The 72,089-nt window shown below is 37.8% G+C and overlaps 4 protein-coding genes across 4 annotated transcripts in view; 3 read left to right on the top strand and 1 right to left on the bottom strand.

Annotated features, from left to right (window-relative positions):
• LOC140932664 (collagen alpha-6(VI) chain-like) overlaps positions 1–9,295 on the bottom strand; it is an 18,906-nt gene extending 9,611 nt beyond the window's left edge. The window contains exons 1-14 of the mRNA XM_073382185.1: positions 9,105–9,295; positions 8,595–8,639; positions 7,732–8,316; positions 7,482–7,508; positions 7,208–7,252; positions 6,410–6,460; positions 4,505–5,157; positions 3,855–3,882; positions 3,062–3,391; positions 2,512–2,571; positions 1,796–2,098; positions 888–1,181; positions 632–667; positions 1–79 (exon numbers count right to left, since the gene is read on the bottom strand). The exon at positions 1–79 is cut by the window's left edge and continues 220 nt beyond it. Of these exons, the coding sequence (XP_073238286.1) occupies positions 1–79; positions 632–667; positions 888–1,181; positions 1,796–2,098; positions 2,512–2,571; positions 3,062–3,391; positions 3,855–3,882; positions 4,505–5,157; positions 6,410–6,460; positions 7,208–7,252; positions 7,482–7,508; positions 7,732–8,316; positions 8,595–8,639; positions 9,105–9,174 (2,606 nt within the window). The 5' untranslated portion in view covers positions 9,175–9,295. The remainder of the gene's footprint in view (positions 80–631; positions 668–887; positions 1,182–1,795; positions 2,099–2,511; positions 2,572–3,061; positions 3,392–3,854; positions 3,883–4,504; positions 5,158–6,409; positions 6,461–7,207; positions 7,253–7,481; positions 7,509–7,731; positions 8,317–8,594; positions 8,640–9,104) is intronic.
• Positions 9,296–16,010: 6,715 nt separating this feature from the next.
• Positions 16,011–32,208, top strand: LOC140932652 (collagen alpha-3(VI) chain-like). The gene is made up of 19 exons (XM_073382175.1): positions 16,011–16,281; positions 16,677–16,748; positions 16,879–17,430; positions 17,995–18,324; positions 18,589–19,134; positions 19,739–19,774; positions 20,121–20,666; positions 21,135–21,698; positions 22,074–22,124; positions 22,549–23,091; positions 23,622–23,669; positions 23,799–24,347; positions 25,768–26,415; positions 26,644–26,679; positions 26,800–26,835; positions 27,383–27,523; positions 29,376–29,573; positions 31,127–31,259; positions 32,112–32,208. Exons 1-19 carry the CDS (start codon positions 16,011–16,013, stop codon positions 32,206–32,208), a joined length of 5,397 nt encoding a protein of 1,798 aa, XP_073238276.1.
• Positions 32,209–33,600: 1,392 nt separating this feature from the next.
• Positions 33,601–41,415, top strand: LOC140940342 (uncharacterized). Its single transcript, XM_073389291.1, has 7 exons — positions 33,601–33,882; positions 34,255–34,566; positions 35,478–35,519; positions 36,175–36,186; positions 37,597–37,980; positions 40,045–40,174; positions 40,853–41,415. Exons 1-7 carry the CDS (start codon positions 33,804–33,806, stop codon positions 41,175–41,177), a joined length of 1,284 nt encoding a protein of 427 aa, XP_073245392.1. The 5' UTR covers positions 33,601–33,803; the 3' UTR covers positions 41,178–41,415.
• A 3,365-nt stretch (positions 41,416–44,780) lies between these two features.
• On the top strand, positions 44,781–47,699 carry LOC140940333 (uncharacterized). Its single transcript, XM_073389278.1, has 4 exons — positions 44,781–44,910; positions 45,641–45,868; positions 46,799–46,928; positions 47,339–47,699. The coding sequence occupies exons 1-4, from the start codon at positions 44,826–44,828 to the stop codon at positions 47,391–47,393; spliced, it is 498 nt and encodes a 165-aa protein (XP_073245379.1). The 5' UTR covers positions 44,781–44,825; the 3' UTR covers positions 47,394–47,699.
• The last annotated feature ends 24,390 nt before the right edge of the window (positions 47,700–72,089 follow it).

The following is a 72,089-nucleotide window of genomic DNA, read 5'->3' as shown; positions in this document are numbered from 1 at the left end:
TTCATTTCGTCATTGGCAATGGCTTGATTTGTTAAAGTGGCAGGTGTCGGCATCAGTGGTTGGTCTTTGCTACGAATCTCTAAAACGCATAAAATTTAAATCATATGAAGAGAGTTAGTATGTGGAACAAATCATACATTCCTGCATCCGACGGACGAGAATTTGTTTTGTTTGTTTTGTTTTGTTTTATAAACTTTATTGGTTTGAGTCTCTCTAAATAAATAGTTACAGTAACGACAAAAAAAAAAGACCAAAAGGTTAGGTGCAAACGGGACCTAGAGTCCCATGCAGGGCACCTGCCAACTAAATCAGTTAAAATCTTAAGAAATGCTTATTAAACTATTGTAGCCAGTGGCACCCATAATAACGTGCAAGACCCCATGAACATGGTTTATCCGGGTCAAAGACATTTGCTAATTCATCTTTGTACAGGTTAGTTATACTATTCTTAAAAGTTTCTTAACTGTTTCCTAATATATCAGTTTTAGTCAATTTTAACTAATCAGTGGCAACAACCGATAATGCATGTTCTTATTTACAGTATAGTCAAGAAAAAATATTAAGAATTGAAGAGTGAAAAAGAGAACAAATCCAAGTGCATGATGACTTCACAAAAACATACTGTTCCTACCTGAAACTGGTCGCGAAATAAGTTTTCCTCCAACAGCTAGTAAAATATCGAAAAAAAATACATCAGTTAATTAAAAGCAGTGCCAATGTGTGGTAAAGTACTAGGGAAAATGCCATGATTAATATAAGGAAGGAGACGTATGTCTTACGACCGAGGAAACTACTACACGTATGCTGAGGTTGAAATTTGCCTTCAGTGTAAACGGCACCAGGATATAATCAACAAAATAGAGTGATATTTGAAGTGCTGTCCTCACCTCTGCACATCCTAACGGTGAGCAATGGCCTTATCATTGGAAGTAACTCATACTTTGAGACGGCCATCACGTGATCTTGAGCAGGATGAGTGGCTATTTCTTTGAGCTGTACTCCGTCAAACAGTGTTCCAATTCCCACGGTCTCGATGCGCACTCCTCTATCTCGCAGAACACGTGCTGGTGCTTTGATTTCATCAATCGACTGAGTAGTAGCAAGGACAAGAAGTAGCTGAGGAAAACTTTTTCGATCACTGTTCTTGAACCAGCTTGTTTTTAAGCCAGTTAAACTAGATCCTGTGACACATAAAGATTTGGATTTATCAACTGAATTGAAAAGTCAGTACATCGGCTATTGTAGGTTGATAGAGATGCTGACGTATTGAGGGTTAACCCTTCATCAGAGTGTATCAGATGATTGTGGGTTGTGTATGTGTTTTATACCTGAGTTTTGGGTTTTTGTTTATCTCTATACATTATATATATTTGATTACCACTATGGGATAGAGTAAGCACATTATACACCCCTCAAAAAATTATCATATTACACGCCTACCTCCCTATAACGGCCACCTCCCCACAACGGCCACTTTCTTCTGTTCCCAAGGTGGCCGTTGTGGAGAAATTCGACTTTAGTTAAATGAAAAGCTAACTCCATGCATGGGTATTTAGAGTACCGCAACAACTTCAGTTTCCTTAGAACCGTACCTATTCATTAGACCCTTCAACCTTCAATCAATCAAGGCCTCGATCATCAAGGATCGAACACAACAACATCAGTTCATTGGTGAAACGCCATTACAAGAGCACATGGTTCAGAGCGAGTAGGATCACGGGCAAGCTAGGAACGTACTTTGTGTACAATGTAATGTTCTATCATTCAACATGTGTGTCAGACAAAACATCCTCACCTAAGAGAAACGGGCCACCTTGATATGTTATGCGCGATATAGCTGTTGTTATGCTTGATTCATCATGGAAGCCTTGGAAATCAAAACGCATGTGAGGCCCTTTGGATGCGGTTGCCACGGCAATGTGTGCATGATCTCTAGAGATTGAAAATGACCGCACCAGGTTTTTCGTGAAGGACAACAACTTGAAAAAGTTCTCTTGTGTAACTTTTGAGGAGCCATCAATAAGTATCCCAATATCCGCTTTAGCAGAACAAACTATAGCATGGTAAAGAAACAAAAATATATGTTTATATATATTTAGCAGTTATTGTTAACGAACCTAAATAAGTAATCAAGAATTAATTGTTACTTGAATAGAAAGGCATCCACGTTTAATAATAATTATTTAGAATGAAGTACCCTTAAAGTCGGAGATGTCTGTACAGTTTGTGCCTTTCTATTTGTACTTCTATTTCAGAAGAGAGGGATTAGAGAGGAATTTGGCTGCCGACCGAAACCTTTCTGTGATTGCTGGGATAAGCGATAAAGTACTCTAACTCTATATTCGCACAATTTTACTCGAGTTTGATAATCCCTTAGATCAACTTTCGTTTGTTTCATCCTTAATAGGGTTACACACACACCTATCCGTTTATGGGCCAACGATGACGCTCCCCTTTCATAGTAAAACCCTTCAGTCATTTATCAAAAATAACTATTCAACCGTGACTTACCTTTATTAGCAAGATCCTTCAGTTGTAGCACATGTTTGTGAGAAATCGTCGGAGTACTATCTGAAAGGAACAAAAAGTCCAAGAGTTTTACCAATACGTTCACCTGTATCTTTTGTCCTTATCAAGGTCTACACTGCTTTGCCGACGAGTAACAGTATCGATAGTCTGATCCAAGATGGCTAAAGTTAATCTATGACGCTGTTAATTTTGACTTGTTATAACGAATTTTTCATAAAACCATATGGAACGGTACAACCCAGAGGAGAAATGGACAACAGCAACTGAAGGAATGAGAAAACTGAGAAAATGAGAAAACCTGAGAAAATCTTTTTTAATGACAGAGCAACCAAAAGGAGATTAAGTACATCTCACCTTCCAATATTAGAGCCAGTGTTGAAACCCGCCCTCCCAAGCTACACAATTTACTCCAATTCTCTCCCCCCTTCCATCCCTGACATTTTATAGCCCCCCCCCCTCGAGCTTCGCGAGTTTCTGCGATACACGTATTTCTAATATAATAATAATGACGATGATGACAATAAGCGGGAACAAGTAAATCTTTGCGACATGAGAAATACATTACTTCTCGGAGTGGCCGTTGCCCTATTTTCTGTCGTGTCAGTTTCCAGTAATGAATTCTGCCCATCTGCCTTTTGATCGTCACGGGATGTCTCATAATCATTGGCTGTAGCTGTCACTCCGCCATCCGCTTGCACTGACGTATGAGCCATATCCTTTGTTCCAGATAACATATCACCCGACTTGTCCATGTGACCCCCGTGCGTCACCGCGTCTTCAAAACTGTCATTCTCATTTGAGACATCATGTTCAACCTCTTCTTCCTGCTCATTACCTTTTGAATGCTTGGTTGACTGGAAGGCTGTAAATAAATATATGTTGTATACATTTTGGTCGTATTCAGTGGATGACTGTCACAGAAGATTGACGTCTTGAAATAAACAAATTTCATTTATTAAAGAAAAATAGCAACAATAATAAATAATAATAAAACGCTATGAATATCAAAGTCCCTAGGAAGCTAAAGAAAGGAAGAATTTTTTTTCCTGACAATAAACATATTATGCTGTCCCTCGGCAAATATTTAAACCGAACTATTATGGTGGCAACGGCATTTCAATAGGGGGTGCAACATATTGAACTTTCTGCGAACCCTTTACGCGATCTATCTATCCACCTCTCGTGGTTTTGGACGGACTCGAAAAAACCGCGGCAGAAGCAGTGAATCATCTCCTTCTTTTATTTACCAACTTCTCCCACCCTAGTCCTAGCCACATTAAACTTCGAATTTCTACAGTGGTTTAGTTGCGGATTTTTGCCCTTACCCTTCATTTGTCTGTAATCGATATTAAACTGAAACGATTATTAAAGCGGCTATACAACCAAAGTTTAACCCCCCCCTCCCCCCCAAGAAAAAAAAATGTTTTCAATCGAGCTTGACATATCCTTTCATTTGCTCTTTGATTTGTTCACTTATGGACAATCAAAGCTCTTTATTAAGTTTGAGATTTTTGTACCCTAACAGCGGATTTATTGGGCATAGCCAGAAAAAAAAATTTAATTTAAGGCCAATGTAATATTAACTGAGATTTTATTCATGTGAAGGACGTAATAAAACAAGTTTAGAAACGGAGACTGTTCTCAAGATAATTCCATTCACACATTGTTAGTTCAAGGCGGACGTACACTGTACTGTCTTTAAGCTTAACTCTCTTTTTTATTTGATATTTATAAAAACAAACCACAACTCGAGTCGTCGTATGTCTAACATACATATACTATTTTCTTAGTTATATTCATCAGGGTTTAATAAGCTCTGGTGTGAAGGCGGAGGATAAATAAAGCATTTCATTTATGGATGATTTAACTTAGGAAACAATTATAACAACTGAAAGGGAAAAACAAAGCGAAAAAAAAAGTAACAACAACAACAATAGGCAGGAAGCAACTGAGATCAAGTTTTCTTATAATGTGCTTTGTTTTTCACCATTTTTTGAACCGCAGATGTTCTCTTCCTTGTTTCTTCTTTATACAGTAATTTTCTCAACAGAGAGCTTAGACCTCCACAAAAATGGTGGTCATAAATTTGGGCAACTACTTGACTCGCAATTTGTACAACATCCTTATAATCCCCATGATAAACATATTTGGTACTAGGGAAACTTGCAATTTCCTCTAATTGACCAAGTGAAATGTTGTCTCCCAGACCAATAGCATATATTTCGGCACCGCTATCTTGCAGTGATTTTGATGGTTTCTTGACGTCATCAACAGACTTGCCGTCTGTTAAAACGATCACTACATCTGGGATGTTATCTCTTCCACTTGGGTTTATAACAAGATCTTCGACATCTTTCAAGCCTTTGCCGATTTTAAGATCACCAAATGGAATGGGTATTAATCCTGCCAAAGCCAGAAAAAGCGTCTTTTTGGCAATTCTTTTGAAATCCAAAACGACGTGAAACGTGTTTCCTTCCACAATCAACCCAACTCTCGATTCAGAACTTGATACGTCAAATGCGTGCGTCACGTATTTCATAAAGGAAATTGTTTTCTTCCAGTCCCCAAAACCCATCTTCCCGGAACTTTGAATGAGAAACACCAGATCCACCTTGTTGGGTCGTGGACCTGCGAGGCAATAGACTTTGTTGGAATCCCTTAGCTTACGGTTTCTAACCTTTACACTGGCGAAGAAGACAATTACAATCATTTAACTGTTTTTATCTCTACGTTTTCCGATTAAAATGCCATTAGAAGAGACTCACCTTCGTTTCCCAGTTGTGATGGTTGACTTGGTGACCCCACCCCTATGGGTTAAAAGATAAAGTTGCTTTTAGCTGCACTCGTTTAGTAAAATTATGTCTTTCCCTTGATTAAATTATTGCAAAAGACCGAATTTACGTGCTTAATTTTGCTAAACATGGCTGTTAAAAAAATGGTGCTTACCATGATGTCGTCAATGTTGACGTAGGGGTCACAAATACTTTAAAATATCTTCAGGTTAATTTCAGGAGTTGCATGGCGGTCACATATACATAGCTTAAACGGTTTCGAAGTCGTTCAATTTTAAAGATGGAGAGGGAATCAAGCCCCTCTACCCCCAGGTCTGAATGAGGTTAAATCGTGATGAGGATCATCCCACATGAAGAGTCCCTACAACTTCACGCTGATGCCCATAAAGTATCTGAACAACAATCTGAAACGCGACACTAAATCATAAAATCTTCAATCAACATGTGCTCAGAGTCGGTCACGTTATAAATACAGGATGATCGTTAAATAGGAGCACTGGTCACCGTAAATGTCCTCACAATTATTTCAATTTCAGTTCCAGATTCAGTTTTAGTCTAAAGATGTAGCCTGAAATAAGTGGTTGCAATGCAAACTGATATCAGGATTACAATATTCTTGAAATTCCCATAATAGTCAATACAATGTCTACTCTTCTCCATTTTGTTTTTCTTATTTGGTTATACTGTTTTCAGTACTACTAGAGAAATCTTTTTATTATAAAGAACACAATCCCCTCCTAACACTAAATAATAAACAAACAAAACATAATAAACAACAAGAATAAAATACCATCTCTGACTGATGATCCAGAGAACAATAGATCAGCCTGATCGGGCTCTTAAAGGTGGCTGACCTCACAAATATTTTTACTGATATGGAGAAACTCAGAGAAAAGATAATAACTGAAAGGTGTACTATAAACGCAATTTTCCGATTTGGTAATATCTATGGGAAGAGTGTTTGTTTGAAATTAGTATTTATAAGTTCTTGTTCTTGTTGCATTCTTCTAACAGAATCTTATCAACTGCCTAATATACATGTAGGAACCCCAAAATTGGCTATAATGCCAGGGATATGAAAATCTCACCATTTACTGAAACAATGTTTTTTGAAGGGCTTGGTTCTTCCTCCGGATTCACTGAAAATTAATCAAGTATGGAGATAATTTAATTTTAACGTAACCTCTAGTCAGAGACATTAAAAAAGTCAGCTGATGTAAATTAACGACCAATACTTCAAGTTGTAGCTCATGGGAGGTAGATGCCACGAACCGAAAAATATCAATGCAATATTTGAACCAGGAAAACTTCTATTAAGTGGTGGATCGCTGATTCGTTAGAACTTTGGACGCCTTTTGGCAAAAATTTGCCGATGACCGGTTCAGATTGCAGCCTCCTGTGATTACGAATTATTACGTGGTAAACGTAAGGCCACCATTCATAGCCAAATGAGACAAACAACAAACGGAAACAACAACAACTCAATGTAACGTCCAATATTGCAGTATAGATGGTGAAGATATAACTCTGGTTGTGGTAAGAAGGTCACGGCGACGCCAAATGCCAAAATATTCGGCTGGATTTCTACGGAAGGTTCAGTTGGATAGGAACGGGCAGGCGGAGAGGGGAAATTTATCGCCTGTTTTAGCATCCATGGTTTCAGTCGTAAAATGTGCGTGCACATCTATCCGAGGTAGATTTACGTAGCTTTACCTGTACATGAACTACAATAATTAGGGGATTTGCTAAATGTGAATTTATACACAACAATTGCATTTTTTTGCTTCCCTCCTTGTTATTTGTTTGCTGTTTTTGTTTTTGATTTTGTTTGTTTTTTTGTTGTATCGTCAGTGTTGTTGTTGTAGGTCTTTTTCAGGTGTACTTACTTGCAGAGTCTGACTCGTCTGACGTCACTTTAAGCTCTGCAGGGGCTACAAGATCAAACGGAATGATTAGCAAAACTTTAGATACGTAAGCAGAGAACAAAATAGAGCTTGCAGTCATGCTTCCTTAAATTTGGTAACCGTGTTTTGTTACTGAATGAAATCCAATTTTTAAATATGCTCGTGTACGCTAAAACTGTTGTAATTTGTAGGATTCTGGCGTGGAGCAAGGTATGTGTGTCTTTTGAATCTGAATTAAAGCTATGGGCTAGCTTACCTTCAGCAATACTCTCTCCCTTGGAATCTGTTAACGATAGGAATACAGAACATTTGTGAGAGATTTGTAATTTTGGAATCATTGAAAGTATTTTGTTCTTATCTACTACATATTTCATACTGTCCCCTTCAATGATTAATGACCCAGTGCTGAATCAGTGCGTAAAGAAGGCGAAAATTTAATCTCCAATCCGTTTTTTAGATTATAGTTCTTACTTTAATAAAGCCGCAAATCTAACGGACTTTCTAACCTTCGCATAGCTTGGCTACCAGTTTTGTCACCAAGGTATTCAGCTGATCGTGGTCTGCATAAAACGTATCCGGTACATCTGAAGCCATATCACTCGCTTCCATAGAATCGCCCTCCGTTCCGATACCCACCGTGTAGATTTTCACTCCAGCCTTTTTAAGAGTATTAACACCATGTTCTATCCTGTCTTCTGATTTCTTAGACGACAACAAAATCAATGCCTTGGGGATCCCTGGTCGGGCACTTTTGTCATACAGTTGTTCTTTTGTAAACGTAAGGGCGTCTCCGATCCTGCTTCCTTGGGCTGGTGTTTTGACTTCTTCAATTGCTCGAGATAAACTTGGCATGTCAAAGTATTCGTTGAAGTCAAAAGCCATATAAGGCTTTTTACCGTATACAACGAGCCCAACGTGCGTCCCTGCGTCCGAAATCTTGATCTTTTGAGCAGTCTCTTTAACAAATTTAAGTGCTTTCCTGAAGGTTCTTTCATTTTCTTTAGGTGGCTCGCTGTAGCTTTCTGCCACCAAAAAACCAAGCTCTAATGCTGGTGTTTCACAGGCGCTGTTGTTGTCGTCAAATAGTTCCCCTTGTGGTACAAAGATAACAAAAAATACATATCCCTCAAAATGATGAACAGCATTAATATCTCGTAAAAACCTTTTTGTTTAAAATATTCCATGGCATAACAACAACTGTTTAACTAAGATTTTTTCATTGCAATTCGGAAATACCCTAATCTTCAGGCGGGGGATGCAGGTCATATTCAACTTTCTCACCACTACAGCATAGAAAAGCAAAATTATCATTCTCTTTTGAAATGTGATAGGAAATATGGAATGTTTTTCAAACAGCTTTTCCTCTTACCCATTAATTTGGCAACGTCTTCTGTTCCATTGATATCTGTCGAGCCTGCAACAGCCATCATAAAAATTTATAGTTGAATTGTCGTCCAGCAATGATATGAGAACCTTAAAATTTGATAAGAGTGTTTAAGGTACCGATGAGGCTTACCTTGCCGGGTTAAAATAAAAACGAAAACTGAAATTGGCAGGACTTACTATTTATATTTTATTTTAACTATGATGCGGGTGTTCCTTGTATTTGTTCCGTATCGCATCTTAGAAACAGAGACGAAGAAATTAGAATGTCCCTTTAGTACTGAAGATCAAAAGTTATAAAAACGGTTTAAAGACGCTGTATAAAGTATATGTACATTTAGCCTTCCATTATATCCGACAGTTAATATATTTTGAAGATGCTTTTTGAAATAAACCTTCCCAAACTGTTATCTTTCTGAGTTGACTATGCAGCATTCTCATTTTGTTCAATTCTTTAAACGGAATTAGAAAAATTGCAATCGAATAGAAAACTAACCCGATGAAATAACAGCAAACAAAATATAAGCAATCAGACTGAAAAACGTGGAGGAGCTCATTGATCCCATTTTGTAATAAGCCACAGTGTGGTATCCCTTTGTACAGCGTTTTGTGGAAATATCTTCAAGGAGTTAGAGGCATTGTCTCCTTTAGTGGGCCTAGATGTTAGAAAATCTGCCAACAAAGGAGTAGAAGTTTGACCAGCAGTTTTATTGAAATTTTTCAAGGTTGGCGCAACATTTTGTTTTTATCTGCCGTTATTAACCTGCACGTTAAGATGGATTTAATTGGTAGCCTGTCAAGGGCACCACATGGATATTTGCTAAAACCTGCCGTAGTTTTTAAAATAACCTATTTTATAAACAAAGTATTAAAAGTCATAGTCATTAAAACCCAGTATGTCTCAAAAATGACCAACATCAATTTTTTCCCGATAATATCAATGTACAGTTAAAAGAAAAGATTATGAGAATTAAGAAAATGATCACCAAAGAGAATGCTTTTATCTCATCAATTTCTCACTGCTTATTTATTAAGGAAATGTATGAGGACCAGTCTTGAGAACTTATGTCTGGATATTGGGGGTTAAAGAGAATTTGATTCATAACTCGTTGATTATCGATTTCTATACAAACCCATGGATCGATATAATCTTTCTAATGTATCAAGGCCAGATATGACTGTACCCCCCACGTTTTTTTTTTTTTTTTCCTTTTCAATTAATACAGGGTCCCAGCTAGAATACTAGTGTATTAAATTTTACGTCCACAAGCACAGAGACGTGATTTTTTCGACAATTAAAGTGACAGGTACAACTGGAAAAATTGGAATTAGTGAAATTGTAGCCAAGCGCTTTAATTAGATTTGTCGACGGAAGTTGACAATGGTGTAAGGAAAGGAAGAAACAATCACGGGTCGTGAAATTGAAGTCTGACAAGTCATTTCGCTACTCGCGTGCCCCAGGCTCCTAAAGAATTTCAAGTCTGCTAGATATATATAACAAGATCAACGAGTCTCACGCTAGTGACAAAAGGAATATATTGCTTCTAGTTAAGTAAAAGGAAAAAATTAGAGTAAATCAGTCTAATCAAAACAGGAACGGATAAAATAATTTTTTTTAGTTAGTTTTAGCTATTTATCGTTAGGGGGACATGAGTATCAGTTTGTTGCCTCTTTTCTGGTATGCTGTGTAATAATTCATTTTGAGACCCTAGGCTAAGCAAAATTTTATCCTGCTATCATATACATACCTTTTTACGAGTAAATTGTTTTTAGATTCATTTTTTTTTTTACTTTCCTAGCTTTTACTATTTGAATGACTATTTAAACATTATTTTCACGTTATTTTAGTATCTGAGTTTTTAATATCAATTATTAGTTATCTTTTATTTGAGTCACCAATTAGTAATAATAATAATAATAATAATAATAATAATAATAATAATAATAGGCTTTATTTAAAGAGGGTAAAACACTTAACAGTCGGTGCTAAGACACTGGTGACTTTGTGCCCCTCAAAACAAATTACAAATATAGATTCTACAACTAAAAAGCTATAAAATATACTATTTTCAAAGATAATTTAGGATAAAATGTAATAGATAATTTCTAAAAAGACATTATGACTAAGATAGATAAAAACAACATAAAACGTATATACAATTACAGTCTAAGTAGCATTGCAGCCTTTTTAGTGCTAGGGGCTAGAGATTCTTGACACTTTAATAAATTTCACTGCTACTACACTAACTAGACAAGACAGGACAAGATGATTTATTAAACTCAGCTCAGTTTTACATGACATAAAGGTTAAATTTACTTAGGCATCTAAACACAGTACAACTAAGGAATACAAGAAAAATGGTAACAACAAAATGGAGAGCGAGTAGGGATCATCCAAATAGAAAAGGCTAATCTAGTGGATGACCCCTGCATTAAAATACATTTACACACAGAGTACAGAACACATATACATATTTTTTATAAAAAGTATTTCTTCATGCGCTAAGGCAGATAATTAATTAGAATAACAATTGAGGATAGCGTTCTTAAGAGTTTTACGAAATACTCTAAGTTGATATCAGTTGATAGCCAATCAGATTAATAATTAAATTTAGTTGTTATAGTTAATGATCAAGGGTGTTTAGCGCTTCCTTGCAATTTTCCTATTATTATTCTGTATTCCTTAATGTTGTAATATGTACGTAGTAGATACATGAAAATATATAATTTTTCTCGGTTAATCGAGCGGCGGTATTCTGCAAATCATCGCTCAAAATACAAAAAAAAAGGGTCAGCACTGAAATTAAAACCAGAGCGACCCCAACCCAAGCTAATATTTTTCCAAGGGGAGCACTGACGAAAAATTATAGTATAGCCGAACCTCAGCTAACTCTATAAATAAATTTTACCCCTCAAGTCATCACTCACTTTCTTTGCACACTGTCCAAGGACTGTGTGCAGAACACAGAGCCACGTCCTGGTAGACAATTTAAGGTACGTTAAGATCCGAGGACGACGACGGAAGCAAAGAAGTCTCTGGAAAAATGAATTCGCTTTCTTTCAATCTTCATCGCGATTACTCCAAGTCACTAACTTTGTCAGTTGTAGGGGCGCTTTCCATTCAGCCCAAAATTTTGGAAATTTCGGTTGGTACATCAAATGGAACGGACCATTTCAGTTTGACCCGACCGGAATATTCGCGACCAGCTTTGAAGGCGGTCTACTTTGACCGGTCTGGTCATTTCGGTCTATCAGCACCGCACTTTGTATCCTGCTTAAAAGAACAAGTAGTTTCCAATGGCAAGTGAAGTGCTGTGAGTAAAGCATGACATCTCAAATTAAGTTTGAATCAGTTGCAATTTCTTTCGATTTTTTATATTTGCCTTTAACACTGACGCAACACGACACGTAGGTGAAAAAAAGTGTGTATAATCAAGCTACAATTGTATAAAAGCCCGTAAGAATAAATCAGCGTATTATTCAGTCTGAAACCTGCCCACGATATTTAGGGACAGACCACTAGAAAAATTATGGGGGGGGAAGGGGGGGGTGGTGGGGAGGAGGGGAACTTTCGAGCCGCAGGAATTTTTTTCGCTATCAAATTCTTCGTATGAATCTTTTTTTAGGCCATAGCATGAATATTTTTTCAGGATTAATTGGCGTGCATGAATTTTTTTTCCATTTAATTTTCCCTTGCGCGAATATTTTTTTTGTACTTCGCCCACTCTCCCCCATAAGTTTTCTAATGGTTCGTCCCTTAACCAAAGCAATTTATCGATTAAGCTGAAATAAATACAACAAAGCCTGGCTGAATACAAATTTGGCCAAAAAATCGATTTTATTTACCGTACAGTTCTAGGATTTATTTCGAATTGTTCGAATATTCTGAGAAACGTATCGCTTCAATTCACGAGAATTTTTTACTGTTCGCTGCATTCATACAATTCGCTTGCAAAAGTGTGGCTTTCTACAAGAAAAAGGATTCCTCCGCCCTTAGTTTTTCACCGCCCCTCTTCGACAGTCGAGTGTTCTTTAAGATATAAGCAGTATTCACTTTTCTCTTCTAGAGTGTAATTTTGAGTTTTGAGTCGACGCACAGTGGCTTGGGTCGGGTCTGTGACACCGTTCCATTGGGCACGTGAAGTTTCCGAAATTTCAAACCGGAATTTTTGTTGAATGGAAAGCTCCCTAAGTGAACCATCCTAAAGTTGAATTCCTAAGAACCATATCCAAGTTCAGAAAAGAGAAAGGAAATTTCGTCGTCGCTTGTGTACTTCCTATGTAAAACGTGAAATTACAGGATGAAATTAGGCATTCTCACTTCGTAGTCGTGCAGTGACGGCAAAGAAATGTACAAAATTAAAAGAAAAGCGCGATGCACGTGAAAAGTTGAGGTTTTGATTATTAAACCTATTGACGTTCTCGCTGCCTTCGCCGTCGTTGGTTCTTAAGATCACTATTATCCACCGGACGTACTTCACGGTTTCAAACACAAGATTTTACATCTGGTCCTTTTTATGTACTTCGTAGCTAGCTTTCGACAAGAACGTTCGTGCAATGAAATGAATTATTCAAGAAGTTTTAAAGGTCACTGAAAATTAATATTTTTATGGATTCAGAGTTTTACCAAGTTTTAAGGGTTTCGTATTTTTATTAAACTCGCTCACCAAACACTCTTTCTGCTAATCTACGTAGGCTCACTGTTTTTCTCAGCGATGACGGGCAGATCTTCCTTCGGTTTCCCTCAAGCCTGTAAGTTAGTTTTGAGCCAACAGGAACGTCCGATCCAACGTTGTTTTCCGGCAATTCAGCCGCAGTTTTGTGTCTGTCTGTACTGTTATGGGAAATTACCCGCATTAGCCTCTCTCGCGCGCCAATACAAGCGCTCTTCAAGGCCCCCCGGGAATACGAAAATTGCCTGAAAAGTGTCAGTTCTATTCCAATCTTATTTTCTCAGTGATCGATTGGCTGAAAAAGTGGATAATGGATTATGGGAGAAATGTCATACGAAGAGGAGATTATTACAGAGTCACTTACGCGACGAATTCTAGCCTAGACGCTATGTTTTGTTTTTCTAGGAAAATGGGGAGATAAATTTGTGAAAAAGTGCACCACATTCGAGTTGACTCGAGCAGTGCACATGCCCAAGTTCATATTTCAGCCGCTCAAGAGGGAGGAAATTTCAGTGCAATTACATGAGGTTATCAGCTCGTTTGACCAGAAAAAAAAAAAAGAACCTCCGTTTTGATTGCTTTCAGAACGAAAGCAGTTCGGTGTAGATAAGCACAATTAAATTAAATAACCTTGTCTAGGTTATGACAACAATCTACTCCCACTTCTTTCGTCGAGTATCATTTCTTATCCTGATTGGGCCAAACTAAAAAATTATTCTAATAACTGGTTGACTATTATGTTGTGGATAGGATACAGAGAGGTTACAGGTATCTTATTTTCTGCTTTATTGCCCTGCTAAGCGGCAGTACAGGTACCAGAAAAGTGATACGGTGGTAACAATGTTACTAGCAGATCAGTACGTCTCTTCGAGCTATAACTTAACCACAAAATGATGTCTAGAAATTTGTCTTCCAGGCAAGATGAGGAAAGGTACTATATGCGAAGTTTATGTTTACGTTGTAAACAACAGTTTAAGTCAATTTGTTTATTTACGTTAGGAAATTTCTTGAGAGCAACATCGAGGATTTTGTTGACCTTACTACTTGTTTTACGACTGGCAGGAGGTAACCTTGAGGGAAACACTGTCAAAGGTCAGTATGATGCAATTTAAAATGGTTATAGATATTACCAATTAGTAGACACTGCCACCTCAATATTCTGACAAGGATGACCTTCTGTTATGAGGTTCATGGGAGACTGATTAACTGATTCTAAAACAATGAAGTCCTCACGCGTTACTTCATTTAAAACTACGGGAATGTATTAAATGGGTTAAAGTAATGCTAATACCTTATGTGTGCTTGTAATTATCTTGGAAAACAACACTGACACTTAGCAGAACAGGAATTATGCTAACCTTGCCATCTCCACCCCCCTCTCCAGTTGCTAGCAGGATATTTGATTAGACTTTTAAATCGATTATGCGTGTATGTGTTTGTGTGAGGGTTCTGCCCACAGGCAGGTCCTTCCTTCCATCTAAGGCGCGCCTCTTGACTGATCAAATATATGCCTTTAAGTACCTTTTCGTAACAAAAGTTACTTATAGCTCGATGACCAGGCATTGTTTAATCTTTTGGTGTTAACAACAGGCCAGCAAAAAATGAAAAGATACTGAGTCCATAATTTGGTTCCAGCGATAGTTATTCAGCATTGCAATTGTGAGCTGAAATGATATGTTACGGAATGTTTTTCTTTATCGTAGCATCAGGGCATTTTCTTAGACACTTTGCCCTTGTTTTAAAGCAGGTAGTATTCAACAACTAGGAAAAAACAAAGCACGTTTCAAAACCAAGTATGGTCGTTATGGTAAATATGATTTTACACAGTCGCGTTCGGAGCAACTATCTGTGCATCCAAGTTATCCGATGGACTCGCCGACCCTTAACAAATCAGCGAGATCAGGATACAAAGAGACGATTAATGGGAAAATTGGCTCGAGAGGCACGATTCCAAAACCATCGAGTGAAAGAGCTATTAGAAGGCTAACGAGTGATTTAGAGGGACTTCTACAGTTGCTTAACTCGCGGAAAGACTCACCACAGCAGGATGAGGAGAACGGTATGAAGAAGGCCTCCTCAACAAATGGTAATCAATGCAAAAGAAGACTGTGATAATTGTGATACCTCGTTGTACCTATCTGTTTATTTCCCATGTCGATTCTGTACCTAAAGCTGACATTTCCTTTCACGGCACCACTACTAGTTAGAAACAAAAAACCTTTTCTTTAATGAAATTTTTTTTTCTGCAGGAAAACATGTACATTTTTGAATCCGAAAGTTCAGATTACTAGTACCATGGTCATTTTAATGATTAAAAACTAGAAAGCCACCATAAGCCAGGCCAAATGAAATGAAATGACAAAGTGGCCTTAATAGAGCTGACATTGAATTAGACATTAATGGCCGTTTTCACTGATGTTGCGTTTCATTTTGAAGTTCCAGGTGGTGGCGTAGCGTTTGATCTAGGCTTTATTGTGGACGGATCAAAAGTAATAGATGAACAAGGCACTGGGAATTTTAGGAAATGCTTGGAATTTGTTAAAGAGATTTTAAGGATATTCCCAGTCACCACTGACGGAATACATGCAGGACTGGTAACGTATGGGGAGGATTCGCAAGTTCATTTTAATTTTGACACGGACATAAAACAACTTAACATTGAAGCTAGTATTGACTCAATAACATATCCCGGGGGAGAATCGCAGACAGGAAATGCGCTTTACACAGCAATGACAAAACTGTTTCCTCACAGTGGTCGACAGAACGTTGCGCATGTGCTGATTGTTATCACCGGAAGTGATTCCAAAGATGAAGTAGAACCTGCTGCACAAGAGTTAAGGGCCGGTGGAGTAAGGTTATTTTGCGTTGGCGTTGGTGGGAGATATGATGAATCTCAGCTAGAAGTGATTGCAAACTCGCCTTCGGATACTTACGTCGTTACCTCGGAATTTGACAGTTTGATGAATGTGGTTCTTGTTCTTGTACCTCGAATCTTAGCTGGTGAGTTCTACATATTTTAAAAGTTGATACTACATTTGTTTCTGATGATGTTGATGATGATGATGGCGACGATGTCGATGACGATGGTGATGATGAGGAGGAGGAGGGGGGCAGGAGGAGAATTGAAACAATTTTTGATGATCTTTCTCAAATGCTCAAAACTAAAATGTAAAATGTCACTCCCAAATGGTTGATAATGAGGTGTAGGCACTAAAATCATGATATGTTAAAACAGGAGCCCATAACCCTTGTTACTGTAGTCTCTTGGCTTGTGTTTATACTAAGTCCTTTGATCAGTTAGTTAACTATTTCTTGGTGACAAAAAATAGACTGAAAATCCAGTTTTGGAAAATATGTCGGTCTTGAATGTTCTAAAATATTTCTTTTGATTTAAGTTCTTGATGAATCTGCTGGAAAGCCAACACCGACGCCACCGCAGAGCCTGCTGTCACAAGGAGGAATTGTTGGTAAGAGTTCGCCAGTTAAATAGTCTTCACAGGCCAATTAATCAGTTTTAAAGCAGTGTTTATAGGTGAAGTATAATTTAAACCTTTTCAAAATTAAATTCTCAGAATTATTCATATATTGCTGTTTCAGAGTCTAAGATAGACCTTGGCTTTTTGATAGACGGAACAGACACAGTAGGAGCGGAGAACTATCTTTTGGCTTTGGACTATATGAAAAGCATATATAGCGCATTCTGGACTCAGTTTAGCAGTATTCACCTTGGACTCGTGGTCTTCGGCGAGACAGCGAGATTAATTTTTGACTTTGATAATAAATATGATGATAAAACTGAAACAAATAAGGCCATCGATAGTGCCTCATTCCCAGGAGGAAAAACTGCCTCAATTGGGGAAGCTCTAATTTCAGCTAAGACTCATCTCTTTGGTATCAAACACCATGATTCCTACAAGCGAATTCTAGTTCTTATCACTGGAAGTACTTCAACAGATGATATTTTCACTGGAGCTGAGATGCTCAAGGCCAATAATGTTCATGTGTTCTGCGTTGGCGTAGGAAATCAATATGACGAAGCACAGCTCGATGGAATAGCTTCTGAACCAAGTTCGAATAATATTTTGACAGTACCCAGTTATTCCAACCTTCCATCGCTCACTCAAACTCTTATCAATAAAATCGAGGAAGGTAGGATCACTTAGGCATAAAATACGTTGAAGTAGTGGAACCCCGCCTTACGGCCACCTCGGTAATACGGTCACCTAGTTATTACGGCCACATTTTTTTTGGCCGCCCGGCAAAAACGACCATACATTTTCTTGTAAAGAAACATGGTTAATACGGTCACCTCTTTATTACAGCCAAATGTTTTTGGCCCATTGGAGACCGTATTAAGCGGGTTCTACTGTATTGTTTATGGTCTAGAACGTAAAAATTCGACAGCGAATGGGAGAGGGAAGCCACGAAACTTAGGAATTAGGCTATTACAGTGGAAGCACTCGTAAACGGACATCCTGGCGACGAGAAAAAGGTGTCCTTATCTGGAGTTGGCTGCTTACAAGAATAGTTCTCGTATTCTGCAGCCAGTAGAGAGGTGTAGGGGTAAAATGGCCACTTACGCTAGCTTTCTCCGGTACAAAAAAAGTACTAGGAAATAATCGATTAAAAAAACTGATGACAGTGTTTGGTTATTTTAAAGGGATGAAGGTGAAGGATATAAATATCAGGTTTTTTATTTTTTTATCAAATCAGCCCGAACATCCTACATCCCTCCAAAAGAGCCAATATTTTCATCGGGGAGATTTCAGCGAAATGTTAGTCAACCAGGACAGTCGTCCAGAAAACCAGGACCACTGATAAGGATACCACCGGCTGTTATCTCGCCTCAATCAGGCCAGGTTCGTCCTTCTCCAACCACTACGCCCACCAATTCAACTCCTCCGTCTTCTCTTGTCTCGCCATCTAGACCTGTGTTTGGTGGTGGCGGTAAGATGCCTGTCAATGGAATCATGACTAGTCGACCAACTACTGAAAGACCACCCAAATGGCAGCCGCACGTGCCACCTCTAGTGCCTAAAGAAGGTAATTACTACAGAAGTTCATTAAGAGTTGCATTGGTAAAAGCTAACGCAACGAGCTAAGTTGCAAGGTTTAGGGAAAAATTACCTCATTTTGCGTGGCTTCATCAAATCTTCTATACCAGGTACACTACACCTTGGCGCAAACATTGAGTTTTGGAAGTGGTGACAAACATTTTATTTTTGGTGGCGACACTTATTCCCGTTAGCAATATATAGTTAAAGAACTGTACTCTCGGTTTATGTGTGGCTTAATCTTGATCTACAGATGAGAAGCTTGACCTTGTTTTCTTACTGGATGGACCAGCAAGCATGCCGAATAATGGATTTGAAGCTGTAAAAATATTTATCAAGAAAATATACAGTAACTTTCCAATTGGAGAAGATGCAACTCATATTGGTCTAGTGTTATCTGGAAAAGCCTCGCCTGTTGTCTTGAACCTTACGGATAACAAAGGCGCACAAAGTGTTAACACAAAGGTTCTTTCTACAACTAGTGCAAGTTTTGAGGAGAACGCTTTGGGTAAAGGCCTGATAGCTACTAAGGAAAACGTGTTTGACGTTAGTGCTCGACCAGGAGGGCGCCAAGTATTAATGGTCCTTGCGGTGGGGAAATCAGACGATGATACCAAAATGCCTTCACGTGCGTTGAGAGATAAAGGTGTGAATATTTTCGCTGTTGGAATAGGTAACAACGTGGATATGAATCAACTACGAGACATTGTAACTTTACCAGAAGAGGAGCACTTAACACAATCCACAGTAGAGAATTTAGATACGCTACTCAGTCCAATGGTGCAGAATATAAGGAAAGGTAGGTGTGACCACGGGCTCATTTAGCTTCTTATGGTTGATTAATTATGACAGAAATAGGTGGCGAACGAAGCACGAAGAGGGCGTAGAACGCTAGACACTTGCAACGGGGGAAAGGGCCTTCCCACGTCGTGAGGGTCTCGCGCTCCTCACTCGAGCTCACCTTGCACTTGTCTTAGCTCGCGAACTAGCGCCTTTTCTCTTAGGTGGCAACCTTAAAAGTCTGCTTGCTGTCCCTTTTCCCCTTGTTTTTCCGAATTTGCTTTGTTACTGATGCTTGGATCTAAGACAAAAAAGATGAACTTATTTTCTTTGGTTGACTAAATATTTCAGATCAATGCCTGCTACAACACACTAACATGTCCATTACACGAGTAATATTTTCTAACTTATCATTGGTAAGGTGATTAAGACTTTTAGAATTGTGAATTCTACCTGAGAAGGCGTGATTGTTCCATTTTTTTCTTCTTTAATTTCCATCGATCAAAGTGGCAAACGTGTAATGTTTTGTTTTGGCTGGCTTTGTTTTTGTTTTGTTAATTTGCTTTTTGGTTCTGCTGTTGGTGCTGTTTCGCGGGTAATAGTAGTGCCTTTTCTTTTCTTAGTTCTTGCTGAGTCTGTGGTTCCTTTTGGACCGGCAGGTAAGGGTTTTGTTTCATATTCCTTGAGATGGTCTCTCACGTTTTATTATTAAACAAAACCCGATGCTTTACACTGACTGAAGCTGTTTAGTCATTGCAGAATTGGGCTGTCTTAGGAATCTACCAAAACGCTGTACTCACTGAAGGACTGCATGGGACTGAAATATTATTTGAAGTTGTAATTATTTACTTAAGTGGAATTTTAACTATCAAGAATACAGGAAACATTTATTCAAAACATTTTCCAGCCATATTGTATTTTACTGCAACCATATTAATGCGACCAGTCATTATCATCAAAGAAATATTGTATTATATCTTATTATATATTTTTACATTTCTTAAGGTCTCAAAATGGATCTTGGATTTCTCCTAGATGTCAGTTTAAAAAATCTGAGACATGATCAGTTCCAGAATGTATTGAACTCTGTAAAGTCAATTTATGCTTCTTTTGAAATTGGCGAAGACAAAACCAGAGTCGGAGTAGTGACATACAGCACTCGTCCACGAATAGCAGTTTCGCTAGACCAATATACCACCAGACAATCTCTCGACACTGCAATTGATCGGATAGTAGTGTCTCCTGGGCAAAGCGCATTAGGAAAGGGCTTGTCAGCTGTACAAAATGAGCTTTTTCAAGGAAAAACACGTTCAGAGACTCCCAAAGTACTTGTTGTAGTGACCGCGGGAACATCTATAGATGACTTGGTAAAACCATCAGCAGAGCTAAAGAGACTTAATATAACGATCTTTTGCGTTGGAGTAGAAGCTAACGTGAACAGAAATCAGCTCAATATCGTAGCTTCTTCCCCTGTGAAGGATCACGTGATGGTGGGAAGTGTATCGTACCGAGAAACTGCAGGAGAAAATTTGGCTTCAAGGATAAAAAGAGGTACGTAATGTTAACTTCTCCTTCTTCGGGGTAAGGAGAAAAACAGAGTACAGCTTATTCTCTATTCGTTCAATTATGCTGATACGGAATGGGCAAATGTCAATACATCGTCACATACACACATGAAAATTTGCAAAGAAATACTTGAAGAGAATGCGATCCTAAAGTTTGCGTATTTTGGCCCTCATCGCAGCTGGCGAGTCACTTAAACATTTCTAAAAGGTCTGATTAGTCTGAATTATGGATGAATACGTTTTGGGTTCCTAAATTTTAGTGATGAAAACTATATATAGATTCTAAACACTACAGACAAACACAAACTGGACTGTAACAAATGAATTAGCATGATAAAATAACGAGGCAAGGAAAAACAAACAAACGGAACAAACACGGTGACAGGTCTCTAAAGATCAAGAAGTTAAAAAAATTGAAAGCAGATTACAAAAAGGTGTTTAATGTTACCTTCAGCTGTCCAGGTAGACCTTGGCTTCCTGGTAGATGGTTCAAGGAATGCATTGGAGTCAGACTTCAAGCAAAGCCTGGATACTGTGAAGTACATTTACAGCACTTTTCCCATTTCACAAGAAGACGTCCATGTGGCTCTCGGTATTATTTCCAGTAGTCCTGAGATCATTTTCAGTTTTGATAAATACTTTGATAAGCAGAGTCTTGACATGTCTATTAGCAGCGTAGAATTTCCGGGGGCTTCGCAAAATTCAAACATTGGCCAAAGCCTCTCACTTGTCAAAGAAATGTTATATAGTAGCAGTTCAAGGAAGGCGGTCAGACAGATCCTGGTGATATTGGTGCACGGCGAATCAGATGATAGCCTTTCTGATCCGGTTAGGCGACTTAGAGACAGTGGGGTAGAAGTCTTTTGTCTTGGCGTTGGAAAAAAAATTAACGTCAGTGAGCTCGCTGAGATAGCTTCAACACCCACAGAAAATCATGTAGTGATGGATAACATTATTAACCTGCCAAGAGGAGCTCGGGACCTTGTAGACAAACTGCAGATTGCTAGAGTTCAACAAGGTACGTTATCAAATGAAAGGAAACGTCTACTCAAGAATATTCTTTTCATGATTATTGTAATGTTCGACCATGTAGACAAGGATGATTGGGTTCTTTGGGTTCATCAGTTATGTAGAACAACTGAAAAATAAAGTTCATACATTAGAATAAAATGTTTTACAGTTTACTTTTCATTAGTTTTCTTTTAGCAAAACGAATCTATCAATTTTACTATAGGTTTACCAAGACCGCAAAGCTCCGAAATTTATTCCTGCGCATTCTGATACTTGATTTCTCTTTCTTTCCAATTTGCATGTATTTCGATAATTACAGAGCCTTTTAATTTACTTTTGCTACATCATATTTATATAGTAAGTTATTTTATTATGTCAGTAGATGGAGGGCGAGTTCCTGTTCAGCAGCAGTTGAATAAGCAACGTAGAGGAGGTAAGAAAAATGTTTGATATATAAATGGTTTGATTCAGAACATAAAGCTTTTCACTCGCTTTTTCCAGGAAACATAACATAAATATTTTGCTACCTGGAAATTTAACAGCACGAGTTCTCATGTTCTAATCGAGGTCAAATGACATCTTTAATGAAGGTGTTTCCCGCCAAAAGTCTAGCCTCTGAGTTGGCTGCATTCTGCGGCAGAAGGTCACAGTTTGAACTGTTACCCATGAATATTCACCGCCACCTCTTATAGAAAAATATAATTAACAATCTTCAAAAATTACTTCACCTTTGAAGCGTGGTTATTGTAAAACTCAGCTGTGTACACGGGAGATTGTTCACTCAATATTGCGATACGCGTTATATCAATACCAGTAATAAGTCGAAGCAGATCGACAATGAATTATTTTTCTTTCAGCTGCTATTGATCTCGTAGTACTTGTGGAGAGAAGCAAAAATACAAAACCTGAAGACTTTGAACGGATAAAAGAAATAGTACGATCAACCTATCATAATTTCCGAGTTTCACAGAATGGTGTCCATGTAGCAGTGGCGTTCTTTGGAGTAGAAACACAAATTGTCTTCAACTTAAACACATATGACGATCCTCAGGAGATGGATATTAACATTAATAACGTAGCTTACCTTTCTGGTCCCAGCATGGCAGGAAACGCCTTCCGCGATATTAAAACCCAAATCTTCGACCCGAATTCGCGCCAGACCGTTCCTCGTGTGGTTCTTACTATAATGACCGGGACGCCTAGTGATGAGATTGAAAGAGCAGTAAATGAACTAAAAAAAGATTGCACCTTGATGTTTGCTTTGGGTCTCACCACCACCTTTAGTCCGCAAACTTTGAATGTCGCTTCCGGTAAGCCTCGTTCGGAGTACTTGCTTATCAGTGAAACATTTCCGGAGGCTAACATGGTCGCTCAGAAAATGGCAGATAAAATCAAGAAAAGTGGGTATCACTCTATATATTGTTCATTTGCAACTTTTTATTTCATAGGTACAATGTCTAACTAGTAAGTACGAATGCATACTTACATATGCCCATATCATTAGCTACTTCACCTTTTGCCGGCCATTTTCACTCACGCTTATATAATCCTGCTTTGTTTGTTTGTTTTTCTCGGAAGCCTCTTATGATATTCATGTGTTTTAAATTTGACTTCCTATGATTATACTCGTATTTTAATTTGACTGCTTCGACACTCCCGGATATTAACAAACTTCTTAGGATGGTATTGATTCCAAGGTGTGCCTTTCTTATCGAGTTAACTCGTAAATAAATTTAAATTATGTTTACATGAGTCTTGCTGTCCGGGTTTGCCCCTTTGCCGAGATCCCGATACGTTAGTTAGATGCAAAAATAATCAACTTTTTGATCACATGGCAACCCAACCCAGCTCAGCAGACGGGGCCAAACTTTAGAACTCACTAAGTTATTATCTTAAGGTTGGCTTTAATAATTTTTGTACGTTTTCTTAGTTGTCTCTATAGAAAAATCTCGTTCTCCCCGCTGCGCTCAGCTAGGAGGTAAGAACACTCTGTGATATGAATATACCACTGAATCGATATCATTCATTCCGTATTGTCTTTTTGCGGGCCCCAGTATTCTTAGAGAGTGCGATTTGATAGATGGATTGCATTATTATATTCCTACAGATTCAAATTTGGATATAGCCTTCATTGTAAGCGATTGCCAAACAACTGCCAAAGATAGCTTTCAACAACAGCTGGATTTCGTTAGTGACCTACATAAGTCTCTGGCATTGGCTCCTGACAAAAATCGTGTTGCCATTATCTCAGTCGCCAATGGTGTCCAAATTCTTCAACCGTTAACAAGTGCTCCATCAGACCCAGACGCCGTAGTGTCAGCATATATTAAACAGCCTACCGCCGATTGCACGATTGGAAAGGGGCTGGAAACCGCACGCTCAATTTTTGAAGCAACCGGTGTTAGAGGAGTTTTGCAAATATTAGTGGTTCTTTTAGCTGGGAAGTCGATTGATGATATTTCAAAGCCTTCTCAGAATCTTCACGAGGCGGGCGTGCTAGTATACACAGTTGATCTTAGTAATACGCAGCTAACAAGGAAGTCTGATGTAATTAAAATGGTTGTTACAGATCCTGCGTCTGAATTTTTTATATCAACTCCCGGATTTCCTATCTCTGGGTCTACTAGGAAAGCTCTATTAGAAAAGTTAACAAGCGGTATGTCAAACAAGTGTTTATTTAAAAGTACTTTCCTTATATTATCTGCATCTTTTTCCTGCACTAGCTGCTGTTTAATTCTCTTCTGTGATAACTTTGAAAATCGTTTTTAACTTGAGGCTTCGTGGTTGTGTTGTTGTGCTTATTCACGAAAAAGAAAACTGGCAATGTTTTTCCCGCCTTCCGTCATGCCACTTTCCATCATACCTTGATCACGTGCTGTAATGTATTCCGAGCGGGGTACATTGCTTAATGTATCACGATCGGGATACATTTGATTTTAGTCAAGGCCACGTGACCAAGAATCAACCAATGGCAGTCCCTGTCTAGCTGAGTGAAAGTCCAGGAACATAACAATAGTTGATGACATTTAACTTACCTATGGAACATTGCTCTTCGAAAGCTGTTGTTCAACAGTAGCAATGTAACGAGGAACTCAAGTAAATTAAGGCATGGGTCAAAAGCTATTTTCGTTGAAAACTGAGGGGGTTGTCTATTTTGTAACTATTTACAGTAAATCTGTAAATTGTATGTAACACGCGATTTCTCAGAAAGTTATTGCTATTTATACAACAGCATTATGCAAATTAGGCCACGTGAACTCTTATGGCCACAAAGTCCCAAACACTCTTTAAGCAAAAATGGCACTGAGCAGTTTAAATTCAAAGTTATTCAACTTAATTGCTACAACACAACTTGCAATATAGAGAACTACAAAACTGTGCTTGGCAACATTTGAATGTGTAATTACTTTTGTAGATAAACGGTTTTTTTTAATACCAGTACCCAGTCCCCCATTAGAAGTAATTCCTCTAGTCGGAAATTTCCTTTGCAATATCTTAACATTGCCAAACACAGAAATGATAAATATAAAGGCCTTAAAATTATGCAGCTAGTCTAGTTGTCTAGCACTTCTTTTTATTAATTATTCAGTCATTTATGTATTTATTTACATGTAAATGCTGTTTTGTTTTGTTTTTGTTTTTGTTTTTATGCAAACGATAGTCATCCAAATAAGCAAAGAGCTGGTTTGTTCCCCGTCAATGAAAGGATGTAACAATAACAACACCAGCGGTTAGTATCCTGATAAATCAAATTGCAATCCGCTTAATATAACTGGATTTTTTGCGAGGTTGCAGTTAGTCTGCTTCACTGCCGTTCTTCGTTTCGTCACGCCATGCTCCTCTCAAAGAACGACTGTGTAGCAGACTAGGTTGCAGTTTGTACTTGGAGTTCTGTATTTTCTTATATCAGCAATTCTCTCAGATGCTAGAAATTCTGTGGTAACTAGAGTGTTAAGAGAATTGCATAGTGCGTTCGAATTGTACTCACAATGCTAATCTAGTCAGTTATGTTTAGCAGCGATCACTATGTACTAGTTTAAAGCTGAAGTTAAGTTCACTTTTGTTTTCGTCCGCAGGACTGCAACCATCCCAGGTTCAACCACAAAATACCAGCGAACCTTCGTCAAGCGTCTCACCAGTGGGCAGCAGCATACAAGGCGGAAACCACTCCAGAATGGCTGCTATTGATTTAGTATTCTTGGTTGAGGGCTCTGATGCAGTAAATGACTCTCTTTTCAGCACAATGTTTGACATTGTGAAAGACATTTTAACTCGGTTTCCAGTATCAATAAACAGGACACACGTGGCAGTAGCAGTTTACGCTGCAGAAACAAAGATAGTTGTAAATCTGAATGACATCTACAACAGCAGTAAAATTAAGGAGGCGTTAGACTCAGTGAAAAAACCGAATGGTTATAACTTGGCTGGTAAAGCTCTTAAAACGGTCAAAACTGACATCTATGATAAAACTGGAAGAACAGGTGCTGTGTCACGTGTTCTTTTACATATAATGTGCAGTGAATCACTTGATGACGTCATCCAACCTGCTAAAGATCTGAGGGAGGAAAGGGTAAAAATAATAGCTGCGGGTGCCTGTCCTAAAGTTAAGAAAGCCGAACTTTGCAACATTGGTAGTCCACCCTTGTGTGATAACTCAGTCTTAATACAAACATTCAAGCCACCCTCTTCTCCAGGCAGGGAACTGGCAGATCGACTGAAGAAAGGTTCGTCAGCACTTTCAAGTCACAGGAAGGGCAAGATATATGCCCTATGTCAGACATAAATGTACCATGTCAAAATGCATCTAGACCCTATGAATTTTTTGTTCTTTGTTAGTTATATGCGATCAGACTGTAACCATCACTAAAAATTCATCTAATTAACTAGTAAATTGTTCCTGTCAAATAGTCGATCATGTTATTGTTCTAATTATTTTAAACTTTTACATATAGGTGTTCCAGTTGAAAATGTTACCCATCCTTCGACAGGTGAGGTATATAAATTGTTCATTTGCTTGCTTAGCAATGCAAACTAGTAAAAACCTTATTCCTGTCGAACAGTCCATGAATTATGTTATTGTTCTAATTATTCTTCATTTTTAAATCTAGGTGTTCCAGTAAAAAATGTTACCCAGCCTTCGACAGGTGAGATGTATAAAATGCGCATTTTCAAACCTTGCAAAACTAGTAAAAATCTTAAATAGAGAGCTGTGGTTTGTATGAAAAAATGCGATTACAATGTAGTATAAGCATACGATATTGTCATTAATATATCATTATCATCGTCTTTTCAACATCATCATCATCATCATCATCATCATCATTCTTATTATTATTATAATCAAGAAGATAAACTGCAATACCACCTAACATCTCAAGGTTTCTTCTTCTCAAATGTTATCAAGTACTTATTGTCATCCGTAAATTCTATTTGGTCAGAGGCCCAGTCTCATCTACCCAAGAACATTTACAATTTTACCATCCGCTACATCAACAACTCCCTCCCTACACCTAAGAATATGGCAAGATGGGGATTATTACAAAGTCCTAATTGCTCCTTTTGCCTTAATCCTGAATCACTCCTTCAAGTTGTCGCTGGTTGTCAACAGTACCTGGAGACGCGACTCAATCCTTAATTCCATTGCCAAGTCACTTCAACCTGTAATTAATGTTCACTCTTCACTCTATGCAGATGTTAATGGTTTTCTGAATCCCTCAATAATAACTGGTGAAAATTATCGTCCAGATCTTCTTTTCCTAATACAGTCCAAGTGCCTATATGTTCTAGAATTAACAGTTGGTTTCGAGTCTAACCTTAACAACAATGCAGTACGTAAGAAAGAAAAATATCTGAACTTGATCAACGAAACGAGTAGAAATTACAGATGTGTGAGATTTTTAAATCTCTCCATGAGTTCCCTTGGCGTTTTCTCCGATGAATGCTCCACGTTCTTAGACATGATGAATGACTTTGGCATTGACAAAAAGCAGCAATGTTATATAATCAAAAAAATGATAAATATAGCCATTAGAGCAACATATTACATCTTTTGTTGTAGAAACAGGAACTGGGATAGCCCAGAGTTAATGCAATTTTGATTTTTGTTTTTGCCTTTTTTTGTTTTGTTTTTGTTTGTTTTTGCTTGTTTTGTTTTTTCTTTTTAATAATCCAATCTCAAGCAGCATTTGTAAATTGCCTATACGTAGCGAGATTTACAATTTTACATTCAAAAACACAAATAAAGTTTCCATTATTATCATTATTTATTATTATTTTTATATTACTAGACAATGTAAATTACCCCTGGGAGCAAGCAACAAAAAGTTCCTAAAGGTCCCAAAGGAGTCCTTACATTTGGGTCCCTAAATAGCCAAAAATTCGGTAATATTCCAGCTTTTCCCAACAGAACCGCTTTCTGGATCACTTCAAGTCTGATGGTAATGTTAAGCTTTCCCGCATATTTCTCAAACATATCGGAAACAGCTCCTAATGTTCAGTCCACAATTGGGACAACCGTCACTTTCTTCAGCTTCCACAACTCTCCTATTTCTTCTGGACGAAATTGGAACTCCTCTATTTCCTCCACTTCCTTGTTTTTTACTCGTGCATCTTCAGGGACAGCCGGCGATGTCTATGAACTGAGCCTCCTCACACCTACTGGTGGCCTTGTTCCACAAAGCGTCAAGTTCTATCTTATAGCCTTGTGTCTCTAGGGTCCTTCTTAGGATCTTAGCTGTTCCCTACAAACAATCTCTCTGAAGCAATGCAATGATACTAGGTGTTCCCAGCTCTATGGTCCACATCCTTAGGTGTTTTCGTATGGTATCAAGACCTCCAATTACAATAGGGATGACAGGTACACTTCTGCAATTCCAGATCTTTTACAGCTCTACTTTTAAGCCCTGATTGTGGTCGATGGATACTCCTGTTCTTTTTCTGCTTCCCGTGTATCAAAAGAGCAAGCAACATAGGCAATGAAGCACACCCTTCTCTCCTTTGCGAGCACTAAAACATCAGGGCTTCTGATGTCTAAATGGCCATTATCTGTCTGAACTCTGAAACCCCACAGTAATTACACTTGGTCATTTTTCATCACTGCCCCTGGAGAATGGTCATACCTGGTTTCGTTGCGCTTCAGATTAAATTCATTGCAAAGATTCCAGTGGAAAACTTGAGAAACCTTGCCGTGTCTCCAGGATTTATACTGTTTTTGAGGTAATTTCTTTCATTCTGCAGTTATATATGGCTAAAACTTTTCTCACTTTCTCTGCACAGGCGACACATCGGTGAAACATATCTTGCCTGTCAATTTTATTCTTTAACTCTAATATTATTATTATTATTATTATTATTATTATTATTATTATTATTATTATTATTATTATAAGTTACTTCTATTTTTTAGAATTTGTAAATGAATAGTTTTTTCTATCTTCACTTATAATATATAGGATTGTTTTTGTTCTCTAATGAAGGACGAGGAGTTTCTTTTGTAACGGATGGAATTGTAGATAGTGTTTTGATGAATTAATTAGATTTTTTGTAACGGCAGGTTGATTGTAAATAGGATTTTAATTGAGGTTTTGTAATAAAGATTCTTTTCTCTTATTATTATTATTATTATTATTATTATTATTATTATTATTATTACTGTTATTATTGTTATTATAATCATAATCAACAGGACCATTTCAACCAAACGTTCTTTGGCATGGTTCCCCTGTACAGTCTATGTTTCCTCTTGTGCCGGCACTCGTTCCTGTCCATTCTCCTCAAGCACTACCTCCTGCTTCCAATATTTGGACCTACGAGATTCCTATACAGCGCGATCCCGTGGCTCCAGATCCATATACAGTACACGATGATTCCTACTTGTACAGCCGTAAGTAAAAAGCTTCATTTAGTTACAAAATTAAATGCTTTCGAAGAGTTTTTTGGGTGGAAATGTGCAAACAGGAATATAACTTGTTTGTTTGTTTGTTTTTTTTTTTTTATACATAATTTAAAACGTCCTTATTTCGGGCAAACCTCATGCGAGCCAGCACACTATTCTCTACAAATATAGCGGGAACAAGCCAAAATTTGTTGGACGGAAGATCAGAACCATGCGCGAGTAGATTGGTTTTCTTATTTCCGGGTATTCACCCCTGTGCGGTGACATCACCTAAAACGAACGTGAACGAGGTCGAGAGATTTGGAGTGCAAATAGATTAGAAACGAGGTGAGTGATTGGTAATTGCTTTCATTTTTTCTATTTTCTAGATGTCTTTATTTGCTTGAGGAAGTATTCATCCAGGTCTCGATCCAGAGCGTGTTAGTGATGAATCTCGAGGAAGACGAGAGATTTTTTATGTGTTTGGCAGCTCTTTTTGTCGGTTCGCGAATAAATGACGATGCTAAGATATAGATCAAATCTTCCACCATGGAGATAGTTCATTCAGCAGAAGTGATGTGCCATAAGCAAAAAAACTCTGGTCGCGGCAGGAAAGATAAGCCAGCTTTGGGGCTAAAGCAACTACGGTTCCACCATGCAATTAATCAAATTATTCTTCGCCCTTTGATCGTTGTGTTGAAATCTCTGCCTGTTGAGGTGACAATTTGTCCAAAATGTGAATCGCTCTTTGAAACTAACCCTTGGCTAACCATACGACTGTAAAATCATTTGGCAAGCGCCTGCTTCGCAAGCTACCGTCGGCTCCAATTGTTTTTAAACCTTTAAGTCAAAAGACAGCTTTTCGAGCACCCCATTAAGCCCGTTAATATCCATGCGTCGATATCTCCGCACCTCAATTCGCGAATCGGCAAACATTTTAGACATAGTAGAGCAGCTAACACATAAAATTAGCATATCTTCCTCGGGATTCATCACTTAAATGTTTTTGATCTCGATGAAATTATTTCCATAGGACGAAAATAAAGAAATCTTAAAAATATAAACAAGCAATTACTGAAAACGTAGGCCTCGTTTATCACCCAGATCATCTGATTGAACTCTGGAAATTAGCCTGCATAACAGGCGCTTTATGAGCCAAGCGAGAAGCGAAGAAATTTGCGGGTTGGAAATTTACTACAAGGGCTTTTCATTTTATACATCCTCACTTTATTTATTTTCAAACTGTATTCTCCGTATTGTCTTCCAGCGCTGACGCCAGCACTTACTTTCAGATTGAAACTCCTAGCTCTGCCCTATTTTGTCTTTTTTGCACTTTCTGTCTTACGTTTTCATTTGAAGCCTTTTCACAATCAATGTGAAAACAACGTAATTTATCCCCGTGATCTCGATCAGTTCATCATTGTTGGTACTCTGTCAGTATCAGAGTGTGGAGCGTGGCTTTATCCCCTCCACCCTGATGGCTTTTTGTATAAAAAATCTTACTTTTAATGCTACGTGGCATACATATGTTTTATTGTTGTTTAATATTCATTATTTCTCAGCTGCCTGTGTAGATTATGATCCAGCGTGTTCTGGATATATTGGAATCAATGGGTATTGTGATGGTCCGGCAATTGGCTACAGTCATGATTATTTGATGAAAATGTGCAAAAAAAGCTGCGGTCTCTGTAAAACGTAAGTTTGATGGTTCTCTGATGTGCACTGATTTAACCCTTTAAGCCCTAAGAGTGATCAGCGTCAAACTTCTCCATGTAATATCACTGCTTTCTAAAACAGAGTGGTCATGAGAATTAAGGACATGATCACACAAGATGAATCTAAATTGATACTTCAACAAATTCTCCCCACTATTTCTATTGAAAAAGTATAGGAATAACAAATGAGAATTTGAATTTTGATGTTAGGGTTTAAAGGGTTAACGAAAGTAGCTTCTAATTTATCACAATCCTGAAATGAAGTTCCCCCCGGCCTGCGCATGCCCTTGCCACTATTTTTGAGTTTTGAACACTGAGGGGGTGAAATTCATTTTCACCGTTATTGGGCGCCAGTATTGTGTGAAAGATAAGTTAGGTGTTAAACTGATTCCGGTCATTTTGGGGCGAAACAAAATAGAAGCCCTCCAACAGATGCCACAATAACAAGTATTTCAGAGTTCACCACAATGAGCATAACCAGCACAAGTACAATTTGTGAGCCTTTAAATGAAGGTTTTTCGAGCACCCCATCATTTTTATTATAGAGTCGTTGGGAACGGTAATATAGCGAGAGACGATTTCCTAAGCATTTGTCACTTTAGGAGTGAGAATTAAACAGGGCAGAGTTTACTATCGCAAAGACTTCTGGGACTGTTAATAGGGGCGGGGGAAATTTGTCGAATAGTTGACCACCGCGTCCCCAAAAACGATTCCGGACTAAAATACAGTTTAGTTTCGTGTGTGGCGCACGGCAGGCTAGAACATTCCGGACCTTTGATTATTTCGATTCGGTTTACTTACATTACTGCCTGCATCTTTCTTTTCATTGCAGAGATAAAGACTACTTATCAGAAGGGTTATGGATAAAGAAAACTGTTCTCCCTAAAATAACACGTCAACAACGTAAACCAAAGAGTGGCAGAAACTAGAACTATATAGAACAAGAAACATACTTTGATTTATAAAATTCCCTATTCGGGAGTGTGCATTAAATTTTTGTAGACACACATGCTTGAAGTAAAAACCCTTGAATGCAGAGGTGCACTCAACGTGTAAATAAAACCGACTGGTTCTTCCTTGTTGGATCTCTAATGTAGAGATGCTAATACCAGACGTCACTTGAAGTGGGAATTAAAAAAAACTGAATGCAAGGCTGGCAATGTGGCAAAGGTTTGATTTATTTGAGGTCAATATTTCGGCTAACAACATTAGCCTTCCACAGGGCCAGAGCAAGACTGAAAGAAAATATTGTAACGGCTTCGCTAAGATTTGAGTTTAAATTTACATAAGGGTTTAATGATAAACTAAAAAGTGATTGATAATGTGCATTTCAACGTTCGTCCTTGTGGTTTAAACCATCTGGAGAAAGTGCTTCTATTTATAAGGTAAGCTTCTCTTGCTTTACGGCGTGATACACATGTAGCTTGAAATTTAATTTGTTAATCAGGCAAAGGACAATTCCTTACCTCTTTGATTGCCTGTTTAAACTGTTTCTTCTCCCTTTTGTTATATATTCTTGCATTTGTGAATTCAAATTTGTGACGGTTCACCGCTAGACAATCCTTTCGATTGTATCCTTCGTTCACCGATTTTGGAGCGCTTTTATTTTGAAAAGCAACGACCGCTGAAGAGAGCGCTCGTGGGCTACCAAGTTATCTTAGCGTTGCTTTGTGTAGTAAAAATAAGAAAAATTGTCTTTTTCGTCACTTGGTACTTTGTGCCTCCTTGGAAAAATACTCGCGAGTGCTTTATTTATAAAGCTGCCATTGTCTTTCAAAATAACTAACCCTCAAACGGTGAGCAAAAGTTAGGATTAAAGGACTTGTTTAGCGGTTTACCGTCACAAATGATTTCACACAAACTGTTCAAGTTTGAACGTGAACATTTTTGAGAGACGATTCTAATTGATGGATAGTTTTGTTTGAAAGAGGCACATTCTCTAAACACTACTGTTTTATCTGTACTCACTTATCAATAGTTCTCTGTCTCTACGCCGACTGTCCTTCTTTTACAGCGCTTACAGCTCCAATGTCTCATTTATAGACCCTTGGCGATTCTAAATGGAATAAACTACTACATGAGTGTATGTGGTTTGCGTTGCGTCGTGTGTAGAACAGATAGTCACTGTAAATCACTGAACGGAGGTTTGCGGGAAGATCAATTAGGTAATTCCTTTTATTGTTGATTGGATTTGGATTTTAAATCAAGCAAGCGATAAATTTGAAGCTTTTCCGAAAGAAAGGACCTGCAGCAAGCTTTAGACTTAAGCGACCTTTCAACCTAATTTTTAATTCATTTGTTCAGTCAAGGTGGCCGCCTTTTCTTAGCAAAACAATCACAGGTATTCAATATTATATTGTATATAATATACGGTAGGAAAAAAACAATTATATTTTTTGTGGTGGATGAGCCTCTGACAACCAGAAGAACAGAGTTGAAAGATGTACCTCTAAGGAATGGAATTACGGAAAAGCGTTTTTGATGCCGCCCTTCATCGACAGATTCTCTATATGCTGATGTTGTAATGTGTCTAACAAAAGTTCTTTATCTTTGCCTGCTCTTATTATGGATACAAGACTCTGCTGCTCTGAAACTGAAATCAGGTAATTAACTTTTATTTGTGTGATTGAGTCACATTTATATTTCTCTATCCAGTGGTGATAATTGTTTTAAACGAAGTCATGTTGAATATTTAATGAGACAAAAGTGCTAAGTTAATCGACTTATGTGTTTTTCTATCTCGGTGTTTGTGAGATGCGAACACAGATTTTACTTCCAGCACTCCCAGAAATTAAAGGTTGTCATTCACAAAAATATTTATGTAGCTTCTGTTGCAAGTGGTTTCATTGATGCAAGATATAGAAAAGGTATTATCCTATGAAACTTTTAAAGACGAAGCAGACTTAGAAAGATATATGTGGTGTTAATTGAATTGACACTTAAAACTATGTCACGACAATACTTTTATTCTTCAGAGAAAACACCAATGCATAAGACATGGCGTCAAAAACATGGTACTTACTACCAGGGGAGTGCCCAAGCGTCAAGACGAAGTACTTACCGTATAAACATGCCAATGAAAGTTGCTAAATTACTTCTTCCCCAAATTTCCAATAAAAACCAAGAGACAATTATAAGAATATATCCAGACAAATCAGCCGAGGCGCAAAATCAGACAGGTCACTATATGCTGAGCCTTAGTTACAAGAAGTTGAATGATGGCAGTAGTGGACCACCTCTTCAACAAAACGATTGCTCTCCTGGCGGGTGCTGTTGTTGTCCTGAAAGTGAGTATGATCGTTGAAGAGAGTACACCTTGTAGTCCAAGATTATCCACCAATGTAGGTAAAACGTCTTTTAAAGTTTTTGGTTCAAAAACCTGAGGGAAACTGTACGCCACTTATATTTCTACTGCATAAACTTGCTTCTACTATGCATGCTCCACCACTGATGTAATTTGAGTTGTTTTTTCTTCTTTTTGTTACCATTTATCTGACTGTGGCGGTGTCCAACTAGAATGCTCAAGATACTTTGACACTGCACACATATGTACTTTATCTTCTCTCAGTCTAATGATTACTAATAACCATTCCGTCCTTCTTAGTAAGTAACGTGTGTTAATGCCTTTTATTTGCCTCGTCGCTTTGCATGTCACACGAAAAATTGCTGGGTGGAAAACCCATCTTTTATTCAGGCAATTTTCTTGAAAAAATATAACTTGATATTCAACTTGTTGCTTTATGCTTGCTGTCATTAAGGTTACGAAAATACCGTGCGCAAAACGATCATTTCAGGGCCAGTTTTAAACTCGGCAATTTTATGTGTACACCTCGGTAAAGCATGGACCAATAGACCCACGATTCATTGTCAGGTGGTTCTTATCAGAAGCCATTGGACGATGTTAGTTACCGTAATAATGATTATGTTCATGGAATGAAAGGGCACCACTTGAACAGTGAAATACATAAGATCCTTACACGGTCATCACATACCCCCTCGTTCTAGGTAAATGGCCTTAAGCTAGTTTTCAAATTAAATGTACCACTTTCATACTTGGTAAAACTAAGACTTTCTTTTTGATGTATTTTCAAGTGATGATTCCAGTAAAAAGTTGAAAACAACCGTGAAGGGGTCTATCAATTGATTAACAGCCTCTGCAGCCTTTTCTAACTGCTTTTTTATTTTGTTATGGTCACAGCCAATATAGATCCCATGTCCATTTGTCGCCCGGGCTGTCCAGGTATGTTAATTATTTCACCACTTCTTTTCTTTGCAAAAGTCGACAATTTTCTTTAAAGGTTAGTTAAATGAGGAAAACTTCAAATTATTATTTTGCCGCAAACCTAAAACAATGAAGAACGTGTTTTTGAGGCAATTGTCCTGGGATTCGCCGTGGGTCGATGACCCACTAGCATATGCTCTCTTTGACTACCTTTAAAATATTGGTAGAATCAATATACACATTCATATATGCGGTGATGAGTCCCTAAAAGCTGTGCAGGCCACATACCAGTAACAAAGTGGAAAATAAAGCTCTTATTGTATAATAAGCCCGGGCAGTTATATATCAGTTGTTGTTATAATCACCGGGACGAAAAGTGGATTTGCAAGAATTTGCAATTGGCAAATATGTCGTAACAATGTGAAAACTGAGGATTAAATCTGAGGCAAATATATTAAATGCCACATGTGGCTTCATATTTGCAACCCCGTAGTTTTTGGTATGCAAATGTGGCATTTACCATCTTTGCCCGAAGGTTCACTCCTTCCTTATTATATTTTTGCGACATATTTACAAGGAACAAATTTGTGAAATTCTATTTTTTTGTCCAGTGAATGTTATTTTTTTAATTCACCTAATGTTTTCTTTCTCTTTTTCATAATGGCCATTGCAGTGTGTCACACACGTAAGTACATTTCTAAAAAATTATGTGTACTGCTGTATTAATCTTTATCACATTCTGTGCTAAATGAGATACTTAAATGGAATTTCGAAAAAATCGTATTTTCAATGCTGTCTTTCACCTTTCACGCAAGTGCCTTTTTTTAAACTCCCCCCCCCCCCCCCCCAAATCCTCGGTAAAAAAAAAAAAAAAAAAATAGGAAGGAACGCTAGAGATTCGCGCATCTTACAGTTTTACCACTCTACCACAACAACGTGTACAAAGATTCCCTCTCCATTTTTTAATTTCATGATTTTTCATGATTTCCATGAAAACAGTCTCAAACTTCAAGGAGAAAAAGATCAAGATCAAGATCTAGGGCCACTTGTTTTTGGCAATTCAGCTTAATTGTATGGATTGAGCTATAACGTCTCCAGCAACACATATCCAAATTAAGTATGCTTTGGAGATGTAGAATCGAATAATAATAATAAAAAAACGAGCGAATTGTTGGGCTCTGAGCGGCTATTTAAGGTGGCTCGACTGGATTTTTTGGGGAGTAAACCTCACCACTTTGAACGTTTACCACGTTGGCATTAACAAAGATAACACAAAAAGGTTACAACAGTTACTCTGTATAAATATGAGACATTGTTATGATTCATGTTTTATTGACATCAGAGTTACCATGGCAACATAATGACGCATTTGCGTTTTTAACTTGCATTTGTATTTCTTAGTTCTAAGGGTTTTTCAGTTCATAAATCGCTTAAAGGAGCTTGTACCTCCCTTAGTTACCTCGGTTATGGCAAAGTTTGAACAAACTCTATGAGAGCGTTTTGGAAATGTTTTGAAACAAAGTGAGCGTCCTCATTATTCACTGGCATTGTTTTCAATATCATATGCACGTGCACAACTTTAATTTGCATTAAAAAGGACCCTGGATTACTTTCTTATTGTTGTTCCTGCAAAACGTACAGTGTAGCTCCCGTACGCGACCCCACTGATAAAAAGAAGATTTAGTGGTGGGGTGTTTATCGCTCACAAGATTCGGTCAGGGTTGAAAATAGTTTATTGAAATCATTTTGTATGTTTGCTTCCATCCCGTCACTTAAATTTTTCCTTTAACTCTGCGTAGCGTACTACAAACAGCAAACATAGAGATTAAACCATGCGTAAAGAGAGGTTGAAAACTCATGAGAGGTAGTTGTTTTCGACAAGCTTGAACTATAGGTTAGGTGGTCGCTTATGGGAGGTGGTCGAGCAGGAAGGTCATTTCATTGCATTCGTTGTAATCAGTCGAAACCTCATCAATTTTGGACAGGCTAAGCATTTCGAAATTTGGGTTTTCAAGCGTTCTTATCCAAGATGTATATTTTCACATTAAATATATTTTATCAATTTAATCTGTCTTTCATTTATTTTAATTTTTAGCGTGTGTTTGCTGTTGTTGCTCTTCACCCCCACCACCTCCCCCACCTCCACCACCTCCCCCTAAAGAACCTCCTTCGCCTTGTCCTATGGTATGTCTTCCAATATGCTTACCTTGTCAAAAACCACCTTGCCCGTGCCGTCCGCAATGCCTACGTCGTCCAAGAATCCGGAGGCCCTGTTACCCTCCATGCCGAATTCCAGCGCCTCCAATTGCAGGGCCCATCCAAGGACCTTACATAGCACCTCCGCAGGTCACAGGACCGTGCCATCCACCGTGTTTTCCACAGCGACAGCGATTACGGCCAATTCTACCAGCTGCACCAGTTTTACCACACGGACCAATTATCGTGGACCACCCCCTTAGAGGACCTCCTATATTCATAGGTGCGTAAAATGCTACAAATAGGAAACGGTAACCGGTTGTATTGTTGAATACGCTTCGCACAGTGATGGGAAGCAAAGTTAAAATTTTTGCTGTGGGGTTTTCTGTATGAAAGAAATTGGGTTTGCTTAACTTTCTTGGTAATCGGCGTAACCTGTACCGACTCATCGCACATGTTGATGTGGCTTGTGAGTTTACTTCAGCAATGTCAAGGGTGAGTTTACTTTAGCAATTGGAAAAAGAACAACCCTGTGAGCACGCCTTCTGGTTTTGAGGAAGAGGCGACCTCCTTCTAGCCTTTCTACATTCACAACAGAGTATATTTACAAGATGTTTGATAGGTGCTTTGAGTAAATATCTGAATTACTTCAATGATGCGGGTTTAACTAAGAAACCCAGAAACAAAGCTTTATCATGTTTATTCTTGTAGACTATTGCTTAATTAAAATCAAAACTTTTGACAATATGCTTTCGTGTTTTCGTTTCCTTGTTTTGTTAAAAAAGGAAAACTTTCTATTTCTATTTGTGGAAAATTTTTACTTGTAAAAGATCAATACGCCCTTTGCACGTGAATTTCTTGCCTCGTATTTTAGAAAATAATAAAGATATTAATAAGACATTTCGATTTTATAACCGATAGTGATTCATAAATTCATATGAACAATCGTCTTAACCAAGTATGTAAAGCCGGTTTCTATCATATTGATAACATCCGTCGAATTTGGTCGAAGGAGTGCCTTCAGACATTATTTTATGCTTTTGTGACCTGAAGACCAGATTACTGTAACAGTTTACTTTATGGGCTGCCCAGATATCAGATTTTTTAAGTTACAAGGTGTCCAGAACACCGCGGCAAGACTTATTTCGAACACTAGGACGTAAGACGGTATCTCGTCAGTTCTCTCTAATCTTCATTGGTTGCCAGAGTTTAATCGTAGCTATTTTAATATTTTAATTATTACTTTTAAGGCCATTCAGGGCATATCACCTAGCTACATCAGCGATTTATTTAGCATTAGGGCCTGTTCCAGTGCCGTAGCCAGACCAAACGGCCAACCGAGGCAGGCGGGAGTTGCTAGGGGGGTTCCGGGGCATGCCCCCCCCCCCCCCCCCCCCCGAGAAATTTTGAACTTTAGTCTCTCGGAAATGCGATTTGCAGCGTTTTCTGGGCCTTTCGGTAACTTTTTTTCGAGTTAATTTAAGTGGAATTTAAAAAGCAATAATCAGAAACAAGCTACATAATCTGGGTGACCGTTAACCTCGCCAATGGTTTTGATCAGTATTTGTTCAAAAAAAATTTGAGTTAACGTACGTAGCCCCTTGAGATCGATGATATGGTAATTTTTTCATAGTATATTGACTGAATTGCTGAATTCTTTGTAATATCATGATGCGTTAAAAATATCCGATGATCGCTTATGTAAAATAAAAATGATCGGCGAAATTCGTCAAAATTTTACCGAGGCGAGTGCCTCGGTTGGCCTCATACTAGCTACGGCGCTGTGTTCTTCATATTCATTAATATCGCAGCACTTGTTTTAGAACATCCTAATGGGCGTATGCCGGCATCTTTAGGCGCTAGATCGTTTTCCGCTGCCGCCCCTACATTAGATGGGTTCACACTGGAATTTCCAATTGTACTTAAGACTAACTTGTGTGAACGGTTCCTTTTTCACTTGACTGATCTTGACTAGTCGTACTTAGTTGCCACAGAAACTTCAAAACCTTAACGTGCCGAAGTGCCCTCTCAAGTAAGGTCAAAACCTTCCCGAGACAGTGTATTCTCTTTTCAACTCGTTCAAGCCATTTTTTCGTGTCCTCCTGAAGCAATAAGCAGTGATAATTTTGCAAGATCAGTCAACCTCGTTTTATTAATGTATTTTTATCAGCATATTTACCTTCTGTCGGTTTTATCTATAATGGATTCATTTCATAAATTTAAATTAGTATGACTGTAAAGAGCTTTTGATGATATAAAATGTTAAAAGGCGCTATTATAGTAAAGTTATAAATTATTATTAATATCAATATTATTATAAATTTTTATACAATCCATCTACCAACAGATCAGTGCCGTGATATGATACCAGAGTGCAGGGATTATGCAAAGAGAGGAATGTGCAATCACCCATCACCCTTACACTCTATACAACAATTAAGGAAAATGTGTCCTTTCTCCTGTGGTTTTTGTAATGGGTAGGTTTATTAAATTAATTAAGCTGACGGTTTCTATTACAGCTAACCTTTTTGAGCATTTGTAAAGTAAAAATCATGAACTCCAAAACGGGCTAGGAATTCTTAAAAACTTGTTCAAGGGTATCCGTATGTTCCAGATGGAATTGGAAATTGGAGATGTTCGCTTTTGAGGAGCGGGGAAAACCAGAGTTCCCGCAGAAAAACCTCTCGGAGCAAGCAAAGGAGGAAACCACCAACAAACTCAACACACATCCGAAATTTGGTTCCCTGAGTGCTCTCATCACTGCGCCACCCTCGCTCCCCTAGGAGAAAATTTTGAACAGAGGGCTTTGCGTACCGTACTATTGGTATTACTGAGATTATGTAACTTTAAAAGCACTAGCTATGGAGTACAGAATGCCATCTTTGTTCACTATACAGACCGTACAATGGAACTCCCAAATTAAATACGACCTGTTATTAGAGTTCCAGACTTTTACTTAGGACCACATCTCCACACTGCGGATTTAAGTGACCAGCCTCTACATATTCCAGACCTAGGAATCCTAAAAAAGCAGCCAACGAAATACTCGCGCGTTGTTTTTATGGCGTTGAGCCACTAGGAAAACTAATCTCAGTAAAAGACTTTTGCGAATACCACCATCTTAGCATTATATTTTTCTGTCTTATTTACTCTAGTTACGATGAAAATGCAGCTCTTCTTCGAAGACAACAACTTTTTAAGACTCACGTTTCTCCTAGCCTCCGCGCAAATCTGAACAGAGCCTTTGATCAGATCATTCGAGATAAAGCTCTCGAAGGACAATCTGCAATAGAGCCCCAGAAAACATTTAAAGAGTCTCAAACGGGACAGAAGAAAAGTAGCAATCCAGCCACTTTGATTTCACCAACTCTGATTTCACAAATGCCAAATGTAGAGGAGACAGATGAAGGTGAAGAAGAAACATCCGTTGAATTAGGGAAGCCTAAGAAAAGTATTAAATATCGGCTGGGTAAAGGATGAGTCAAACCATTTGAATGTTATAATTCTGGGAGGATAACCATTCGGTGGAAGCTCGTAGAGCGACTATTACTCCGCTTAAAGTGAGTGCAGTAAACTGAAACATCGTAAAGAGACACGGTAATTATATAAAAAGGCTTCAGATATTCTGATTGCCAAACAATTCGATTTCTGAAAAATTGAAGTTTTTCTAGTTTTATAAATGGTAAATTTTAAATGATATTAAAATTTAGATTTTTGATACCTGTGTTCCTGTTGTTTGTATAAAATTATATTTTGAGTTCATTTATTTCATTCAGTTTTCATTTATTTCATTTAAGACGATTTACAAGAAAGGCAGTTTTCTTTGAAACAAGAAAGAGCTACCTAATATGATATGTTGGAGTTCGTACCTAGTGGCCAAAAGAGTAGATCAGGGAGGGATTGAACTTTGTCGAGGGCTTTGAACATTTAGCTACCTTAACCCTGTTCAGACCACGGGGAAGGGGCTTTCGAGCTTCCACTCATCTTTTAAGTTCGATTACTTCAAAACCGATAAGCTGTGAAAGCAACATTTCACATAGCAACATTTTCTTTTTTTTTTTTTCCCTTGCTTTTTGTGACCCGTACATCGACAGTAATGTTGCCATTGCAAACTGATTTTGAGAACCATGTTTAGTAAAACTCATAATCAATTAAGTGGCAAGTTACAACAAACAAGATGAGAGAACAAACTGTATAAAAGTTATTAAAGGAAAACTACTAAAGATATCCAAGTAAACTTATCATAAACACCTACATACAACTACAAAAGCAAGGGCTGATCTTACGCACTGCAAAGCGAAAACATGGACAGTTTTCGGCGAAATTGTCAACAAACGCAAATCCAAAATGATCCCGATCTTACCGAGCAGCTTTCTCGGATTGCTGATGTAATATTGGATAATCGTTGGCCGATCAAATCCCTGCAACTTCTCACTCTCCTATACCTTACCTAAGTGGTAATTATCCAACTATGTATTTGCTTTAACCACAAATGAACAGATGATCACAAATGATCCCCCCGGCAAAACATTCCAAGGTAGAAAAGTTTCGACAGTTAAGTATGAATACCATCACATAATGTAACTATTTGCCTCAGCTATTTGTCGTCCGCTGACTCACGTTATCAACTTATCTCTTTCTACTGGCGTTGTCCCAGACAATATCAAAATAATACCCATTTTCAAAAAGAACGACCCAAAAATATTTAGTAATTATAGACCGATTTCAGTATTATCCTGTTTCTCGAATTGTTTTGCAAGAATTACTTTTAACCATTTCCAGGCTTTTATTTATAAATACTACATACTTTCTATTTATCCATTCAGTTTGAGGAAACACCATTCAACATGTTTGGCATTGACTAACGTGTTCAAAAACGTTTCCTCTTTCTTGATAATAAAGATTTCGCTATTGGAATTTTCCACGACTTGTTTAAAGCATTTGACACCGTTAATCACAACACTTTGGCATACGCAGAGTTGCCTTAGATTGGATGAAAGAGTATTTCTACGATAGAAGGCAGTTTGTTCAATTCAATCAGTCTACTCTTGCATTACAAAATCACATGCGGCGTTCCGCACTATATTATATATTAGGACCCTTATTTTTTCTTTTCTTTGTAACTGATCTCTGCAGGAAATGTGAATGCGTAGGTCCGATTTTTTTCGAGATGCATTCACAAAATGTGTTCATATAAGGAAGTTCCTGGGTATATAAGGTCCGGAGCTCCTCTGTGGACACAAAAACAACATATCTTTGGACAGTGATTTGCCCCAAAAAATTAACGCTTGCCCACAATGTGTTTGAAGTCACTGAACTTTGTCGCACTCGAGCTGATATTTTAAAACCCTCGCTCGATCGGACACTCGTAGTCTCGCAGATCACTAAAATATAAACAAAATCCTCAATGTAGAAGTTATTGCGTTGATATGTGGGCAGAAAAAAGGTCAATCTTTATCTTGTAAAATCTTCCCAAAAATCGGTTTCAAAGCAACTATAGTTTTTTAAGCTTGCTCGTTTCCCGCAGATATATAAATTTTGCTTTGTGTTGTCAAGTTGAACACGCATAACATAAATTAAACTCAGCCGACCATTAGAAAATACAGAAAATTGCACATAAGAGTTTATTTTGCTCACCTCAGTCAAATCAAGCTGCAGCAATTGTTTACAGAAAAAGAGTCAATTGTTTTGAAGTCACTGCCGGCAGTTCTCTACTTCACAGCGAGTGAAAAGGACAATTTGCGTACAGAAATTGAAAGTTATTCTTATAAAGAACAGAAACCTTCACAGTGCACTGGAAAACAAAACTATGTAATGAAAAATGAAAAAAACTCTGACTATTATTACTTGAGCAAGCTTTGAGCAACAGAAAAATGATCTTGAGTAAGCTTGCTGGCCTTTTATTTCCGAGAAAGTTTAATAAGCGCACAAGTTTGTTCACTCTGATGCGTTATAACAGCAATATGGTTCTTTGACTGAAGACAAAGATAAAGCTGGTTCTGCAAAGGTAATAAATCTGGGCATGTAAAAAAAGTAACCGTAACTACTAATAACAGAATACACACTGAGAATACAAGCGGGTTTTAATTCAACCCGGCGAAATCAACTCATAAATTAATCGGATGCACAATCAGAAAAATTACTCGCCTCTTAAGAAATGTTCAAAACCTTTTATTCCACCTCATGACTGACGGAATGATCTGTTTTTCCTTTAACATTGGTTGTTCTGAATCCAAAGCAATTTTCAAGCGACGAAAAAAAAGTAAACGTGTCAAATAAAAATGCTTTACAAGGAGCTAACGTTAGCACCTCGTGCCTTTCACTCAGAACTCCAGCAACAAACAAACACAGTCAACACACAGAAAAGCCCGCCTTGAGCCTGCGGCAAGGGAAGCGCAGAAGCTTGCGCAGAACGTCTTCCGCCCTGAATGTCTGGCAAGTGTCAGTTGTTCAACTTATTTGCTGTATCGCCAGCCAGCAATAGGGACTACTCACCCAGGCGCCCAATGGGTCTATAAAAGATTTCCTGCTAACCGCCAATCTGAATCTGAGAGATTGTAGTGCTTTGTCAACTAGCTAATTAGTCAGTAAAGGCAGGTTTCGTTCTTTTGCTGACAGATAACTCTGACCCATACTCTTGTAAAGATTAGACCACAATCGTTGTCAGTCTGTGATGTATTGACGCGTATTTCACACAATCCCTTTATTTTCCCGTTTTCCTCCATCCAAAGCAGATACCTTTCCCTACGCTTTCTCGTTTCCACTCGGATAGCAGCACTAGACAGCAGGTCTCCTATTGCAGGTTATTCAGTCGGAACAACAGTAACCTGTTGTCTTCCCTTACCAGTGGCCTCTGAAAGTAAACCAACGTCGATGCTCCTTGATTTTCGCACTTTGTTCGCTGGTCAAAAAGGGTTTCGGAATTATGGTTTACCTGACAGATTTATAGCTTTTGAGAAAATAGGAGCGTTTAGATATCTATCGATCATTCAGTTATTGCAGTAACCGTGCATTAGGGACCTGCGATGTTTATTTATGACCACAATCACTTTTAATTGAATTGTCAAAACTAAATAAATGCATGAGTTCTTTGTGGAAGCTCCTACTTTATTCAACTGACATAACATTATGAAAATTCTCTGTTTTAAAATCCCTATTTTTCTTCTTATCTTCTTGTTATATCTCGATGTAGTCCATACGAGGCATCATAAAGGTAAGCAGAGTTGAATGAGGTCTTTCTAATTGAATGATTGCGGGTTTGTTTTAAACAATTAATCAAATTAAGCGAAGCCGCAGGGGACACTAGAATGCACAGCTTGCTCCAAACGTGACAAAATAATGATATACAATAGACGTTTTTTGCAAAGCTCTTTTGAGGGAAATATTAAATAGCACGGAGTTTGAAAAACAAGCATACAAGCGAACAAATAGAACAAAAGCAAGACACTTAATTCACTCAAGTCTATTTAGCGTTAATGTTAAATTTATCATCGGCAACTTTCCTCATTTGAAAAAAAATATTAAAATGATCACGGAGTCAGCACGACCTTGAGAAGCCAATAAAAAATTCTTCAGAAAGTAGTTAGCCTGTACAAAGATAATCACAAGTTATCCCACAGAAAGCCAACGCCAAGCATTTTTCTTTTGCGGTTGTGGTTGTTATAAGAACTCAGGGTTACCTAATATATTTGTCAGTTTTTTTTATTCTTAACGCCTACTGAAAATGTCTAGTTAGTTGTTCGGTTTTGTATACGTAAAAGTATTCTAATTATTTTTGGAACTAATTTGTATGAAAAGATTTGAAAATAATTAACGATGGGAAATTCAAAGTTTCCATCGGACGATAAAGTTCATCATACCTCCTCATTTATTACATTTTACTTGATAGTTCTTAAAAAGTTTTTAAGTTTTCTAGTATGTGTCTTTTCCTTTACTTTCCACAGCGAGCAAGAAGGCAAATTATCACAGACGACCTGGCATTGAAAAGGCATCTCGTGCAAACCTTCTCTGGGGTCTTATTTTAGCCAGGAACACGGCGTATAGAAAGAATTTTCTAACTAAACATTCACATGAAACAAAGCAACAGCATCAAAATCATTCCTACAAACGTCAGCAACGACTTCATCTCAACAATGCAAATCAAGATGTGTATTCTGTTCCACTGAATGTTGGTATGATAGCAAAAAATATACTATGCGTACTTGGTATCCTGGCCTTGAGTGAAAGCAAGGCCGTAGGTGACCTTGTTTTGACTGAAAACTCACTTCTTTTCAAGTGTAAATCATGCTGTTATGCATTAGAATGGTACTCAGCCTCACTTCCACTAGAAGGCTGGTTTGCTAAACGTACGTCCAATTGTAAATAGACCTTATTCACCATTCCGTCATTTCAAGTGCATGCGCTTTAGGGCAAACAACAAAAGATAAAATTTTTCAATATAAGTAATTGCAGACAAGTTTGTCTATACTCTGAAATTGAGATGACGATTTTAATTATGCAATATGTACAGTTCAAGTTTTGACAGGTTTTCTTCTTGAGAGTCGTCTTTGTTTGCTACTATGTCAAAAAAGTAACAATCATCACTCACTTCCATAATTTGCAATTATCGTCTGTAATATTAAAAGTTATTCATTTAGTTTTGCCTAGAATTAACAACCTCCGGACCGCGATTTCTTCTATTTGCAGATTTTATCACGTTCCCCCTTGAAAAAACACGTGACATCGCTTTTATTCTATCAGAGCCTAAGCGCATACAAAGATGGTGGGTATCGTGAATAAGGTCTTTTGACCTTTTAGCTACTGCGCGTTAACTAGTATTACGGAGCCATTGTTCCTTTATAAACAAAATCAGAGATCTTCCACGAGATCACCACCAAATATTAGATGTACACAGCGGAGCGATTTTTATTGACAGAAAATGTGCATTTACTATCAAAGGCGGGTTTAAGTAACTAATGCACTGAAAGTAATTGTATTACAAAGTCCACTTTCCTTAAATCTTCTTCAGGTTTATATCTTGGTGCAATTATACTTTTCTGCTTCGTATTTGATGAATGTGCAACCCAGCCCATTTCCAAAAAAAAATATTTGGTTTGGTTTAGGTCTTTGCAGTGATGAGGACTCGATGTGTGTTTCGTATGCACTCAATGGACTGTGCGACTGGCCGGGACTCTTGCAAAATCTTGGCAACATTCACGAGACTTGCAAGTTGTCATGTGGATTGTGCAAAGAGTAAGGATTGAAATAAATTATAATAATTATAATTATTATTTTGTTTTATTACTATTATTATTATTTTTATTATTATTATTATTATTATTATTATTATTATTATTATTATTATTAACAAAACTCACTATTCAAACTTATTTATTTACAATTCATTTCGATTAAAAGTAGATATATTTTCAAGCACGAGAACGAAGCACTTATGCCTGTGCTACACCAGATCAAATTTCACACTTGTGTGTTGTGCTTAAACTCATTGGGCCTGCTTTCTTCGATTTATAATGAGAGCTCACCAGAAGTAAACAGGATGAAACTCTTGTTCCAGTTTAAATCACAGTTTACTTTGCGTGCGTTGTAAACTTCTTCAATTCGCTTTGTTCATTTTCTTCCTTATTTTCCTCTTCTTCCCATAGAAACATTCCCGACGGAGAGGTGGATTTGGTTGGAGCTGGCTGGAATAAACCTTAATTTAAACTCCGAGACGAAGTGTTAAGAAGTCTACGGCTTAGGAGTTCTTTTTATCATCTGCTTTATGGAGGAAAGATTTACGTAGATATTGTTTCAAGAAGTTTACGCGCACCTGGCCAGCCAAAACAGAATAGATGTAATTACTGAGTTTTTGCAGTCACCGTTATAACATTTATTGTCAAGGGCACTTGAGCAGTTAATTGCAGAGCTCGAACGTAACATCCCTATGTCATGATGTTTACAATAATAATCGTCATAATAAAAATTATAATATGTATAGTTATAAAACTATAATGAAATGTAATAATAAACAAATGTTTTGCTTAAAGTTTTTTCATACACATATTAAGACTAACTGGGGGTCTAAGCAGTTCGATTGACCGCTTTCCGGAATAAGAATGCACAGAATTTTTTTTCCAAATATATCGGCTTACCGTTTTTTTTTTGGACCACTGGTATATATGCTATATGTATCTTACTGTTACTGTCTTATACTGTTTTTCAACCAGATGTGCCAATATTATGATGTAATGTCAGCCTGAGCAAGTGTCTTCTAAAGTTTATTCCATTTTTTTCTTATCCCGGAAATAAGCTCAAACGAACGCATCCTTGGTTTATTATTAATGACATGATAAAAATGCGGGCCACCAGCTGCCTGAAATAAGAGCTTTATGGTCTTACATTCATATCTGAATTTACGGGTCAAAAGATCTTGTTAATCACCCACTTTACGAAATGATCTCGTTGAGGCACGAAAAACATTGTGCTATAACAGAACAGCCTCAACAAGACATTTGTAACTAAAAATAATGAATCAAAATGGTGTTGGTGCGCAAATTTTATTGCAAGGTCTGTAAATGTCTGTGAATTTGTTGTTCTTGGCATTAGCCATTTTCGTTGAAATTTCAAGTGGTAATCTAACAGACCATAAGGGCACTAATGGTAAGTTGTAACTTTAATCATTGGCGAAACGTTCCCTATAATATTACAACTGGTCTTTCAGATTTTTCATGGTGCTCATTACTGTAGTCAAAGTACACAATATTGAAGTTAAAGTGTTTGCTCTTATTCTTAAGAGGATATACTTAATTTCCTAAGACCCTTGATCCCATCTAATTGGGTGCGAGATGAGTCTGTTTGAAGCGTCCATTCAAGCGTCATATATCTGACAACTTCAGCCTCTTCCTCGTATTTTGCACTTTCAAGATTTCAAGTTTTTTCACAGAATATAATGTATCTATAAAACATGCTCGCAATTGAGTGCTTATGTTGTTGTTGTTTAAGTTATTGTCGTAGACTTGATAGTATTGACAGCGCATAGTTGTCGGAGCAAATCTAAGTCTAGCCGTTTGCCTTGCAAAGAAATTAGTATAGGTTATACTACTACATGAGAACTTTCTGCAATCGATTGGCTTAGAGCAGTGGTATTTCAACTTAATTTGAAATACCTACATGTGAAAATTACAACCTTTTGTGGGTAGTAGTATAAACAAATAATAGCATGATTTGTACGTGATATTTGGCATAAATACCACTCGTGATATTTCAAAGTTGTCTCAAATTTCACTCGCCTAACGGCTCGTGAAATTACGTATAACAGTTTCGAAATATCATTCGTGGTATTTATGCCAAACATCACTACAAATCATGCTATTACAGGCTTAACCCTATTCTGATTGGGGAGAGTTCTTGGAGCCCCAGACGCTAAAAAAGTTGAATAACTTCAAAACCGTTCAAGCCTAGCGAATTTTCTTAAAAAAAATATCCTGTGACAGTTTTGAAAGAAGCCCCGAATCGCTCGCAGGAGTAAATGAAAGCCCAATCTGAGTAGGTTTGATTAATTTCTCTGACCTAATCTGGAGCTAATCATACTGCGTTTAAATGTAATAGTTTATTGGTTTCTTTTAGGGCTATCGTCATTTCCTAAGGGAGTTCGATGGGTGATAGAAAAATTACATCCACTGAAAAGTTTGTTAAAGCAAAATGGCCTTCCAAAAAGTATTGTAGAGACGAGCAGACAAGCATTTGCAGCTGCCGAACACATTCTCCATAATCATTTACTAGGTAAAAAGACTAATAATTTACGAGGCGGGGACCTTCTCAAGAAGATTGCATCAAGAATCAAAGAGGAAGAAGATGCCTCAGTTCAGTCATCTCGTAAGTTGAGGTCTTCGGTTGAACTTGATTATCGTCAGTTACTGCATGCAGGAGCCCATCCCGGAGCGTGCAACTCCCATACTAGGCCTATGTCACGGCGTTTTTAGACACATTTTAGAGCATTTTTTTCCCGCGAAAATGGAATCTCCGCCACGTCTATGAATGCATTCGAAGTAGTGAGATATCAAAAGGAAAACGTGACACCATTAAAGGCAAAAATTATCATTTTTAGGTCTGTAGGCTTTGCTGAATGGTTTGTGGGACTTAGGAGATATACTAAATTCGCGCCAAAACCGTTCAAAAAATAAACTTGTCCTTGAAAACGCCGTGACACGAGTGCATGGAAGTTGTTCGCTTCAGGTTATGGGCTTCTGTCCGTGAACACCAAACTTTCACTGTGATAATCTGCTCATGTTTTCCTTCAGCAGCGGGATTGAAATGATATTATAGCTCTAATGAGACCATGAACTGCCCTGTTTTAAAATAAAAGTGGATTCCAAGCTTTAGAACTACAGTCGAACCTCTACCTGACAACGACCGCATTGGGAACTCAAGAAAGTGGCTGTTTGTGGAGAGGTGGCCGTTTTGGGGAGTTAGGGGTGTAATATGGCAATTGTTTTTTTGAGGCTGTACAACATGTTTTTTGTGCTTATTTCCTGCTTTCTGTATCCTATAGTGGTAATTCAATCATATATGGGCAGAGATAACATGAAAAAGAAATTGAATAATGTTTTGAATCAAAACGTTAACATGACAACAAAACGAGCTAGATTTTCAACATTCGTCATAAGTATCGTAGACAATTTATGCGTACAGCAGCAGTATAAATGTAACACAATCAAAATACGATTGCGGCGATCAATCTTCAACGTGCCATACGGATCAAATTTCGCGACCATTCTTGACTATTTCATTAGTCGGCTGAAAAAAGTGGCCATTGTCGAGTGGTCATTTGGCGGATGGGGACACGTTTTAGTGGCCGTAGTTGAGAGGGTTAACCAAGAGTCAATTTATAAACTGTACGTCCGCCGTAAAGTTGCCGTAAGAAGTTGTAGAGAGGTGGCCGTTGTGGAGAGGTGCCTGGCAGTTGGTGGAGGTTCGACTGTATAATTTTATTCCCTGTGATGTCTAACCTAATTAACACATATGTTATTAGTAATTATCAATATTCCTTCGGCAACGTATTTCCTCAAATATGCGATTCAAGAAAGGAGGAAAAGCCTCTTGGTCTTCTTGCGCTAAAATAGTTTTTGCTGGTTGAGACTCATGCTGGGAACAGTTTTCTTACCGTTAAGTTAATTGGCGTCACCTCTTGACCTCTTTAAAATAATTTTCTTTCTATTTGGAGTTAAACTTAAGCTAAATCGACAATAATTATTTGCCGAAATTTAAAAAAAAAGACTGCTTTATTTATTAATATCACCAGTCAGACCATCTTATAACTTTCAATTTGAGTATTGTCGCTTTCTCTATTTAATTCAGTATTAAGTTCAATCATTGACCTCGTTTTTCTAATGGACGGCTGCGGTAGAACACCATTTCATACGAGCATAAAGTTCCTCAAGGACACAATTAGTTAAGAGTTTAAAATCTTTCCACAATAACACTCAAATAGCGTCCATCATTTCTTCTAAGAAGTCAAAGCTACTATATATTTGGGTTAAACTACCTCTAGACTGTTCACAGTCCCCTATTTTTCAGTGAGATCGTCGAGATTCAGCGCGTCTTATGGTTAAAGGGACGGGATCACGGTTATGCGCATGCGCGCCGTTTGTCTCTTCAGAATAAATTTGTCGGGTCAACACTAAATTCGAAATCGCCATTACCGGTACAATCATTGAAAATCCTTCGTTTTATTCCGACATCCGTCGCTTTGGCTGGCCTAGATATACTTCGGTAGTGGTGATTAACTTGTGGTTGTGTTGTTTGACTGGTTACGTTATAAAAAGACGCAAAAAATAATCTTTCGATCATGAAGGTTCAGAAGAGCATCGTGGCCGTCCGGCAACAGGACGTTCACAAGAGTCTTTGAAGATAGAGAAGCTTAGCCGATCGATCTGGTATGGTTCTAGGAGTAGTGTGTGGCTTACGAAAAGAATACACGACACTTGGAAGGTGTTTAAAGGCATGAGTTCATTCAACTTTGATTTGATTTTGGACTCCGACCTGTAGTTATACCGCAACAGGCCGCGCGATCTTCACCGATCTGGTACACTTGAAATGTTCCTTGTATATTTGCTTTACGATCGTATATGTTTAGGAATTGATGTTTCTAAAATAAATTGTTGCCTGAATATTCTGTTTACAACCTAGTTTTTTTTTATGTGTTCTACTCGATTTCATTTGTTTTGCGGAACACTGACCCGATGCAACGCGAATGGATTTGTTCATTTGCTGACAAGCATTATTGAAATTTATGCTCAATTAAGGATAATCTTTATACTCATACGTTGTGTGTTTTTGTCACCGGCCAGGCGCTATTTGTAGGTATTTCTGGGTTTATATAAGGCGAACTGAGAGAACAGTAATAAAATGTTTGTTTACAAATTTTGTTTGCCGATCGGTGACTGCTTTGTTAGCGTGGGTACAACCTCGTAAAACTACACGTTGGTAAATGTTTGTTTCAAAGCAGGACAGGGTGTAAATCTTATTCTTATCGGCTGCAACATATATATGTGAGGAGTAGCAAAGAATAAACTTGAATTATGGGGATATATAAAATCAAACCAAATGCCCGGAAATACTCTCGCGTCGCGAACAATGAATTTGAATTTTGTAAATTTACTTGCGTGTATCTAACTCGCTTCCGATTGGTTTAAAAACAATCAGCTACTGTCAGAACTCACACATGCGCATTATCGTGAACCAGTCCCTTTAATGCCAGTCATCTTGATTTTCAAATGCGACTGAGGGGGCGGGCGTCGTAAACCGTCGTAAGATGGCCGCCCGTAATGCAAAGTCTTCGATCTCGACGGTCTTACGCGAAAAATAGGGGACCGTGAACAGTCTAAACTACCTCACAGAACCGCCCTCCTTATTTTGTGTGGTGGACAATATACGTAACTTTCCAAAGCAAATAGGAAAAGCCGAAAATATTAGTGCTGCGTTATGCGAAAAGTTCAAAAACTTAATTCTGTTCAGCGGAAGCAGGCCGAATGTCCAACGGGCCTTTGAACTCATTACAGGGTCACCAACTAATAAGAACATCATCACACCATTACGACGTTTACGGACCGCTGCTGTCAGAATTTTTAGAGTGGGAATCGGTACCGAAGTAGATCGATCGTAGTTACAAGCCATGTCAAGCCAGCCAGCTAGGGATTGCGTATTCCAAGGGTTCGACCAATTACCAAATGCCTCCATTGTCACCTTAAGACATAATTTATGCAAAGGTGACTCCTTTACAATTTTTCTAATAAATGTTATTTCATTCACAATCATCATTCGTACCACACTGTATGGTCGAGGTGGTGTGCAGGTATTTCATCACTTGAGAGCAGGATATAACCCTCTAGCCAAGTCCCATGAGAAACGAGACGTTTATGTTATAACTGGATGTCGACAGTCGAGAGTTAACTGTACTCCACTCCATTCAACTCGACTCTACAAGACACTTCCTAAATTCTTAGTTTTGCACAACAGCTTTAAAAATACATCATGTAAGCCAGATAAGATTATATTTTGTGGTGAGAAGCGCTGAATGGTGGCAATAGAAACTAACTTTAGATTTCTACGACTGTTATATATAGTTTAATCTGGCATTCAAAAAACTCTAGCAACAAGTTGATCTATAGCTAGACAGATTATAGAAGGACACTACTTACTTAGTATTTTTGTATTTTAGGGAAAGCTGGTGTTGTTAAGGAAGACATTATTCAACGATACCAAGGTATGATTTACTGCTGTATACTATCAAGAAATGCCCATAGCGAAAACGTAGCGAGAAGGTACTAAGATCAAGTTAAGATGCAAGAAATTCATGTGGTAATGATGGGAAACGTACTGCTCCGCACTTGTTCAGAAGTAACATTTAACAAGACCCAGTTCTGATCCAGCTTTTAATGGCCCTATTAACAAACCAATTATTAACTAGGAATACGAGACAAGCCGTGACAAGTGAATGGGTGATCATCCTCGAATATCCTTCAGGAAAGACACCTACTCGTTTTGTTCATGTTGTCAGTTTAGTTTCCTGTTTTATGCATATTGCAGAGCATATTCTGGATCTTTTCATCCTCTAGATGGAAAAAATCGGTGGGATATGGTCTAATTAATTATGGGTTTGGCTCATCAAGTCTCACATATGTTTAGGGGAAAAATTATTTACAGGTTAAATAAAACATACATGAATGTTAAGAGTCTCTTACTGTAGCCAAGGAATCATGAATAAAATGAAGTTTTTTTAAATTAGATTATGCGTGTAAATCGAAGTAGTCAGCAAAAAAACAACCAAGCAAATTAACATGCACAAAAATAAAAACAAAATAAAACAAAAGGAAAAAGAACAAGAACAAGAACAATAACGAATAAAATATCTTTTACTGATATTTTTGACGTGGACATGGTCTGCTCATGGTCCATTTCACGCGAATGTCCATCTCACTAATTAGCTTGTTTTATAACTAGATTTCTATATAGACGACAAATTCGCACGATTAGATTTTTCTTTTACTGCAAGTAATACTAGATTATTCGCACGGGTCTAAGTGTCCTGATATGGGCTGATCTTACCCCCCTAAGTATCAGTTAAAATTTTAATTAACAGCCCCTTTTTGATACTATTAACAGTGCATGTTCGTTGGTGAGATTGAGGAAAAAAAGCAGGGCAAGCTTCTTTCAAAAGTGGATTTTACTAGTTAAATGCTAAAAATTCAGTCTAGCTTTTTACTGACAGAACTTTATCTTTCTTGCAGGTCCAGCGAATATTGTTTTTCTACTAGATGGTTCAGGTGACATAGGATTTAAGGAAATCCAGTTTTACAAACTTTTTGTTAAAGAGGTGTATAATAACATTCACATACCACCAGGAGGAGTCAAATTCGGACTGCTTGAGTGCGGAACAAAACATTTTTCTCAAGAAAACGTGTTAACCAGGTCAATTAAGAGCTCGAAAATGCTGGATATCACGCTAAACGATCTGGTCCCAATGAATGGTTATTGCGAACTTGGGAAATCTATGGAAATGATTAATACGAACATTTTCAAAAGACTTCCAATAGATACCCCAAAAGCACTGATCGTAGTTTTAGCGGGAAAATCACTTGATAAAGCAACAAGTGTGGCGAAAGAAGTGAAGGAAGGAGGTTCGAGAATAGTGGCCCTTGGTACAGGAGAACAAGCCGACATGAAACAGCTGTCTGTCATAGCTGATTCACCACTTTATGCTTTCAAGGTTCCGTTGTTTAAATATTTGCCTTCGATGTCTTCAACAGTTGTTGGATTTATCAACAAGGGTAAGTAATATAATTAAAGAAGGACTTTCTTCTGGAAAAATCGAAGAGCATTGCTAAAATTTACGCTTATCTTTCACAAAAAGCGAAGTAAATCATATATCACAAAGTGAAGCTCAGTAGTTAGCTGCACCTGATGCGTCAGCTTTGTAATACATATTTCATTTATAGCGAGGTACGTTCTAAAAATAAACAATCCCAGCGTTAGCTTTGCTCAGTGTAAACCGACTGAAGTGTTAAGAAATTGAGACAATTGAATGAATTAAGGGACAAATGATTTGGATAAATCTGGCCACGCTTGTGGCAGATTTAAATTCAGTCAATTTATATCTCATTTGGATAAGAACAAACCGAAAAATCTAAACAGATTGACATATATTGCAAAACGGGGGGCGATAAAATATGCCCCTACTTAAAAAAGAACGTTTTACCACATGAAGAAGTAAAAAGTGAGGACGAAAACCCGTGGGAAGGTGATGGGGGAGGTGGCGGACAATAATTTCTTCAATTCTGCAGGTTTCAATGGCGAAGGATAGAAAGACAAATAATCCGAGCGCTTCTACTATAATACAAGCCAAGAACCGCCCTATAATATCATTGGTCAATCGTCGATCGATCCTGGTACAAACATCCCACAGGTTATCATATATAAAAAAAAAAACGTTATGTTTAGACATAATGTTTGTCTTGTTGGTGTCAAAGACCGATTGAGTAACCGCTTTCTTATAATATTGGGATGAGGGTGGGGCGGGGGGGGGGGGGGGGTAGACCTCAGTACATACTGAAATCAACTCACAGTTCCTTAAAATTTTGTCATGCAGTTACTGAGCCCAAGTACAGCAGCAACTTGATTCCCTCTTCAAAAGCCCTCAGTTTACCCAAGGAAGGAAGACATGTTGGTTTTTCTGGTGAATTTGTTGATGAGGAAGGGAAAGAACTTGGCAAAGATCCTAACAATGATAAGACTTTGCTGGCAGGTCTTCGCCCGATACTCAGTGAGCTAAACGGTTATGACTCATCCCTAGGTCAGTACATGTGCTCCTGGTCAGTGTGCCGTGATGGCAGTATGTCAGTTACACAATTTTGGATGTTTTGACGCCTTGTTACGAGATGTTTAAACTGTCTGTATGAAAGAACGTTTCAGCTAATTATTTATTGTTTGTAACGTAATAAAAAATTTTAAAAAATAAAACCCTGCAGTCATTCATTCGAATTGGGTTTATATACGGTTAATATTTCCTAAGAGGAAACCCATGGAACTACAAAAAGGAGTGTACTCAAAGAGTCACGCCAAAAAAAGAGGATGAAAATAATTAAAATAGAGTACAACATAGAGTTGTATCTTGTGTCTTGGACCATGATGAGCTTCTCGCTCGAGGACGAAGTACCCATTAGGTGATATTAGACTGCATTTGACACGGAAAGGGAATAAATCGTTCTAGTCGCACATTCAATAAAAATATACTAATGGCTTAACCGAATAGTGTGATTGCATACTTGATACAGTTCGTATTTCGTGGCTCTATAACTTGATTTTGTTTTTCCTGGATTTCCTGTGGTTGATTCTAATCAACACAACTAAAACTAAAAAAATCTCGAAACATTAAGATATTATACTTTCACCCACAATAGTTACCTATGAATATGAGATTTAAAGAGAAAATAAAAAGATAATCCCTAATATTTTAAACTTCTGTTACAGACTGGTCACCTCTTTTGCAAGACAAAGAAGTTTCTCAAGACTATCCTCCTACAACCGAAAATGCTAGTCCCTCCCCTACAATTCCACAAAATTACTGGAAAATAGAGAAAGAGAAGCAAAATGTAACAGATTGGCAAGATGGAGGTCAACTTCAAGACAGTAACATTAAAGATGTTGCAAATAATGCGCCAGCAAACAGTATGTCAAACGGACCAAGCGAACCAAATTCCACAACAAATGCCAGCACCACTGTTACGACAAATAAACAAGGGAGTAAAGTTAATCCTGCATCACAAGCACCAATTGTAGCAGGCAGTCAAGGACGAAATCAGGCGAATGGTCAAGGGGGTTTAGGCTTAATCGGAAATGGTGTCGCCTCTTCTAGTAGTGGAGTAAACCAAGAAAATGGCATTAGTTCAAACGCCTCTCCAGGCAATACAGGTTCAAGCAGCCAAGGATCCGGACCTCCCATTGCAGTCATTCCAGCCAATGGTGGCGGCAGTCCAAATAGTGGAGGTGTCAATACTGCGAACACTGGTTTATCTGGAGGTATTCCAGGACAAACCAGTAACGCTCTAGCAAGTTCAGGACAACCTGGAGGTAATCAAACTTCAATTGATTTATCCTGTAATTTCTTTAAGCAACCTATGCCACTGATATTAATATTTAAAGGAAATAAAGGGAGATGTAAAGAATCAACCATAAGAGGACACAGAAAAAATCTCAGCCCCAGATGGGATTGGAACCCACGACCCTCCGTGTTCTAGATCGGATGCTTTGACCTCTGAGCTACTGAGGACTCGTTGGCGAGCAAGGGTCATTTTTTGTGGGTTGGACTTGCGAACCGCATCTCGCAGTCACACAGTCCATCACAAGCAACACATTAAGGCTTAACTGTATCACACAGTCACATTAATAGTAAGAAATGTCTCACTCATGAAGGAGCCTCCAACCAACCAACCTATGCCACTGATATTAATATTTATTTATTCCCTTTATTTCCTTTAAATATTAATATCAGTGGCATAGATTGATTCTTTACATCTCCCTTTATTTCTTTAAGATGAGGAAAAAGAAAGCACAAGGTTTTTTTTTTTTTAACAGGTAAATTTTCATAATATTTTGTGGCGAAATAGTCCTGACAACCCTTTAAGTAAGCTAATTAATTGAGCTGAGTTATGCCAGCAGGTTATCTCTCTGTTCCCCCAGCCTTGGCTAACTCGTACGACGTCGACACGTTCAACACATTGAAATCAGTCTGCTCCAAGTAGTGCTTCCCAATTCGCTGCGGGTTGTATTTTTAAAACATTAATCACTATATGCTGTTCCTGGAGTTGAAACAATTGTTTAATATTCATGATACTTTAAGCTCTGTTACTGATTGAATATTAGATACATAGATTTGTGTGTGTAATCAAATGGTGACGAGTGAAATTACTCGGATTTGGACAAAAAGCAAGTGAAATTATTCCCTAATTTCACGAGTATACCATTTGATTACCTATTAATATCATGGGTGACGAATTACGTTAGCAATCTTGGATTTTTGACATGCTTATCCTGGATCGTATCGATCGAGAACTCCACTCTCTCAAATGTTTAGACCTTAAATTTGGCTTATAAAGTTCTGAATTTTTGAGACTATTTCGGCAAAATACCTGTTAAAATCCTTCTTGATGTTCTCTTGTGTGTTCAGGTTTTCTAAAGCGTCTTTTTGAGCCCTGACATCTTCGCCATCTTGACACTGAGACGTACGGAGGGTTGCCATGGCAATTTTGTAATTTCATATGTGAAATTACAAATTAACGCTGAAATTTCGCGCCAAAATTAAGGAGTAATTCGTCACCTTTGATATTATTATGGAAAATGCAGTAGATTGTATTTACTTATGAAGTCATGTATGTAAATAATTCTATTGTTTCGCGAGGGCGCACTTGAATTTGAGCCTCATTCTGCCTTGTGGCCCTAGTCATTGTTTGCTTTTAATTATTTTAATTGCCCTTGTTTGATGTGTAAAGGTTTGTAAAGAAAAAAAATGGATGAGCAATTAGTTTTAAGCTATAAAAAGTTTGCTATGGCTCTATTTAGGGTCCGATTGGAGTTGTGCACAACGATCTAAAATACAGACGACCTGCCTCGATCGACTAGATGTTAATGTCCCCCTTATATTTTGTTATCTATTCTTTAAACAATGGCTAGTAAACATCTGTAATGGCCGCAAAAATAATGTATAAATTACTGGTTGAGTTCGCCCACTCTATATACAATTTCAGGGCCGATGCAAGTCATTCAAACACAGCTGTTGCCTATCCCAGTCCTTCCTGTTCAGACTCTTCCCATTCAAACCCTTTCTCCAGTGCTGTCCCCACAAGGGCAATTTCCGTTTATCACGCCAAACCAACAGCAACAACTGCAACCAACAAACCAGAGCAAAGTTCCTCAAGTGAATGAGAGGGAAAGCACTCAAAATCCGAATCAACCGGTTTCTGGGAAAAGTGAGCGAAATCCAGATCCATCCGTTTCTGTTAGTGGCCCAAAGAACAATAAAGGAAACAAAGGTCCGGAAGAGGCGACGTTTCAAACTCGAACAAAACCACCCAATGGTCAACCTACAACGTCAAGTTCTGTCAATAAAGAAACTCAACGTTCTACTGCAAGCCAGCAGCATACTACTACATCTCCATCTCAAGCAAATCCAACAGAAGATAACAACAGTTCCAGTGGATCAAATTCTACCAAAGCACCAAATTCTAATAAGATTATGTTACCTACTAAGTCAACACCAGTTCCTCAAAGAGGTAAAACTGCGACAGCCACATCAACCAATTCATCCATTGTGAATTTGAACAAACCGAACGGAACTCAAAGAAGTGGAAAGGCGAACGCCGCTTTATCGACTTTTAAACCGAAAGTTTCAGCTGCAGGAAAACCATCTCAAAAGCCACAGGTGGTTTTATGCCAGATAGTTTGTGGAAGCGACTGTTGTCCGATGAAAGTTAAAGCTCCAACCGCAAAGCCAACCGCGGCTAATCCGACAACGAAACCCACAACACTTCCACCGACAAGTGCTAAAGGGGAAGCAAAACAAAAGCCAACAACGCCCCAGGAAGTCATTGCTGCACCACCCGTACCAATGAGACACCACAACTGGCTAGGATGGTTTCCTCAGTTGGCTCATCCAATGCCTGGTAATCCAGTGTCCGCACCTATTACCCCTCCGTTCATGTACATGACACTTCCGCCAGCCACAGCTTCGCCTGTCTTAGACAAAGAAAGGTTTCGTCAGGTGGAACACCAAATGCATACAGTCCAAGTACCGGCAGTTCCTCCTTTAACTATTTCGTCTGCTCTAAGTCCGCAAGAGGACAAGGATGACCCGATACTGATTGGTAGGGTAGCAGTTTTTACTTAGCGTTTTATCTAGTTTTTTTTTTTTCCTTTAAGATATACCAGGAAAATGTACATGTAAGGTGTGGGCGATTTCTTTTTTAACATCGAAAGCACTAAGTGGGATCTTTCTGCCTTTTTCTTCACGAAGCTAGGCGAAAAAAAACCTGGAGACAAGGTAAATGACCGACATCAATCTGAACCAACACGTACTACACATGTGCATAACTATAGCGTTACCTTTGAAATACCAATCCAAGTAACATTGCATGGAGATGAATGCTCCATGTACCAGTAATTAGGGAAGATTTATTTGCAAAACTACAGGACTATGATTATTATTCCAGGTCAGTGCCAGGATTATCACCCTGACTGTTATTCATTCGTCATGTCCGGAATGTGTGATGACAAAAGTATTTTCAAAGAAGCATTTAGTGTTCGCGATTTTTGCATGCTGTCCTGTGGTGTATGCAACAGGTATGGAACATGCGTTCTTTGTTCTTCTTAACCTCTTCTGGGCGGCTCCAATTTGCGCTTAGCTTGCAATGTCAGTTTTGCTCATAAATTAGATAAATTTCTTGGATTGATGAAATGTTGTACAATCGATTTGGTAGACGTCTCTAGATCAAAAAACTAAACTTACATTGCTGATCCTAGCATTACGTGGTTCACATCATTCGTGTTCTAAATATATGGCCTCGTAATCCAGAGCTATTCCCTAGCTCTTGGACTACTTTCGATGCCTAACAGGTCATATTCGAATACTGGCGAATACTATTCGTGCTACACGTTTCCCAACTGACGATTATTAAATCTTTCTAGTTTAACGTGAGAGTTTGAATCCTGCTTCTTCTTTTTGTTCCTCGTTTATTTTTATTTTTTACATTTTTTCTCTCTTCTTCCTCTTTAGATACATCAAACAGGGCGAGAAGGTTAGCCTGGATGTTCGTGACAAAGGAAGAGACCCTGAGGAAATCGGCCTTCCAGAGTACAGCAAAAAGTTTCTTTAATACTTAGTCTACTTAAACAAAATCAAACACAGTGCGGGCACACAGAATGACTCATCCAACAAAAGCAAAAAGTAAAACAAACATAAAATACAATAAAAACCTTGTAAGTAATTATCGTTTGAATGGAGAAGAAAAAAGGTTACTTGCATTTAAACAACTACACGTTTAACCCTTGATTTACGGTACTAGCAGCCTCACCGCCTCTTTGTGGATTTTGGTGTGATCTTTTTTCACCACCACCATCATCGTCGTCGTCGTGATCATCATCATCATCATCATCATCAACATCGTAATTTACATTGTTATTAATTTTTACAAATTTTAATCCTCGGACGTACAAGGAAGGATGGATGCCACCGCCCCCTCCCCCTATAAGCCGTAAGGTTTTTCTGAGTTTTTTCCTAGAGGATAAAACATCAGTATCTGACGCTTTCAGTAGCTGTTCATTCATCCCTCGCACACATTTTGAGACAGGTTTAGTGATGTTTAGTTGCTATGGTTACGAGCTATGACGTCATAAGTAGCAGGTGGTCAAGCCAATTTGGGAGTGAAAATACATGTTTTTTCTACTTCTTTTAACAATGAAAGTAAATCTTGTGGCTTAAATCATGCAAAGTGCTTATTTATGTTTTATTTTTTCATGTGAAGCACAAAAAGTGACCATTTCTCGCGGTTTTAACATGATTTCTATTTCGCGGTAAAATCCAAGATGGCGACCATTGTTGGTGACGTCACAGGCCTCCAGCAGCGCCACCACCCCTAAAATATATCTAATCTTGTTAAGAAGATCAAAGGCTTTCCACTAAAGGTAAAATCGTTTCAAAATACTGCAACATATCAGAAAACTCTGGGGAGGGGTTCCATCCACAACCCCCCTGCCCCTTGTACCCCGGAAGGGGTATGAATTTGCGTGTACATCCGAGGGTTAAGTCATTTGCCTGCAAAAATAAAACAAGAAATAAAGAAATAAATGTCACTTCGCAAGTGTAAATCATTTTCTTCGGCTGAAATGTTTTAAATCAGAGCATTCGCTTCCGGTTACCGTAAAAAATAAAGCGTTTAAGTGCGTCTTGTGAACATACATTTGTAGCTTTTAATACGAATGCTTTTCACGTCACTGAAAGTGATTAAATGATATGAAATGTTGTGACCCGTAGTTCTGTAAAAAAAAGAGAAAAAAATTAATTTAAACAGATAACCAACTCTGAAGTGTAATTCAACTGCTACAAATAACCAGCTGACATATGCTATAATTCGTGTTTGGTGCAACCGTTTAGCAGGTCAAAAGTTCCATAGCATTGTTTTTAGTATCTTTTCAAAGTCTAAAGACGTTAAAGGATCTTTATCCCTTAATTTGCAATCCCAAGGATTAATTCATTTTAGGCGGACTTCGAATTCTCTTCCTCCCTACCCCGTCCCCGTACGTCAGCATAGTGTACAAATTAGACGAAGGACCTGATCTTCAAAACCCCCTCATTCAATTCAAACTTTTAAATAATACGTGAGGTAACTTACCAGAAAAATATTAATGTCTACAACAAACAAAACACTTGAGAGATTTATGAAGTTGCTGCCCCGCTCACACAGTAAACAAAAATCTGACTTTTGACTGTAAATGGTTGAAACAAACTTAATACTAAAATTTTATTTGAGGATCTTTCAGTGCTATGTTAAAGTTAATTTTCCAAGAAAAGAATGTTTACCACCGTTTCTTTACAGGTTTCGTATTGATCATAACCAGGTTACCAGAAAAACTGGTGTTAGTGTCACGTGCGTTGGAATTTACGAGGAAGCTTAAGCAACAACGACGGCGACGGCTACGAAAACGTCACTTAAAAAGTGAATTCGCGCTACTTCAAAGTTTATCGCGCTTATTCTATCTCGTTCAATTTTTTAAATGGTCGCAATGTTTTTTCCCAACTTGAGTTCTCAAATGGGTGATTCAAAGTTCGGTTTTAGTGAACGCGATAATAATAAAAAAAAAAAAAAAAATGGCAAAAAAGACCATGACAGGGAAAAGTTTGGTGTCATAAAGGAAAATTAATTAAAATAAGTAGAATAACAAAAATATACATGAAATGAAATATAAAAGAAAAAGAATCTACTTAAAACACTTCAATATTACAGTCTTTATCAGTTACCAGGTAAATAGGTTAACTAAAATGGAGATAATGTAATTTTTCTTAATTTTTGATACACGTCAAAGCTGTTGTTTTTAGTACGTATCTACCGAGGCTTCCTTCTAAAAAGAGCAAGTTTCCTTTTGTCTAAACTTGTGCATTCTTTTTTCGGGGATAGCGCGAAAACCGCTTCCAAAACAAAAAGGGAAGAGATACCCCCTGATCCCAGGTTACCTTTTGTCCGTCTACGTATTATTGTCGAAAAAACATTTAAATTCGGCTTTAATGAATTCGAAGACAAAACATAGCTAGTATCGGAGCAGTTTAAGGCCTGGAAAGGAGACAGAGTTTTGATTCAGTTACCTGTTGTTTAAAAGGTGCCAAAAATATGAATGACCAGCCCAAAGTTTACTTATGTCTGGTATCTTTACACTTATTCTTACCTAAGAATCAGTTGAGGAATGTGGAAAGTCTTTCTTTGACTGGTAGTTGTCATTAAGACAAACCAAAGGTTGTCCTAATGGGTCTTTCAAACTAATTTCGTGGGACCAATATTTGATATCATAGATAACTGAGGTAAGAATTTTACTTTTTTCTAGTCTCGTCACTTTGTAGGTTACCATACATCGAGGTACAGTACTTGAGTTGTATTAAGGGTACTAAATGTCAAAAGGGAAGGCCGCTTTTATCTCTGATATACTGTTTTTGGACGACCTATGTCTACTTTCGTTCTCCTTATAATAATAATGATAATAGTAGGTTTTTATGGCGCATTTAAGGAATTCTCAATGCGCTTACAATAGAAAAAAAGGTCTAAATGAAACTATATATATTAATTATTCCTAAAAAGAAAAGTTTTGAAACGTTTCTTAAAATTAGAAACAGATTGAAGGTTTTTGATATGTTCTGGTAGACCGTTCCAGATTTTCGGTGCACAATTTGAAAATGAGCGGTGTCCATAAGCCACGGTATTAACATAAGGAACTTGTAAAAGCAATCTATTAGATGAGCGGAGAAAACGAGCCGGTTGGTATTTGAGAAGGAGTGAAGACAAATAGTAAGGAGCTAAATCCTATTTTCTTATCTTAGCAGTTTCAAAGTCAATTTTATCTTTCGTAGCGCGTGCGTACTACACAATGTACCCATAACTAAAAACAAAACATCACTGTTCAGAGTACTTATTTAGGTACTGTGACTGAATTATTTGTGAAAATCAGTCCAGTGATATCCAAGAACTTCAATTTGAGCGAGTAAAAACCATGCATGAATTCTTCTTGTTGAGCGTTATATTCTTCATTAATTAAGGAGGTATTGTCCTTGGCAAAAAAGGACGAAAATAGCCTATTCTTAGAATTTATGTTTAACCCCGGGAATCTGAATAGAAACTTGATGCAAAGATTTTGTTTAGTCTTGCTGTTTACGTTGACAAACCAGTATCCCATGGATGAGGTGAAAAGCATCAAAATCTGCTAAAAAAAAAACTAATAAAAAACATCAGACTGGCTGACGAAAATCTTTTTTCCTGAAGAAGGTCACATTTACATAAATAAAAAAACAATACATTTGACAGCCATTGAACTGATTAATTACTTGTGCTCGCTTGCATGGTCTCCTAGATTAATACATCCAGTTGAAGCTGTATTTTTTCTTTTTTGTCTTTAAAAAACTGCACAATAAGGACATTTAATTGGCTTAACATCCAAGTTTAGATGTAATATGAGTACGATGATGATGTGTTCCAATTTCATTACATTTTTTGCAAAGTCGGGCAATTAGAAATAACATTACTGAAAGATAACAATTTTCCATACATGGCTATCAGTTGAGCTAAATTTGAAAAACTTCTGGAAAGTAAATCCTTTTCAAGAGCTGTTTCTTTTATCCTGAAGCATTAGCCAGTAGGTGATTTATATGATTAAATCGTACTTGAGACAATTCTACATTGTTCGAAAACACAATGCCAACTAAGAAATCTCGACTATTGTTTGCAACTTGTAAACGGAAAATCATACATAGAACTGAGTAGCTTCATTCATTTTATTAACAAAGCTGGTGATTTTCTTAACATACTTTCATGACAACTCAATAAAAAAAATCTTTCCATAGGAATGAATCGCAGCATTTTATTCCTGCTCTTTGGAATCACATTTATTCACCTTTGCGTATACAGAACCGCTACTTCCCAGAGGGTAACAGCAGGTAAGGAAAATTGAATTGCGGTATAGTAATGCTGACCTAATCCTTTCGTGTAGTTCTTCCGCGCCCAGTTTAGTCTACTTCCGGCAACCACAGCACTCTGCTCCATTCCCCGTCTCCCCTTTCGCAGACGTTTGTTTTATTTATTTATCTTTTTATTGCAATCAGGTAGTTACAGACCGAAAATTATATCGACACAATACCCTGAAGGTTGCTTGCAAGTGGACACAAACGATATCTGGCTTAGTTGACACTAACAATAAAGATCTTACAAGTTTACACTAACAATACTAGCTTACAAGATGACACTAACAGAGACTCGCAGAAGTAAGTTAATTAATATACTTAACAGCAATTTTCTCTGGAGCACTAGAAAACCAATATTCCTTACATTAACCGACAATGGACTGTTTCGTTATCATTATAAATCGTTTTTAAGAAAATCACGAGCAATAGCATACAGCATGGGCCTGCGCAAATCCCAGATCAGGAAATTCCTGCAGACATGCCTTTGGTAAACTTTCAGGTCACTATCTCCCGGAAGCTGCATCTGATGTCAAAGGAGTAAAAAGACAATTTTTAAAGCAAAATATCCCAGCTAAAAGATCTTCATCGCAAGGTATGATGTCTAACGACAAAATGAACATATATTTATTATGAACTCGGCTCTTCAGTATTTAATGTACACTGTACAGTGTCGAATGAGAAAAATAATATGCCTTATCTAGAAGATTGATTCGAATTACATACACTTTACTAATTTTGAGAGATGGGAGAAAAAAAAACGCATCAAAAGTCAGTTACGCGCCATTTTCCCCAATCATTTCAGCCAAAACCACGATATACTGCGGTATCAAGAAAAGACGAAAGGATGCAAATCTAAAACAAAAGTTTCCTTTTTTTCTAAGGACACACCATAAAAAAACTCAAGAAATCATTAAATATTTTTAAATCTATTAATTTAATTGTTGTTCACACTGTAGCTTATCATAGTCTGTACACAGACGTTGTTTCATTTTTCTTTTCGTTCTTTTCGAAAACATCGGAGAGCGCGAGAAAGAACATCCCCGCGCAATTTTGTAATCACGCGCTAGAGGGACTTTGAAAAGAAAAGAAAGGTCTGGGAACAGGCCAAGCTAATCACAGATGGGACCTTTGTTATAATAGAAAAAAAAATGTCTTTGCATACGAGTAGGCCCAGGTTCCTATCATAAATGTTCTTCTTTTCCTTTTTCTTCTCTATTTTTTTTTCTTTCCGCTTGCTGATAGTATGCACTACTCAAGTGGACCTTGGATTTTTAGTTGACTCCTCGGGGAGCGTAGGGCAAGCGAACTTTCAGAAGTGTCTGGATTTTATCATAGCACTCACAAGAGCATTCACCATTTCTCCTACGGATACCAGAGTGGGAGTGGTCGAGTTTTCCCACCAGGCATTCCCTTTGTTTACCTTCAATGACTATGCAACAAGGGCGGAACTCGAAGCAGCTATTAGCAATATCAAATTCATAGGTTCTAACACGGCAACTGGTCAGGGACTTAAAGCGACTGAGGAACTGTTTAAGGACAACAGAACAGGTGTTCCTCGAATACTCATTGTTATGACTGATGGACAAGCAAATAGAGGAGAAGACTTAACTACACCTTCGCAGGAACTGAGGGATGCAGGAGTAATTATCATCTCTGTTGGTTTAGGGCACAACTATAATAAGAATGAACTAAATACAATGGCTTCAAAGCCAGAGGCAGAGCACGTGTACGAAGCTGAATTTTCCAAAATGGGAGACATAGTTAATAGCATAAAGTCACGAATGTGCGAGGGTAAGATATGCTGATTTCTTTTTGTTCAAGGATTGAACTGAAATGTTACCTCTATTACGTTATGAAGTACAAAAAACGCGCAATCCTTACTCACAGAAGCCATGATCGGGGTAAGAGACCGTAGCTGCATACCTTTCCCAATAATGGGGTTGGTTCCATCGAAATTAATAAATGTGCTTTTTTTAGCACAAATTGTGTCATCTCGCGTGACACGCGCGCGCACTTTTTACTAGAACTCAGCGCAAAGGATAAACTAACAAAAACCTCCGCAGGAGATGAATAAATTTTATTTCTGGCATCATTTCTTGCCTCTTCTGAATTTAAAGCAAGACCTTGAGCAGAACTTCTTGGACAATAAATTCATTTTCTCTTGCAGTATCTCTAAATGTGATTCTGCTTACGTTAATCACCGTGGTGAAAGTGCTTTTTTTGAGATCCTGTGAGGAAGAGATGTCTGATCGGAAATGACGTGCGATAAATATCCCCTGGGACGAAACAAACAAACACAAACTTTCCCTACGTTAAGTTACCTAAGCGTGTTTGTCTCTTTGCTCGTAAACTGTTTTTTTTTTAAATAATACAAGGAGCTATGTTTATATTTGCATACACAAACAGAATTTTAATGAACATTAAGTTTCTAAAAGTTATAGGCTATTGTATATTAAAGTTTTTAAAGCTATTTTTGTCAAGGGGCCCGTTATGATCTTAGTTGGTATAATTTGCATGCAAAACAAGTTGGCCAGGATGAGTGCTAACCTGTTTTTTTGTTATATAAAAATTATATTTTTTTTCTTTTCGTTTTCAGTTTGATTTTGCTTTTAACCATATTTTCCCCTTTGCTTGTTTCCTTTTATTCTTACTGCTGGTTAATTACAACGAGGGTTTTGGCGAAAAACGGATATATGGTAATATTGAGTATATAGCATTGGCTCATTATACCATTGTGTATGTATTACCTATCGAGAAAAATTGTATGAAGTGCTTGTAAAGTTCAGAGAGCACTTATATAAAGTCGCAAAACGATCGCCCATCTCCTAAGATTCCACACGAGAGATTCGCGCAAATTCGCAGCTTCCTGTGCGAGTTTGTGAAGTTGAGGGTGGCACAGCTTGTTGTAAAAATAGCACATTTGGCTATTTTAACGGAACCGCGTGGACACCGCGCTTACGGTCTCCTACCCCGACATGTTATGGATCCAGTTACTAGCGCTGAAGGCCAAAACATCTTAGCAGACGTACTTATTATAGTTTAGTAGTCTTACAAAACTACTTTTGAAACAAGTAGACGATTTTCAGTTATCATTTATTTTGACTTTTTTTTCAGCTGCAAAGACCGCTGTTGACACTGGAAGAAGTAAGTAGTTATTTACTTTAATAATGATGGATAGAAAGGAAAAGTGGGGATAAGCCACATGAAACAAATTATAATCAATATGCGTCTGCAGGTACATCCGACGCCAAGTTATCGAAATATCGCTGGCGAAAACATGACCTGCGCGTCCGTTACGCAAAAATATGAAGTTCTTCATTTCCAGCAAAGTCGTGGAAAAACAGCTGCGTTAAGTACCTTGAGATGAAAGAAGCTACAGCCGTTTATTTTATCAGTGGTAATTTTTGTTGTTCACTTTGAATGAATATCATTGGCGTAGATGCCTCAACTAAGCAAAGCTGGTAAATAGTTCAGAAGACGCAGATTTAACATGGAGGATATTTGTTATTATTATTTAAAGAACCTTTTGGGAATAAATTCTGGTTAAGAGCGACGAAATCATTTACGTAAACGATCTTCCCGATGTCTCTAGCCTGACCCAATCTTTGCTGTTTGCTGATGATACAAATATATTTTATTCCCATAGGAATAACAACCACCTCGCTTTCATTGCTAACAAATAGTTACTTATTTGGCTTAAAGCAAATAGGTTATCTCTCAAAAACGAAAACGAACTTAATGATTTTTCATCCGAGGCAAAAGAAAATTAATGTTAATGTTCCTCCTGTTAAAAAAAAAAAAAAAACATTATAAAAAAAATTATAATCAAGCAAGTCGTGGAAAATAAATTCTTAGGTGTCATCATTGCTCAGCACCTTTCCTGGAAATCTCATATTATCCTTATTTCTAAAAAGATTTAGAAAACTGTGGGGATTATTGCAAAAGCTCGCTTTTATCTATCATCCAAATCATTGCTGACCTTAAATTACTCTCCAGTATATCCCTGCCTAACATACTGTAATGCCACCTGGGCCAACAATCTGGAATTCTTTGCCAATTATACACTAACCAGTTCCTCTTCCATATTTCTTTTTAAAAAAAAAATCTGAAAAATTATCTCATTGATAGTCGTTCTGTCGCTTAGTTTATGTTTTCTGCACACTCTGCTATCAAGTAAGCCTTTGTAATATAGTTTAAGGAAACCTATTAATAAAAGATCCCAGCTACCTTAGGCTTCCTTGTCACAACAACTTATATTTTAATTAACACCTCTTGTCCTCCCCACGTTATATTTTTATGAAATGTAAGTGACTAACAAACAAATAAATGAAATGAAATGAAAGACCAGGACGAAAATAACGAACGATCCAAGCACTCTTTCGTCTAGTGCAGTTTCTTCATTCATAGGAACTAATTAGTCAAAATTTGGCTTTGAAAATTACGCCATTTCGCCGAATTACTGACAACCACCGTTTTTTGGATCACAAATTATGCTACCACAAATTATGCTGAATCGTGATGCAGAGAAAAATGAAAAACGCTGGATAAAAACTCTTGTTAGGATTAACTGAAAAATTTGTAAGAATTTTCTCCGTAAAACCTGAGATCGCAAAGCAGTTCGTTAGTTGAGCAGCATAATAAATCAAGTACGGACAGGATACACTGAATGCGCCACCACAGACGACGGACTCTTGTGTACAACCAGGAAACTTGGAGAACGAGTCGAGGCTAATTCTCTTAACTGCTCTAAAATATGCTACGTAGCAAAAGAAAAAAATCCCATACAATTTAACGTCTTCCAAGATGACACCATCAAAGACATCAACAGAAGTAGAGAGGACTGATACCTTATAATGGGATCAAAACACAACTTGAAAGGCCTACAAAGATGCCATTACCGGTATGGGATGGGGGTCGCGGATCTTATTATACTTGAATAGATAAGGTCAAACATTGGAGGAGGAAATATGGTTAGGATGAAAATGAACAGTTCGAGAGGTTTCGACATGCACTGACAATAAAAGGATCATCGCAAACTGACCAGTTAACTTGAAAAAAAACCTGTGAAACCAATGACAGCGCATGGAACATCTTAGATAACGAGTTCGCAGTTAGACGATAACTTTGGATCTGATTGCTATCTAAAAATTGCCATTCTTAAACCAGTCAAACTAGATTCAAAGCTCTTAACACACTTCGCCTCTACAATAGCTTGTAAACGATATGGAAGAAACGTGTTAACGGGTGGTGTTTTCTGCTAGAGTTCTCACAAGAACAGATTCTCTCGTCCCAGCTCTTGCCCAAACTCGATCAACACAACTATTCAGAATTTGGCAGAGAGATAGAAAGCGAAGGGAGAGAAGAAACCGTTCGCAACTTCATCGCCTGGTTACAGGAAACAACACTGCTAATAAGGAAGGAAATGACAATGAAACATATCCACAACAACAACAACAACAACAACAAAGTTTATTCGTATTACCATTTACATAGATGGTGTTGCAGAGGGGAAAAAAAACAATACTAAAATAGCTTAATAACTAAACGAAACGAAAAGTAAGTCCCCCCAGAAAAAAAACATTTTTAGTAAATAAAAGTAAGGTAGGGTGCATTAGGATTAATTACTGGTACAATTGTGGTAACAAAGTCATCACAATGATAAGCAGAAGATTATCAGGAACAATGTTTTACGAAGTCTTAATTTTTTTTCTCTGGAATCCTTAAAACATGAAATAACCTGGTCTGCATAGTGGGAGACTGTTAAGCAACATTGGTCATGTCGCAAGAGTCTCAGAGAGCATAACACACTTGCAATAACAAGATGGCTCAGAGGCAGAAAAAACACCTCCGTTCGCTCGTAATAGGTAACGAAAAGACTGGTAGAACGAGCACAAGTAGTTTAAATCCAAACCTCAGTTCCAAGGGCCCCCACCTACATCACACGCTAACATCCGGGAAAAGCTGTATTCCAGAAAAGCAAGTTTGAAACTTGTAACAAGGCTGTGCTCTGTACAAAATGCACAAAAATGACAATCAGACATTTTCTCCAATAACTCATTGGCCTTAAGTAGAGTGAAATACCGCCTTAGCTACAGATTTCGCTTTCCTTAACGACAGCTTCACACTAGTCATGTAACAACTCGGAGGGGAGTCAAGCCCTCGACACTGCGAATAAAGATGTGAAGCACTCTATAGCGATACACTCTTTCTTTACAGTCGAACTTAGAAAAACGTGATCATAAACACCTGAAATACTTTTGAAATTTTTACTGATTGTGTCCTGGCAAATCACAGCAATTAGATCAATAATTGCTTACAACACAAATATATGCACGGTCTTTTAAGGTTCACTGTATCTACATTCAAGCCCCCTGTAATGTTCCTCTTAAACTATAACATGAATGTTTTGTTAAAATTCACCGTAAACATGAAGAATATTAATCAACACATTTTTATTTCTTTGCTATAGCTGGACCTATTAACAAAGGTAGGCACAACTATCGACTCGGTTCTTCAGTCCTTAATGTACACTGCTCTACCGTGTCCAATGATGAAAATAATATGGCTTATCTAGAAGAATGATCCGAATTATATATCTAGCCGAATTTAAGAAAATCGCACCAGCTGGCAACTCTAAGCCACACAGC

The sequence above is a fragment of the Porites lutea genome, chromosome 1 (genome assembly GCF_958299795.1).
Source record: "Porites lutea chromosome 1, jaPorLute2.1, whole genome shotgun sequence".
Lineage (NCBI taxonomy): Eukaryota > Metazoa > Cnidaria > Anthozoa > Scleractinia > Poritidae > Porites > Porites lutea.
The sequence above is the reverse complement of the archived record's forward strand: the minus strand, read 5'-3'. Positions and strand labels throughout refer to the sequence as shown.

Bases quoted from the DNA above. Each gene is read 5' to 3' on its own strand.
- LOC140940333 (XM_073389278.1), top strand. From the start codon at position 44,826: ATGAAAATTCTCTGTTTTAAAATCCCTATTTTTCTTCTTATCTTCTTG. The intron at 45,869-46,798 runs GTATGATAGCAA...GGTTTGGTTTAG, and splicing joins TTCTGTTCCACTGAATGTTG to GTCTTTGCAGTGATGAGGAC. The intron at 46,929-47,338 runs GTAAGGATTGAA...TTCTTCCCATAG, and splicing joins TCATGTGGATTGTGCAAAGA to AAACATTCCCGACGGAGAGG.
- LOC140940342 (XM_073389291.1), top strand. From the start codon at position 33,804: ATGTGTCTAACAAAAGTTCTTTATCTTTGCCTGCTCTTATTATGGATA. The intron at 33,883-34,254 runs GTAATTAACTTT...TTTATTCTTCAG, and splicing joins TGCTCTGAAACTGAAATCAG to AGAAAACACCAATGCATAAG. The intron at 34,567-35,477 runs GTGAGTATGATC...TTATGGTCACAG, and splicing joins GTGCTGTTGTTGTCCTGAAA to CCAATATAGATCCCATGTCC.
- LOC140932652 (XM_073382175.1), top strand. From the start codon at position 16,011: ATGACAAAACTGTTTCCTCACAGTGGTCGACAGAACGTTGCGCATGTG. The intron at 21,699-22,073 runs GTACGTTATCAA...TTATGTCAGTAG, and splicing joins GATTGCTAGAGTTCAACAAG to ATGGAGGGCGAGTTCCTGTT. The intron at 29,574-31,126 runs GTAAGTAAAAAG...ATTATTTCTCAG, and splicing joins TGATTCCTACTTGTACAGCC to CTGCCTGTGTAGATTATGAT.